The sequence below is a fragment of the Mangifera indica genome, chromosome 2, assembly GCF_011075055.1.
Source record: "Mangifera indica cultivar Alphonso chromosome 2, CATAS_Mindica_2.1, whole genome shotgun sequence".
Lineage (NCBI taxonomy): Eukaryota > Viridiplantae > Streptophyta > Magnoliopsida > Sapindales > Anacardiaceae > Mangifera > Mangifera indica.
In genome coordinates this window covers 16085121-16138572 of record NC_058138.1, presented here as the reverse complement: position 1 = coordinate 16138572, position 53452 = coordinate 16085121, and the positions used below count along the sequence as shown (strand labels likewise).

The 53452-nt window shown below is 33.4% G+C and overlaps 8 protein-coding genes and 2 non-coding genes across 14 annotated transcripts; 4 read left to right on the top strand and 6 right to left on the bottom strand.

The window, feature by feature from the left end:
* Positions 1-3038: 3038 nt before the first annotated feature.
* LOC123209655 lies at positions 3039-4039 on the bottom strand. The gene has a single exon (XM_044627781.1). The coding sequence runs from the start codon at positions 3829-3831 to the stop codon at positions 3076-3078; it is 756 nt and encodes a 251-aa protein (XP_044483716.1). The 5' UTR covers positions 3832-4039; the 3' UTR covers positions 3039-3075.
* Positions 4040-7192: 3153 nt separating this feature from the next.
* LOC123201956 (RGS1-HXK1-interacting protein 1-like) lies at positions 7193-9686 on the bottom strand. The gene is made up of 8 exons (XM_044617621.1): positions 9441-9686; positions 9289-9355; positions 8969-9046; positions 8622-8674; positions 8155-8291; positions 8007-8071; positions 7529-7587; positions 7193-7416 (listed from the first exon to the last, which is right to left on the bottom strand). Exons 1-8 carry the CDS (start codon positions 9597-9599, stop codon positions 7327-7329), a joined length of 708 nt encoding a protein of 235 aa, XP_044473556.1. The 5' UTR covers positions 9600-9686; the 3' UTR covers positions 7193-7326.
* Positions 9687-12004: 2318 nt separating this feature from the next.
* LOC123203535 lies at positions 12005-15878 on the top strand. Of its 2 annotated transcripts, none has more exons than XM_044619941.1 (4): positions 12005-12413; positions 12516-13054; positions 14124-14219; positions 15369-15878. In XM_044619941.1, exons 2-4 carry the CDS (start codon positions 12767-12769, stop codon positions 15402-15404), a joined length of 420 nt encoding a protein of 139 aa, XP_044475876.1. In that variant the 5' UTR covers positions 12005-12413; positions 12516-12766; the 3' UTR covers positions 15405-15878. The 2 variants fall into 2 exon arrangements, with proteins under 2 accessions (XP_044475876.1, XP_044475867.1); XM_044619932.1 differs by having other exon boundaries at positions 12006-12413; positions 12512-13054.
* Positions 15879-16609: 731 nt separating this feature from the next.
* LOC123208768 (E3 ubiquitin-protein ligase SIRP1-like) lies at positions 16610-18408 on the top strand. Of its 2 annotated transcripts, none has more exons than XM_044626289.1 (2): positions 16610-16972; positions 17139-18408. In XM_044626289.1, exon 2 carries the CDS (start codon positions 17153-17155, stop codon positions 18275-18277), a length of 1125 nt encoding a protein of 374 aa, XP_044482224.1. In that variant the 5' UTR covers positions 16610-16972; positions 17139-17152; the 3' UTR covers positions 18278-18408. The 2 variants fall into 2 exon arrangements, with proteins under 2 accessions (XP_044482224.1, XP_044482223.1); XM_044626288.1 differs by having other exon boundaries at positions 16626-16972; positions 17136-18408.
* A 567-nt stretch (positions 18409-18975) lies between these two features.
* Positions 18976-23519, bottom strand: LOC123208767 (pyruvate kinase, cytosolic isozyme-like). The gene is made up of 3 exons (XM_044626287.1): positions 22993-23519; positions 20836-21297; positions 18976-20031 (listed from the first exon to the last, which is right to left on the bottom strand). Exons 1-3 carry the CDS (start codon positions 23227-23229, stop codon positions 19219-19221), a joined length of 1512 nt encoding a protein of 503 aa, XP_044482222.1. The 5' UTR covers positions 23230-23519; the 3' UTR covers positions 18976-19218.
* Positions 23520-24792: 1273 nt separating this feature from the next.
* Positions 24793-34321, bottom strand: LOC123208842 (glucosidase 2 subunit beta-like). Of its 2 annotated transcripts, none has more exons than XM_044626428.1 (16): positions 34125-34321; positions 33908-34027; positions 31280-31375; positions 30915-31154; positions 29292-29521; positions 28778-28876; positions 28535-28654; positions 27256-27589; positions 26949-27044; positions 26759-26860; positions 26606-26663; positions 26408-26476; positions 25825-25912; positions 25444-25505; positions 25299-25350; positions 24793-25204 (listed from the first exon to the last, which is right to left on the bottom strand). In XM_044626428.1, the coding sequence occupies exons 1-16, from the start codon at positions 34246-34248 to the stop codon at positions 25142-25144; spliced, it is 1953 nt and encodes a 650-aa protein (XP_044482363.1). In that variant the 5' UTR covers positions 34249-34321; the 3' UTR covers positions 24793-25141. The 2 variants fall into 2 exon arrangements, with proteins under 2 accessions (XP_044482363.1, XP_044482364.1); XM_044626429.1 differs by having other exon boundaries at positions 28778-28864.
* Positions 34322-37403: 3082 nt separating this feature from the next.
* On the top strand, positions 37404-37480 carry LOC123209854. Its single transcript, XR_006501161.1, has one exon. It is a non-coding gene; the product is annotated as a small nucleolar RNA R12 (small nucleolar RNA).
* A 68-nt stretch (positions 37481-37548) lies between these two features.
* Positions 37549-37645, top strand: LOC123209838. Its single transcript, XR_006501146.1, has one exon. It is a non-coding gene; the product is annotated as a small nucleolar RNA SNORD24 (small nucleolar RNA).
* A 451-nt stretch (positions 37646-38096) lies between these two features.
* Positions 38097-43292, bottom strand: LOC123208841 (2-oxoisovalerate dehydrogenase subunit beta 1, mitochondrial). 2 transcript variants are annotated; one of them, XM_044626426.1, is made up of 13 exons: positions 42952-43291; positions 41792-41903; positions 41494-41529; positions 41300-41359; positions 41170-41227; positions 40957-41054; positions 40453-40542; positions 40293-40361; positions 40136-40222; positions 38890-38985; positions 38728-38805; positions 38409-38495; positions 38097-38319 (listed from the first exon to the last, which is right to left on the bottom strand). In XM_044626426.1, the coding sequence occupies exons 1-13, from the start codon at positions 43146-43148 to the stop codon at positions 38284-38286; spliced, it is 1104 nt and encodes a 367-aa protein (XP_044482361.1). In that variant the 5' UTR covers positions 43149-43291; the 3' UTR covers positions 38097-38283. The 2 variants fall into 2 exon arrangements, with proteins under 2 accessions (XP_044482361.1, XP_044482362.1); XM_044626427.1 differs by lacking the exon at positions 38097-38319 and having other exon boundaries at positions 38437-38515; positions 42952-43292.
* A 1300-nt stretch (positions 43293-44592) lies between these two features.
* Positions 44593-48978, bottom strand: LOC123208840 (YTH domain-containing protein ECT4-like). Its single transcript, XM_044626425.1, has 9 exons — positions 48750-48978; positions 48115-48191; positions 47855-47999; positions 47659-47723; positions 46954-47547; positions 46054-46638; positions 45756-45968; positions 45497-45643; positions 44593-45367 (listed from the first exon to the last, which is right to left on the bottom strand). The coding sequence occupies exons 1-9, from the start codon at positions 48778-48780 to the stop codon at positions 45137-45139; spliced, it is 2088 nt and encodes a 695-aa protein (XP_044482360.1). The 5' UTR covers positions 48781-48978; the 3' UTR covers positions 44593-45136.
* Between the last annotated feature and the right edge of the window lie 4474 nt (positions 48979-53452).

The window sequence follows — 53452 nt, the reverse complement described above, 5'->3', positions numbered from 1 at the left end:
AAAGTTAAGAGGATTAGTTAGTAGTGAATTTGACTACCTCAAATTCAGGATCTTAGGGATTAAATCAAAGTGGTTTGCATGTGGCAAACCGGCCAGTTTATAATAATCATCTTCCCTTTTTGATCCCTTTTGCTTTCTTTTTCTTCTTCTCAGATAAAACTGAACTTTTCCTTCTCTTTATTAAACACTCTTAGCTGTAACCATCTGTAAATTCTCAAAAAGAAAAGTGTAAAAAAATTCTTAACTTTACAGATATGCATCAGCATGAATGAAGAAGACGGCATTTGGCATATTTTAATGAAAACTTATCCTAAAGAATGTGTGCTCTTGGTAAATAACTGATGGGCATGCATAACTTTTCTGAAGTGAAGCCTTTAACTAACAAGTATGATTATATGATTAGTTATTCATATGATTACAGGGCTGAAAAATGGTTTAAAAAGAACCCCACTTGGATTATTATTTGATATTTCTTTAATTCTTTCTTCAACTGCCCTATCTTCGACGCAAAGTAAGGCTGCAGCCTGTGGTTTCAACATTTTTTGCCATATTTTAATGCTAATTTAGCCTGCATCAGGAGTGAAAAATATTCTATAGAAGCCTCTGCTACACTTACTGTACTGTTGAAACCTCATTTCTTTGATAAAACTGATCACATAATCCGCAGGCAACCGATGGCGATTCACCTGCTAGACTCATGTGGACTCATCTTACGAAGTCAATTGGTGAGGTTTTTTAATGTTAAGTGGTTAGTAAACATTTAATACAACCCCACTTCGCCGTTGCCACAAAATCCTCCGGGCATTTCGGGTTGAATTTAAATGAGAGAAAATAATGCCTATGATGCAAATGGTTGTTCAAGTTTTGTTCATTGTGGTTTCCCATGCCATATGAACACGTTTTTGAATTTTTAATGTGCACAGTTATTCTGAAATTCCATGGCATTGGAAGGGCAATTTGATGCATCAGAGAGGGTATAAATTGAAGTTCAGCTATCATAAGCCATTAAACAGAAAAATATATCCAAAATTACACAATAGCTTATTGACTGCATATAATGAAAGCGAAGGCTTAACATAATAGCCTTATGAACAAACCTATTTTGGAACAAACATGCATGAAGAATAAAGGTTCAAGTTGATTTTAACTAATGGCACCTTGAAAGGCTTAGAATAAGTTTAAAAAAATATGGCCAAAGGACTATGTCCCACCCAAGGTATGTTTTTTTTTTAAATTCCCCTGTCAACTTTGAAAATCTCATTTACCCACCTCTAAACTGTTAAAATTAACTGAGTTTATTAGTCATATCATTTACCCCCTTTCCAAACCCTAAAAACTAACAATTTTCTCTTAATCCAAGTTTTCAAAAACTGCATTTTCCCCCTAGGGTTTCCAAACCTTCAGATCTAATTTTTTCCATGACGACGGACGATCTCCAGGCACCTACTCTCCCTCTCCGACCGCCCCTCCTTTTGGTCGTACATCTTTCGATGTCGTGTGACGTCTTCGTCGACGATGACACTTAGGAGGGGAAGATGTCGTATGGTTGGAAAGAGAAGATGTTGGGGAGGAAGAGACATCGCCTAGAGATTGTCGTTCGTTGTCGAAAAATTCAATCCGAAAGTTTAGAAACCCTAGGAAGGAAAATGTTGTTTTTTAAAACTTGGGTTGGGGGAAAATTATTAGTTTTTAGTATTTGGAGGAAAAAATAAAATAAAATTTAAGTTTATTTTTAATATTAGAGATAAAATGACAATTTTGCTTTTGAAACCATTTTTTTAAACAGTCTATGGGTAGGTAAATGGTTTTTAAAGCTGGGGGAGGGGGGGGGAGGAGCGTGTGTGCGCGGGTCGTGGTGTGAATTTGGAAAAAAAAAGCATACCTTGGGTGGGAAATAGTCCTTTGGCCAAAAAATATTGCATCTGGTTTATGCTAGTTAAGAGGCTTTTTCCATAGGTCAATCAAATATTATAAAAATAAATACGAAAAAAAATCTCCCAATGTTGTGACTGAATCAACCTAAAATCAAAGTTGTCGTTTTGGCATGAGAAATGTAAGAAACATATTTGATTCATTTGAATAAGAAAGTATTTCACAAATGGAAAACTGCCTTCCTTCTCCATTTTCCCCTGCAACGCTTTTACCACCTATGTTGGCTTTTGAAAAAACACACAAATGACTTACATTTTCTCATCAGCCAAACAAATCACCGGAAAATAAGAGAAAAGATTTAACATCAAACGATCGCTCATGTTAAATTACTAAAAGAAAAAAGAGATTATTTCTAAGTCCAATATAATTAAAAAGACCTTGACTTAGACTTCACTTCAACACATGTTTTGGCTCTCTCTTATTCTTCATAGTCTTAAGATTCGGTATAGCCTCCCTAGGAATAGTTTTCCTTTCTTTTTATTGACATGGAAATCTTTAACTGATTATGTTAGGACTTATGAAAAGAAGAATAAGATAAAGAGGACGGTCCAAAATAAGTATGCTAAGTGAATGTCCATATGAGATCTCTCTTAGAAGCCTGAGCTCAAGCGCTTGTACAGATGGAAATCTTTAGCTCATACTCCATTGATTGGATGCCCCCTTTTTCAATCAAGTAACCCTCTATGAGGAATTACTTTATGATTCAAGTGCCCTCTTGTTGCTTTAATGCTTTAGACAGAGCAAAAGCGAGCTAAAATTCATTCCATTAGCTGGCTGCCAGGGATGCAAGCACGACTCTTTTCAACTTTCCTGCGCAAAATTAGCTAAATATTTGCATAAATGCTCCTATCTTCTTTTGCACTCCTTCACCATCATAAAGATAGGGATATATCTAGGATTTTTCTGTATTAAGACATTATTAACTTTGTTTAAAGTCCAACCAATCATATGGGAAACTTTTGTGCTCAATCCTTCTGCCATCTTTGATAGTTTAAAATGGTCCGAACCCAGTTATGGCCTCTGTTAGAGTTACCAAAAGATGTGTTGTGATGTGACTTGTATATCAAGAGTATTGCAAATTAATTAAAACAAACATATATGAAATATAAGATAGATATATGTATCTATATATGATGGGAAAATCTAAAGAAAACGCCCGGTTGGCCAGCCGCCTGCAGGATTTTCCGGCTTCAGAACTCTGTAACCGGCTGCAGCCCTCGCCCGATGATTCATGGCAGTTCTTCTCTCCATTTCACATCTTTCAGCCTTTCTTCTTAGATTTTGCCTCCTTATAATACAGCTCACTTCTTTACCCTCTCTGCTATTGGTTGGCACCGGCATCGCCTCTAGACCCATCAGCTTTGCCACCACTCCAGGTTTGCACCAAACTACACTTTCTCCTGCCACAGTTGCAGGCAAAAACAGATTACATTTATCTGATTTATCACCATTTGAGCCATAAAATATCCTTTCTCTAAGTCCGTGGTCACAGCATACCGATTTCCTTCCCTTTTCGACAGCATTCAAGTTTCGAAACGAAGACCTGTACATTGCATCCTTCCCATCCAAAGAAAATCGCGGATACTGATTCAACGCATTCCTTGCAGATCGTAAAATATCAGAATTGTTAACACATGACATTCTGCCGCGGACTCCATATTCGTAAAGCTTGGAGTTTTTCGCCATTTCCTCCTCCAACTGTAGCTGCAGAATCATGTCCTCCAGGGTGGGCGATGGTTGAGACGGAAGGGGAGACGGGGTGAGGAGGCAATTAGATGAGTCGGGGAGGTGCTGGTCGAGAGTAGAGGTGGAGGCGTTGCTATTGCAGGAGTTTCTGAAGCCTTTCTTCATCTTGGCACCGAGAGAGTTGTTGAAGAGGAAGAAAGAGAGGTCTTTCATGGAAGATGGAGGTGTAAATGTAACTGAAAATAATCATGGAGCGGTGTTTTGATAGAATTATGTGCATATCGATCAGATTATGAATTGATGGCTTTAATAGCATTCACAGGAGAAGAGTGAACTTACTCACAAGTTTCTTCACCTGCTCAAGCGGTATCAAGATTAATGCAAACCTCCCAGCACACGCCCACATGATTTCTCAGTTTTGGGTAAATTTGACACCACAGTGAGAGTTGGACTCCAACCGAGGTTATTCAAATTTGAATTTAACTCAAACAAAGATGAAATAAACTTGATTTAAATATATTTAAGTTTAAATTCAAATATAATAATTTAATATTTTTTAATTCGAGTTTTAGAGATATTTAACCTCTAAGGATCTAATAAATCTGATACAAATCAATTAAAATAATATAACGTATCAAAACAGCGTTGTTTCAATCCCAAACCAAGTTCACCCGGGAGAGTTGTAAACTTTTTGGTTCACTAAATGATGTTTCAAAGAAACAAGTGAATAGGTGAGAATTTAAGGATGCGATTGGCATTAGATGGAGAGAATTAATGAGGTGAGCCGATGGCTTCACTCGAAGACAAGTAAATTATGCAACCAAGCTGTTGAAAAAGAATTGCCAGATGGATGATGGAAACTTTGTATAAGTGCATACAATAGGTCTATAGTACAAAATAATTTATTATCAATAATTAGTCACGTCAAGGGATCGAATTGGGCCGGAGTTCTTTTTTTAAGCACTGTCTGTGAGGGCTTGACATGTACTCTAGCAACCCATGGGCCATGTTATGAGTTGTGAAATTTGACTTGTAAGACAATCTGACCCGAATGACCCTGTATACAATTTTTTTTTTAAATTTAATAATTATTTTAAAATTTTTATTATTTTATTATCATATAAGTGATTTAAAAGTATCTATTAATGTTCTGAAAAATTAAAAAATAATAATAAACCTATTATAAAATTTATGGGAAAACCAAAAGACAATGCGAAGAATCTAAATTTATTAATTAATTGTTATTATTTGTACGAGGAAAACTAAAAGACTAACTTGAGGAATAAAAAAGGTATAACAAAAAATAAAAAAATAAAAAAATATATAATTAACGGATCTACCCGTTTTTGCATGGGTCATATTGTAAGTCTATATATTTTTGTAGGTTGGTTTGACACAAAAGTCCACAATTGTGTAAGTCTTGGGTCCAACACAATTTGTAGATATAATGGGTCACACTGAAGTCAACATAACACATTGCCATGTCCATGAATAATTGAAAAAGTGATCTATTTTCAGAGGGGCCAAAAGACTATTTCCCACCCAAGGTTTGTTGAAGCAACAAATTTTCACATTTTAAATTTCAAAAAACTGAATTATCACTTGTCATTTACTTTTTTTAATAAATTTTGTTAAGATATGAAAGTCATTTTACATATATTATTTTATTTTGTCTTTTTTCTCTATTATTCGCTCTACTTTCCGCTTTTTTTTTATATTTTTCTAATTTCTCTTTTCAAAAATTTGAAGGGTAAATTATAATTTTTGAAAATATTAGAGGTATTAATAAAATTTTCAAGGTTTTTTTTTTAAATATGAAAAAAAGTTTAAGATGTTTTTAAAAATTTTAAAATTTCAATATCCCTTTTAGTAATTTCAAAAATAAAAATTATATTTTCAAAGAATTGATCAAAATATAATATTTTAAAGTTGGGTTATTTTTAGAAGTCTAAATAATAATTTTTTAAATTAATAAAAATATATATTAATAATATAATATTTATATTAAACATTAATAATAATTTTATAATTTTAATAAAAAAGGTAAAATAATTATTTATAAGAAAACCTACCTCACTCATTTGGTCATGTTATGTTTCTGTTCTTCATTTATTTACTTTCAGAAATTAAAGAGGGTTTTGATCATTTTCTCGCAAATTATAACTTAAAATCAAAGCAATATTTCATCCTAATTGATTTGAAGTAAATAAATCATTATTATAATTAAATTAACTATAAAATATCGATAATTTATAAAATAACAAGGTAGGATTAATTATTTATACCATTCTTACCTTAATTTTATAAAAGATTTATATATATTTTGTACAAAATCGAGCTTTAAAGACAAAGAAACAAGTTTAATAATTATATTTATAACTCGTCTTTAAGCGCTAGTTTGAGTGACAAAAGAAAAGATTCTATATATAAGAGAATATGAGTTCAAATTTTTTCTGACAACATATCAAAATCAAACTCTCGACTCATTGGACTTAAAGTTTATCCTATTCAGTGTGGTTAATTTAATTTATCAAACTTAGGTGAAGTTACTCGTTGCCAAAAAGATTATATTTATAACTCAAATTAATTATAAGACAAATTTATTTTATCTTTAACTGTCTTTTAAATGAAAATTGGATGAAAAATGTTTAAGAGGTTAAAGTTCTTTAGATTAGAGATAAGGATAAAATATGTATTACATTGGGTCAAAGTATATATTTATAAGGCCAAAAGACTTATTCCCACCCAAGGTATAGTGAAATCTCAAACTTCTATCCTTTAACTTTAAAAAATCTAAACACTCACTCATAAGTAAATTTCTGTTAAAAATCTCACTTAGAGTTATGGGTAAAACCGTTATTTAATAAAAAAATTAAGTTTTATTATATTTTTCTCCCTAAGTTAAAAAATCTCATAATTTTTCTTCAATCCACAGTTTAAAAGGTAACAAATACCCTCCCAAGATTTGTTTCTCTCTTCCCTGGTGCCAATTGATGGTCTCCAATTGTCAGCCATCCTCCCTCCTATCTTATTTCTCCCTCCGATCTCTCTCTTTTGCCTCTCCCATCATCTTCGATTGAAAGGAAGACTAAATCGCTTTTGTTTTAGATAAAGACGATAGTCGAACAAAGCCTAGTAATGTTCAATGTATTTGTTTGCCTAAAGGCATTAACTAACTAAACCAACTATAATTTACCCTTTATAATATTGAAATTAACAGTAATGTTTGGAGGTAAGACATGCATATAGTCTATCAGTATAAATTAAATAGACAATATATGATTGTATACTTTTTCTTTCACTTAAAAAAATAATTCATTCACACGCTATCAGTTTCACCTACATGGACTAGGTAATAAATTTGTTTGAATCTATGTTGGTAGAGATAATATTATTTTGAAACTACTAGTGTAATTTCAAACTAAAAATTGCAGATACTTTCTAGACAATTTTAGCTCTTCTAGAGGGATAAAGTAAGAAAATAGATAGATTTAATAAGAGGGTAACTTTGCAATCCTGATCATTGTTGGTTGACATATTTAATTATGTGTAACCCTTCAATTTTTGGTTCATGTTTAACATTCGAAAAAAGCAGCTTTTCCTTTTATTTCAATCCTCTAGTGCTCGTACATAACCGGAATAACCAAGCAGTTTGTAATGCAACTGAAAACCAAAATTCTTAGTAATTTGCAAAATTTCTACATGTAATCAGACAGGAACCCCTAACTCAGAGATCTTCATTATCCTTTTGTCCAGGGCAACCCTCTGCCGCTTCAGAAGTGAAACCGTAGAAGCAACCTATTGAAAACATAGGAGAGATAAGAAGCCCCTTCAAACTTTTAATCAATCATCAAGACTTAAACCCTTGTTTCTGGTGTCTCTGTAAGAATGAAGAGGATGTTGGACTTACCTCAGCTCTAAGTTTCAATGCCTCCCTACCGGGGATTTCTCTCAGGCCTTCCATCAAATCTACACAACACATACAATAGAAGTGGCAACATTCTTACACTGTCATTAGAAGATTCATCTCAACAAAAGATTTTGTTCAGAACACCCTTTTTGCTGAAAAGCAGGTGTTTAAATGAGCCAAACCAAGCTAAATGTTCAGTTTATCAAACTCAGCCCAATATTAAAGGGAAAAAAAATGAAATCAACTGATGCTATAAGTTTAGATTTCAGCTTCATGTTATGTTAAAAGGGATGAGAAAAGAAGGTAATAGCAGCTCGTGTGAATTGAGAAATGCCATTGTTTATATCTTTTTGAAAAGAGAATTCTTTTCTATCATCAAGACAATATTCTGGGGGTTCAAAAATATCAAATAAAGACTGACAGTCCTGTCCCAAACCATCATAATAAAGGAAAAGAAAATGCAAACAAGAATGTTTACCTGCAGCTTGGGATTCAACTTTGTAAGCTTGTTTCGCAAGACTCCGAACTTGACTTCCAGCATTCCTACAAAAATATAACTTGGAGCAATGAGAGACAGATCTAAAATGAAAGTTTTGAAACAGAAAATGTAGTGAAGATCACTTTACAAGAGCTCCGTTTCTCCACGCTTCATATCCTTTTCAGCAAGACTTGCCCTTTCAAGCAGTTTTTTGCTCTCCTTCTTCATCAAATCAACAGAAAGGGTCAACTCTTTGACATTATTCTCTGTCCTGACAAACTTTGCCTGCACAACCAATTGTGGCAGATGAATAAAAGAAAAGGATGAAGTACTGAATTATACAAAGCCTAGGGCCTGAGGCTTAGCTCAAATATACTAAACACGTTTCTCTTACTATTAATTATAATTACTTTCAAAGCTACAAATTAAATCTCAAACCCCCTTCCCCACCTTGGTGTAAGCAGAATTCAATCCCAAGACCCCTCCAGCCAACTGAACTAGTTAAGTACCCATAATAGACGATTAACAAATTATGAAGGTAAAAAACATAATTAACACTCCACTCATAGTTTCAATAGGGAGAAGGAGCTTCTATAGAATAAAGTGGATAGATACCTCCTCACTTTGAAGTCGACCCAATGTATGGCGAAACAAAAATCTCCTCGGGCCTGCAAAGAAATCCTTGAGGAATAGTTCAAATAGGATTGCAAATGCAACAAATACAAAAAGATACATCAAAAACAGTCATGGGGTATGAAACACAAGAAAAAGATGACACAGGGAGGTTCAAATAACATTATTGAAATACAACATTATAAAGCATAAACATATCTGTACTGCAGTCAAGTCATCAAATGAAACTGAAGTCAAGCATAATAAATCATTACATTACTGTGCAAATGAATCAAGAATTTCCAATTTCTATGTTGAAACAAGCCAGAGTTAAATTTTTATGTGGATACCTCGCAAAAGAAGGAAACCAGCAGATACAGAAATCCCAATAGCTGCACCAGGGTGTTCCCGTGCACTCTTCAACTGCTCTGTAAAACAATACAAGAGAATCGGCAGGTCCAAATATCATCAATCAATGAAACATATTCTAAACCAATCAAGACAAACATTTCCAATTGAAGACACTGTCATCCATATTCTCGATAAACCCTTAGCTGGCAAGCTAAATCCAGCAGTAAAAAACGAAACCCACCATAGATTTCAACCGAGAATGAATAAAATTATTAAGAAAACACAAAATAAACAGACGAAAGTGAAGTAAAGAAGTGACCTTTGACTTTGTTGAGGAAAGTTTGTTCGTAAACTGTATAACGGGTGACAACATCGGGAAGAGAATCCTACAAGAACGAACCAAGGAATAATAAAGAAAAAGTCTATTAATTTCAACTGGAAAATTAAAAGGGCAGAATAAAAATTCAAAACCTGCAAGGAACGAAGATGGGTTGAAGAGTTTTGTTGAAGAGAACGAGCAGAGCGAAGAGCAGAGTCTTTAGATTGAATGACAGTACGTTGCAGATCCTCCACCCAGTCTTTCGCATCTTTTGCGTTTGGTGGCGTTGCTGATTCTCCTTCTGAACCCATGTGATGACCTCCCTTCCTTCTTCTTCTACCCAACACAAGAACAGGACCGCTTCTTCCTGTTTCTCCTAACTAGATTTTTAAATATCTATATTTATAGGGCTCTTAATGAAATTTTTCAATTTTTTTGTTTACGTTTCATTTAACTCCCACCCAAGGTATAGTGACTTCCTATTCCCACCCACCAATTTTCACAAACCCAAACACCCACCTATGGTTTGGAAAACTAGCACCTACTCTCCAAAATTAAGATAAAATTAAAGGTAAAATCATCATTTAACAATAATATTTATTATTTATATCATTTTACCCCCTTAATTTGAAAAACTAACAATTTCACCCAAAATTAAGTTTTAAAAAGTGATATTTTACCCCCTATCTAAGGTTTCCAATTCCGTCGGTGAATTTCCAGCCAACAATGGCCGATCTCTCTCCCTCCTGATGTCGTCTCTCTCTCCGATGTTCAATATTGGATCGACAATATCTGGATTAGATGAAATCTAGACCAAAAGTCGAAACTTTTCGTCTGGATTTCGTCAAATCTATATGTCGTCGGTCCAATATTGAACATCGAAGAGAGTGACGACACCAGGAGGGAGGGAGATCGACCATCATTGGTCGAAAATTCGCCTGTGAAATTAGAAACCATAGATAGGGAGGAAAATATTACTTTTCAAAACTTTATTTTGGGTGAAATTATTAGTTTTTCAAATTAAGGGGTAAAATGATATAAATATTAAATATTAAATATTATTGTTAAATGACGATTTTACTCTTAATTTTATCTTGATTTTAGATGGTAAGTGTTAGTTTTCCTAACTATGGGTGGGTGTTTGAGTTTTTGAAAGTTAATGGGCGGAAAGGCAATTCACTATACCTTGGGTGGGAATAAGTGTTTTGGCCTTTAAATATCTATATTTATAGGGTTGTTGATGAAAATTTTTATTTTTATTTTTATTTTTTGTTTTACTTTTAATTTTGGTATTTTTCAGATTACCTCGATGCTATTATCCATAATGTTGGGTTGGCGGGGAGTTGTTGCCCAATGGCTCCCTGCCAAAGTAGTATAATTTTGATTAAAAATTTTTCTCTTAGCAGAGTAACCGGTCATGCCGAACTGATCCTCCGGCTTGGTTTTAAGGATCAGACACGACCCGTTGTGCTGCTTGAAGTCATGCCTAAGGAGGGCCCAAGCCAACTTAGAGAGGGTGAACATGATACCTCTATCAAAAATCTTATATTAATAAAATACAAAATAATTATATAAATGTGTATATATATATATATCTTATATTAATTAGAGATGTTCAGAAAACATAAATTAAATAGTTTGACTCTTTAAATTGTTAAGATATATTTTAAATTGGAAAATATATAATACTTTAATTCTTAAATATTTAATGATTTTCTCATACGTTGAAAATGACCTCAAATTTGACTAATTATCCAATGTCTCGAGTGTCTCCAATACTTCAATGAAAATTGTTATTGTTAATCACAAATTATTAGCATATTTTTACACAAATAGTCATTACGAATATAAACGACACACTTATTTAGAAAATTAGTTGAAATCTTATTAAAATATATCATCGTATAAGGAGGGGGTCATTTAGATCGGTTCTAAGTTCCCGTACTATTGTTTGATACAATCACGTATGAATTTGTAAGTCATTTTACATACCCGTATCCTCTACAGTTAGAAGTTAAATCTGTCCAAATAATCTGTTGAATAAAAGACATTTTTATTGATCACTTTCTATTATTGGCTTTTAATAATCCAACATGTAAATATTATAATAGTGTCATAATAACTACATAACTCAAACATACTATCAAATAATACAATTTGTTATTGCATCCCGATCGTCATGCGTAGTTATTTGCCCCTTAAAGTGGCACTTAACTAAAAACCATTATTTGAAACCTATAAAATCTTTTAAAAAATAGTTAAATCTCAATATCATAAACTATCCAACATTATAAAGAACAATATACTAACTATTTTTCCTATCTTAATCATTTAAAATTAATTATAAATATTATAAATATTATCAAAAATAGGTATATTTGGTTTCTCTTATTATACAAGTTAAATACCTGTAATTTCAATTATCAAAAATAAATTGACAATGTATCTATATAGGGATAGTTTCATTCAAGTGTAATGTATCTATTTCATTTAATAATAAAACTATGTATATGAATAATAACGTGTTATTTTATGATTATTTATTAATTTATCTTTAATTTTTAATTATATAATTATATAATAATATATAATTATTTATGTGTAAAATTATACATATAATATTTCTCTCTTTCTAGATCTCCCTAATTTTGTACATTTTAATTAATTTTTCTTTAATAAATAAGTTTTCTAACGGTAAGTCGAGTCTAAGGATTCACCGGTCAGTCACCGCAAACACTTGAGAGGCGAACTGCGAAGTTGACACACTACTCGTTCAATCACACGCCATGCACGTGACCCTCTCTCCATACAGCACAGCATCGCAAAGCGGACGATTCTCTTTCGTAAGCTAATGATAACTTGCCGTTTCATCTCGTCCCGTCTTGTCTCTTGGCTCTCTTCTTCTTCTTCTTCAAATCAATCTCAAGATTGAAAAATAACTCAAACAAACAATGAACAAATTGTCATAATCCAATCTAATCCAATCAAATGATCCACAGATGATGTGTAATAGGTGTAGTTGCTGCTGCTCCTCACTCACTCTCCGTCTCCGCGATGAACTTCGCTTCTTCCTCCGCGACTACGATCGCCTCCAATACATCGCCGTCATTCTCATCTACATTCAAGTACTCTCTCTTTCTTTATCTTTTACCTTTTACAAGATTTCATCTCTTATTTCTTTTACTTTTTGATTTTTATTCTTTTTTATTTATTAATTAATTAGACAGGTTGCGCGTTGATTGGATCCCTAGGCGCATTATACAATGGGGTTTTGTTGATAAATTTAGCGATAGCGTTGTTCGCGCTTGTGGCAATCGAGAGTAGCAGTCAGAGTCTCGCGAGGACTTACGCTGTGCTTTTGTTCTGCGCCATTTTGCTTGATATTTTTTGGTTCATTCTTTTTTCACGTGAAATTTGGAATATTTCGTCCGAGAGTTATGGAGTTTATTTTATATTTTCGGTCAAACTGGCTTTGACGATGCAAATTGTTGGATTTTTGGTGAGGTTATCATCGTCATTGTTGTGGATTCAGATGTACAGGTTGGGGGTGTCGTATGTGGAGGGTGGTGCTAGTGGTGTTGTTGGTTCGAGAGAGCCTGATTTTGATTTGAGAAGTAGTTTTTTGAGTCCTGTTACGCCTGCTGCCGCTGCTGCTGTGAATAGACAGCGTTCTGTGAGTGATGATGTCTTGGGCGGATCCATTTATGACCCTGCTTATTATTCTTCTCTCTTTGAAGATTCTCAGCAGAACAAATATTCATTTGCGGTATGTTATGTAGCCCTTCATCTGTATATTGCTATTCTTTTTATGAAACAAATGTTTTAGTTAACTTGTTTTTTAGATAGGGAACTGATTAGTGTTTGAATTTAGGATTACGGAGTTGCTTGGCAATCCTTGCTGTGATTGTTACATGGTTTAGGATAATTGTGTAGGAAGGAAAATAAGCATGAACGTGTAAACAGGAGTAGAATGATTCTAAAAGCTTGACTGAGATGATGAAAATGTCTTAGTGATTTTAAATGCATCTGATTAACTGAATTGAAAATGCAGTTACCATGTCATTAATTTCTAACAATGATAAACTTACTGCTAGATGAATTGGTGTTAATCCTATAACTCATGTCGCTAATTGTACACAAGTTAATTGGAAGCTCAAAATAAATCAGTCAAACAAGTTAATTTGGGGTACACTGCTGTAAAACATTATATACTGCTATCTAGGGCATAATTGTTGCCCATAACCATTGAAATAACAATTGAAGTTATTTGATTTCTTTCTGGCCGTGTCTTTGTGGATTGAGTTGATTATGGTAATTTCGGTTGATTTTTATGAAGTCTTGTTACTGCTTCTTGTGGCCTTAGTATTCGCCATTTCCCCTGAAGTTCTAGGCTTGAAGTTGTTAAATTGTTTCAGATGGAGGTGGAAGCAATTGTTTGACACTGAAGATTGAACAAATTTTCTGAAACCAGTAGGCTGCAGATTTTTCGAGTTTGGCAGATCCACTGAGTCATTTCCATTTTTAAAGTATAAATTTTGGTTTTGGAACAAAATTTAGAAGATAATTTAGGAGTATATATCTTTAAGGCATGAATTTTGTGATTGTGTTTGAGCTTGTTATCGATGGCTTAGAAAAGGTGTTGCCATCAATTGGATGTTTAGAGTTAACATTAATTTCACTTCTTTGTGAGATTTTGTTCTCTTATAGACATGGTGTCTAACATTTACTCATTCCTAAAGCTTGTTCTGTATGTTCAGTTGTTTATATTTTCTTCGTATGTTATGTAAAATCAATGATGATTATCAATATTTTCCACTTTTCTTACTTGTTTGTAGGGTAACGGTGATGGTACTGGTGATCATGAATCTAGTTCTGGTACTGAAGCCTCTCAAACTAAGGGATCTGTGGGAAGATATTTTGAGTCTATAGATGTAAGCACACATGTAACCATCTTGTTTCTCATTTATAATTAATTCGTTTGAAGTGTCACTTAGTAGAGTGTGTTTTGATCTATGCCTGGAATTTAACTTTCTGCAACCATCCAAATATTGCTGTCAAAAGCTATGGCTTAGGACAACCTTGAATTTGATTCTTACAGAGCTAGTGAGATATTGACTATTTAGAAGATTGGAATTGTGAATTTCTTCATTCTGGAAGCAGACTATTTTTAATAAATAAATTGATTTTCTTTTCTTTACATCTTAATACATGTCAATATAAGAAGTTGTCCAGTTCTAAAGTATATCCTCCACAAACTTCAGTTTTACCTCAAGAAAGCAAAATTAAATAGTATTTGCTAATTGATACCAATTTAATTGATCCTCCTTTGCCTCAAGCCGATGATTGAAGCTTTTTTATTTTATTTTAAAAGTCATCAACTTCAAGGCACAGTTCCTTTGCCATATTGTTGATTTAGTTTGTTGTGGCTGATGAATTGCCACTAGGATTCTCATCCATTAATAAATTCTCTAATAGTTTTCTCTAATAATCTCATCAAATCTTGTTGATTTTATATATATATATATTTTGTGGAAACACCCTCTACATCATAGCTTGATTAGTGAAAATCATTTTTAAATCGTATATGACTATCAACTTTAAGTACTTGGTTATAATTATAGCAATGAAAAGATTGAAAAAAGGGAAAAGAGAGAGACCAAAGCATAGTATCTTGTTATAAATTGTGAGCTTTGTGCACATAGTTATACATTTTCACATGAAAATGGCTGAGTCCTGTCTGCAGCCATAATATGAGCATTTGCTTCCTCATCTTGATCCCTATGAGTTCAACACACTGTATCCTTTATTTTCTTTTCTCTACTTTTTTTTTTAACCACTGCTACATGCTAAAAGTTATGATATATGGAAATGGATCATTCATGGGATTCATTTTATCAAATAGCTTTCAGGGAAAAATGGATGTGTATAAAATAAGGGGAGACAAGCAGATGTGTATGCTATATTGTTTTTGATATTGCATTCATTATTGAGCTCCCTACTTGTTTCAGTCATTCTAATTTCCTTCCTATCTGCATCATCATTGAGTTTTGTCACTTCTGACCAGATTTGGGTTGTTGCAGGAGGAGAATGCATTAGACAAGCACCTGAGGATCTGAGTAGATCATCTGTGAAATAATTAGCTTGGTTTACGCTCACCATATATTGGTTTGAGGTATATTTGATTGATTTGTCCAAGTTCTGCATAGGGATAGCATTTGTACAGTCTCCCACGTTTAGCAATTTTTTCATTAGACAATAGCATTGAAAGGGAAAGCTGCAAGAACCAGATTTTTTGGTATCAATTATGGGTAGTGAATTCAAAAGATTTTGCCGTCCAAGAACTGGACCATTATATGATATTAAGGTGGGATGTTATCTTGGCATGATCGAATGTAGGTAGAGATTGGAGTTTTAGCAATGCAACCATCGTTGCAATGTTCCAAAAGTGGATTAATTAGTCTTTTCACTGTTACTTCGATTATTATAATTTTTTTTTGAGGTTTTTGGTATTAGAATGAAAACAGATATTCTCATTTTGTTGTGGGTATTCATTTTTGACATACAATAGATTACAGTTTGATCTTGATTTATTGTTTGGTCTACTTATGATCCCTTCAAATTCTGAGTCTCCATTTGCTGTCATAAACTTTATTTATTATTATTTTTTCTAAGGATAATTAGTTAGTCATTAACTTTATCTTTTATCTTTTATTTTTTTAAATGTGGGAGAATAGTTATTTCCCACGTGTATTTTTTCATCTTTTGTCAAAATTCAAATATCAACGTCAATCATCGGTATTTTAGTTTGTAAAATATATAAATCTTATAAAAATAATATTATTTATATTTTTAAAGTATAAATAATTTCATTTTCTTTAACCAATTTAAATATTTAATGAATGTTACTCTATAAAAAAGTGATATATTATTTTTTATCTAAATTGTATATAAAAAAATTTGAAATTTTTGTATTTAACTGTCTCCCAAGAGGTGGAAAATATTGAAATCCTTTATCACATTTTTAAATTGTTAAAAAAACAAAAAACAACATTGCTGTATTTTTAATGAAATGAATGAATATATTTAAGAGGTCTCAAATTGCAATTGCAATTTATTCAAGAATGTAATTTGGAAATTCTTTCTGGCTATCATTTTTCCTACTTACGTGTCATCATACTACACCGTTACCACCTTCATTATTATTATTATTATTTTATTATATAGATTGTTACTATTTCGGCCATAGAATGATTCATTTCTTGGCGTGACAGGAACCAATAACAGACTGCCACCTCATCTCCCACCCCGGAATTTCTATAATTAAAATCCAATTTTTGTTCCTCAAAAGAGCGTAACCGCGTTCTGTTGAGAATATTTAATTGCTGTGATCTAGAGCAGCTGGCTGGCTGGCTGTCGACTTAATTAGATTTAGATATTTATTTTTGATTCAAAATGCGTGTCAATTTGTATTTTTTAGCGATTTTTCTACATCCTTCTGATCTGTTAATTTCTATTTTTGACTTGATTTAATCACTTACCTACTCTTCTTTTGCCCTTTAAATCATTTGAAAAACAAACCTCTTCTCAGGACAAAGGCGTTTCTATTAGATTTGTGGTCGTGCTGTTGGGATACTTGAAGAGGATCATCAATTCTCAAGCTCGAAGCTGCTGTTTTTCTTTCCAGGTTTTTATTTTGTGATTTTTTTTTATATGGGTTTTGTCTCTTTTTTGGAATCTTTATAAGGGTATTTCTAGGTCTGTTATGTTCTTTTAAAGTTGAAATATTTCTTTATGATTTGTTGGTTATGATTTTGATGATTTTTGTTGTGTTTATATATCTGTGACAGAAGTAGAGGGAGATAAAATGGATGAGAGAGTTGGAGAATCGAGGTATTGGTGTCATATGTGTTCAAAAATGGTGAATCCCATAATGGAAGTTGAGATCAAATGCCCGTTTTGTCAAAGTGGGTTTGTTGAAGAAATGGGCACTACCACTAGTAACAACAATCAAGACCACAACATCACGGATTCTGTTTTTGGATCTGACCGTGCCCTCTCGCTTTGGGCACCAATCTTGCTTGGTATGATGGGGCATTTGCCTCCACACTATCGGAGATTCAGGAGACCGGAATTTGAAGAGGATGATCCTGATGGTGGTAGTAATGATAATGATCATGGTGAGTTGGATAGCCAACCTGATTCCAATATGACTAGGAGAAGAATGAGGAGAAATCCAGCTACTATTTTGCAGTTGTTTCCAGGAATTCGAGCCGGACTGGAGTCTGAGAGTAATGAATCTGATAGGGATAGAGTTGGTGATGGAGATAGGGATAGGGAAGGGGAAAGGGAAAGGGAAAGGGATAGAGAGCGCATGATTTTGATTAATCCTTTTAATCAGACTATCATTGTTCAGGGTTCTTATGATGGTCACAATCCAAATCATAATCATGCCACCATTGGCTCACCAGGTGATTACTTCATTGGTCCTGGCTTGGATTTGTTGTTGCAGCATTTGGCTGAAAATGATCCAAATAGATATGGGACACCACCAGCACAAAAGGAGGCTGTTGAAGCAATGCCTAGTGTGAAGGTTGCGGAGACATCGGAGTGTTCGGTGTGTTTGGAGGATTTTGAGATTGGTGAGGAAGTCAAGGAAATGCCTTGTAAGCATAAATTTCATAGTGGGTGTATATTGCCATGGCTGGAGCTTCATAGTTCTTGTCCAGTTTGTAGGTATCAAATGCCTGCCGATGAATCCAAACTTGAGTCTGAAAGGTCTAGGAACAGCAGGGAAAACGAGCATAACAGTAGTAGTGGGCATGGTACCGATGAAGAGGTAGATGGGGAAGGGAGAAATGGGAGGGGTCGAAGGTTTTCTATCCTATGGCCTTTCAATGGTTTGTTCTCTGCCTTGAATTCACCCACTAGGGGGAGCAGTTCAACCTCAGGTTCTCAATCCGGAAATGCCTCACAAACAAATGAGAATTGAGTATGTTTCATATGTTGTTGTATAAGTTGGTTGTTGTCTATGTTGCTTGAATGTAATGCCTTTGTCTATGTACATATAGTCTCTTGCCAAATTCAAAATTTGGAATAACATATAATGTTGTTTTCTGCCTATGCTTTTTGTTGCCTCAGAGAAGAAATCATTCTGCTACTATTTGATTTCCATTTTCTGGAAAATGTGTGAATTGATTCTCATTCTCTTGTACCATTTTTTTTCTGATTGCTATGAAAGATTCAACAATATTGTTTTCAAATGGTGGATGCATTTTGTGCATGTTTGATCTGATATTAACGACTGTGTGCGGAGGCATTTGACATTGTCTATAGGGACTCAAACTTTTTTTTAATATTACACAAAGCGTTTGGAAATAGCCCATATAGATATGGGATCCGACTTATTAAAGTATTATATATAATTATTAAGATAATTTAATTTTAAAATATATTTATTACTGAATCAGTGAGAATTGTATCAAATAATTCAAATGAATAAAGGGGATTGAATGGCCTAGTAAGATAATATCTTTACTGATATGCATTGCAGCCGATGGCAGTATAATTTTCTTGATAGCATCTTGGTTGAAGTTGCCCGGGAAGCCTGAATATGACCATTGAAAAATGCAATGAAAACAATGCTCACTAAGAATCATTGAAGGATCCTAGCATAACAAGCCAAAAGACTAAATGAAAATTATAGCTCCATTCAGTCAAAACTGCAATTTCAAAAATTCAAGATTCTCGAAACATTTTTACCATAACTGAGTTTCTCTCAGACAAAAAGGAAAAAGTGAAACAAGCTGCTGCTGATATCAAGAAGCAGAAATTTTCCCATGTGATGAGTCATCTCTCACCCAAAAGGAAAAGGGAAAAAGTGGCGAAACAGATAGAATTGGCCAAAATGAAAAACAAAACCTGTGAGAATCATCAATTAACAGTCAAAATCTTGATGACAGATGCAGTTCCAACTCGGTGAAGAGCCACAACTGAATCTCCTTTCTTGCAGAATCCCCTTGTCTTGGCATGGTCAATGGCAAATTCAATTGCTTCCTCTGTTGTCTCTGAATGAGATGCCCTAGCAGATCCAGCATACAAAACTGGAACCAAGCCTCGGAAGATTAGGCTGTGCCTTGCTGGAGCTTCATTGCTACATGACCAATCAAAGGAATCTGTCTTAATCTTCGGGACAACCACGGACAATATAGGCATGCCAGGCCTATACTTAGCCACCAGCTTTGCTGTACTCCCTCCCCTGGTTAGGACCAATATAAAAGCTGCTTTCACAGAATTGGCTGATCTAACAGCAGAAGCAGCCAGGCTCTCCAATGGGCTCATGGGTACTGGTGAGTGTGCCAGAACTCTTTTGAAAACATCTCCATAATCAAGGGTGCTTTCTGCTTCTACACATATTTTGGCCATGGTGCGCACTGCAAGCTCTGGATAAGCTCCAGCAGCTGTCTCACCACTAAGCATCACACAGTCCGTGCCATCAAGAACTGCATTGGCAACATCCGTAGCCTCAGCTCTCGTTGGACGAGGAGACTTTATCATGGACTCCAACATTTGGGTGGCTGTGACAACAGGTTTTCCTTGGATGTTGCATTTGTAGACCATCACTTTCTGTGCTAAAAATATCTTTTCAATAGGAATCTCCATTCCAAGGTCACCTCGAGCAACCATAAATGCATCTGAATTTGCAAGGATGTCATCAAAATTTGCCACCCCTTCCTGATTTTCGACCTATCAAAATAACATGAAGGAAGCACCAGAAGACATACATGAGTTATTATTTCAATTAATAATAAAGAAAATAACTGTAAATACAGTAGATAGATACATTACAAAGTGCATATGGTTTCAATGTTTTAAGTGCATATTAAAACTCCTTCAACTAAAAATCATCTGATGCTAATTTCACTTTTTCAAAAAGAATGTGATTCTCCAATAATAATTGTATTCAAATGTCAACCGTCATATATGTTCCTTTCATATTACAACCATTAATGAGCAAAGCCAAGTCAAATAGTGTTATGCTCAAGTTCAACTTGAATACATATATATGGTTTAAACTCACCAAGCTGATAGAATCTGGGCTTGAGCACGAGACAAAAATAGTTGGCTCGAGGGAGACTAAAAAATTATATTTTAACCCTAATTTTTTAAAAATTGTATTTATTCCCCCAGAACTTATATATTTATTAATTATCTTCTATATTTAAAACTGAAAAATAAAAGATTTTGAAGGTGTAGATACAAAATTTAAAATTTTTTGGAGCTTATTAATATTTTACTCAAATCAATATGTGAAATCATGAGTTCAATAAGCCAGTCAAAATCAAGATTCAACTTTACTTGAAAGCCAAACTCGAGCTCAATTCAACTTCGAGTTGAACTGCAAGTTGCTTGGCTCTTTTGTGGCCCCAGCTATGAATCATTAATCATAACAGGTAATAGGATTTACTTTCTGATAACAAGTAAAGGCATCTATAAAAACCAGATTTCTAAAGGTTCATACTTATATAACATTTCACAACATTAACATACCTTTGACATTAGCATGATATTCTTAGCATGCTCTCCAAGTAGCTTCCGGACCTCCACAAGGTCTGACCCTTTACGCACAAAAGACAGAGCAATCATGTCAATTTGATTGGGGACACCCCACTTTAAAATGTCTTCCTTGTCTTTCTCTGTCAAGGTCGGGAGGTCCACTATAACTCCTGGAAGATTAACATTCTTCCTCTCACCAAGCATAGCAGAGTTCTCACAGCGACATTTAACCAATCCAGCTTCCACGTCACAAGATAAAACAGTAAATGAGATTGTACCATCAGAGCAAAGTATAACCATCCCTGGCTTGACATCCTGAACCAACTTTTTGTAGCTCATGCAAATCATTTTGTCATCACCCTTAATGGTGTAGTCTGTGGATATGGTAATTTCTTGACCTTGTTTCAATTGGATGGGTTTGCCATCTTTCAAAAATCCAGTTCGAATCTCTGGACCCTATAAGATTCCGTGTGAAATGAAGAATTAGTTAAATCCTCAAATCTGCTATCTATCTAACCCCACCAAATGTATTGATATTGAGCTATTTGTAGGTACAATAAGACTATATGCACAATTTTGTACACAAACAACAACATGTCACTATATGATTAGGTGTTGTTTTATCTTTGATTTTTAACTATTTAATCATATGATGACACGTCAGTGTTTGCACACATAACACTACTTTTGCAGGTAAGCTACGAAGAATTGCACTTTATGAAGAAAAAGAAAGGAGTATCTGAAAAAACAAAAAAGAAAAAACCAACCAAATCTCCCCTTCCAATGTGACAAAGAAAAACTGAAATCTAAGCATAAATAATGCCAAAAGGGGGGAAACATAATGAGCCAAACAGCCATTGTGCGTCTGATGAGGGATTTAGAGATGGGCTTAGAACATGCTAGTACTTGTAACAACTGCCAAAGTAACTATTGGTACCCTCATGGACTTCAAGACACATGAAGAAGCTTGGAACAAAAAAATCATCAAAAAGGCATTCAGTCAATAAATCAATGTCGGAATGACACAGTTTATGATAAAGCTTTCAGGTATTAACAATATGCAAACAGAGCAATACAGGATCTAGTAAAAAGTTGATAATTCGAGTAAAAAATCCTGAAGTCATCTGTTAGAATGATTCATTCTTAGATACAGATACGCAGAGCAGAGACTAGTAGAACGTAGTTGCTTTGGTGTTTTAAACACTATGTTCAATTTCAACGCTATGATATATCAAGCACAAATAGAAAACTTGATTGAGTTGTCACTGCTTCAAACCACTTCCAAGCTTAAATTATATTCTATTGAAGGCAAATGTATATTACTTTCAGCATTATACCAAAGAATTTCTTATATATGCATATTCTCACCGGTTCAGTAACAATGATAAAACAATTTAACAATGGATGAGAGATGAATTTAGGACAATTCTTTAGACAGTTCTATGCCTAAGATTATAGTCCAAGGAAAACCTTGAAGCTGTCTAAGGATATTATGAAAAAAAAAATGGCAAAAGAATATGACATTTCCTGTTTTGATTTCCCATAAATGAGTTTAAGCTTTGGACATTTATTCATGAAATTGGGATGTCACACGAGACCAAGAACAGATTTACAAATCTTTCCGCTATGAAATAACTTCCACGGGAAGAACAGATCTTTTTATCAAAGCAACATATTTTCGCACCAAGCTGCATACATTTAAGCATACATCTTGGTCAAAGAAATAAAAAAAGTAATCTATGAATAAATTAGCATAAAGTCATCAACAAGTATTTACTAGCACAAACCAACCGAAATAAAGAGAATAAAATAAAAAACCATCAACAAATAGCAAAACAACAAAAAAGTTAACACCTTTGTCATAGAGGGCTTTCATTTCTTAAAACAACGTAAGTAAAAACTTGGAAAAAAAAAAAACAAAACAACCATTATTAAAGACAAAATCCTCACCAGATAATGAAAAATAGCATGACAAAATGGTCCCAGATTACTACAAAACAACCAACAAAACACACAAGATAGCCTCTAGACTCTTGGATCAAACAATGACAGAGACCAAATCAATCAAAAACAAGACAAACCCAGATGCAAAATTACAAAACAACCCAAAAGCAAACATAAAAAAAGCATCTTGAAAAAAAAGAATTATACCTTGGTGTCAAGCATGACAGCACAAAAAATACCAGTATTAACCATGGCGGTTCTGAGATTATCAAGCGTCTCTTGATGGTATTCATGAGATCCGTGAGAGAAGTTGAAACGAGCAACGTTCATGCCAGCTCTCAACAGCTTCTCAACCATGGGAACCGATCTCGAAGCCGGCCCCAAAGTGCAAACGATCTTCGTCTTAGGCTTCTTGTCAAGCGGGTTAACTCCACAGTTGTCCATTGTTTAGAGAAATAGAAGAGAACCCAGATGGGAGTTTGAGAGAGCTTTGAAATGTATATAAAAAGGGAGACAGTAAAAGCAAGCGTGGTTGGGAGGCTGGCCACTGAAATGAAATGAAAAGGGTTGGTTTCTTGGACGACAAGGTTTATAGGACTATGTAAAAACGTAATGCTGTGTGCTATATATTTATAGGTTTGTGAAAGTATCTTCTTCTGAATAATACCATACCATATTACCATGTATATAACATTTGCAAGGATCCTTAAATACTCATATTTGGTTGTATATTACTACAAAGCATAATCTTTGACTGTATTTTTGCCCAACTGTTTTATCATCAAATTAGGTATACAATAAATCCAGGTGCACTTATAAATAGAATAACTTTTTAAACAAAATGGTTTTTTTCATACTTTCCATCTGCTAATTTTTATTAACAAAAGTTGATGACCGTAAGTAAATAATGTAAATTTAAAGGATGAAAAATTATCATTTAATCGAAGTTCAGACGAAAAATAGTTATTTAGTGTTTATATTAAACAATGTAACAGAAGATATATTATATATGAATATGAATAATGTAAACAAATTTGTTGAAACATTATTTGATTTGTCTAGTTATATGTTTATTATGTATATCATCTTATTATTTTAGGAAGGATAGCAATTGACATTCTGGAAATGTATACTTTCCTAAACATAACTTGTACATGGTTTTAAAGAAACAGTCAAATGAGGGAACAAACAAATCCATGGACTAGCACAAGGTAATTGCAGCTTCTACTATTCACAAGCACCCAGATTTCTATTTGTTGTGGGAAAATTATCCTTCTTACAGTGGGCTGCACAAAGTATGTGACAGCTGCCCATAGTTAGAAATCTTTTCTGCTCTCATTCAGGACATACTTCTTGGAGTCATTAAAAAATCTCCATTTTTACACAAAGTCTTTGAATTGAATGGAAACACCATATCACTTTTACTTCACAATAAAAGCACATCATATATATTTATTTTCTCCTTTAATCTTTCTCTGAAATTTGCATACAAAGTTTATATTTGGGCTTATTTCAGAAAATATTTGGGTTTCGTTTAAAATTAAGCTCATCCAGGAAAGTATAAAAAATTCTAGTTAAATGTAGTTTGAAAAAATCTTAGTAAGGGACATTTAATACCTTTTAAATGAAATTATTAAGTTTAATTCTGATACACCTCAAATATGAAAATGAAACAAACCCTTTAATATTTAGTTCAAAGAGTCATCATCACAGAGTTAATCACTACATTCTTTGAGATAAATAATCACAGAAGGTATAATATAGTAATGGGATTACTTGAAATTAATGTGGCCTTTGCCTGGTACGCTTCAGAAAACAGTATATTTTGATTACACAAGATGACCAAAATGAGAAAAGGAAGAAACTCATTATGCTACTCAAGACTCTTTTTAACTTTTTTTTCTTCCCTGTACCTGTTCTTTCGGTGGGATTAAGAATTCAAGCCCAGGGGAAAAGTAAAAATAAGAAGATCACATGGCAGTATGGAATTTCTGTTTGCAATCAATGTTCCAAATTTGGTAATAATAATAGATCACTCTTTTGAGGTCTAAGCTCAATTCAAAAGTGTAACAAGAAGAATGGTATCAAAATCAGTTTAACTAAGCCGAATTTGTGATAATTGTACCTCAAATTTTCCCATTATAAAGAACTAAAATTCCAATACAAAGTGCTCTCAAGGTTGTAGAAAGTTTCAGGAGCCTGCTTGAAATATTGTTGAAATTTCTGTAAACTACTTGTACCATTGATGCTGCAGTACATCTCTCCATCTTTGAAGATTGAACGTATGATTGATAGCAAGATTAATCCAAGAGTCAGCATCCTCTAAAGCATGTTGGTTAAATTCATTGGGGAGATTTTATAATTCATCACGCTGCTTAGGTTGTTCTTTGTTCATCAAGTCTAGTTTATGTTGTAGTTCCTATTATATTTCACCATATACCCAAACTTATTATAAAAACCACTGGAAGAAGAACTGAACACTGCAAATTTTACAAAAATAACAAATAGATTACCCAAAGCTTTTCTTCTAGGCAAAGAGCTGGAGTAGACAACAATGCAACATATCTGCAATAGTGAACCACAAATTACAGAGCAAAACAACCAGCAGAGAGAGTGAGAGCAAGAGAGAGAGAGAGAGAGAGAAAGAGAAATTCTTACTCGCAACGGCTTGGTTCATCAACATCTGTAACCTCATTTGACAGTCCACATCTCAGCTTAACCTGTGATTATACATTATATTGAAGATATAAATCAATTTCTTGTTCAAACTCCATTTCAAAGATTCTTACTTTTTTTTATCTTCTTGGGCCTAAATGAAGACAAACACTGAACCTCCTCCCTTTTATAGACTAACATTTGTAATTTTACACTCATGAAATGCCATATACAGAATATGACTTACATGTATCTATTGAACAAGAATAATTTTTTTTCACTGTTTAATCCAACTCATTTTAACCATTTCACTGATAATTAAAAAACATTGAGGAAAACAAGACATGACAAAAAAAAAAAAAAAAAGAAACCTGATCAAGTTACCTTCAAACTTCTATCAGGCCCGTTCCAGCACTTATCACCATTCGAAAATAGCATGAAGTGGTAAGAGTCCTCAAATTTGTCCCAGCTCCTAATAAGCAAAAATGTTGAACAGGAGAAGAAAATACCATGTAAGTCAAACCACCAAAGTGAGAGAGAAAGGATTGGGGCATCACAAGGTTCACAACAGCAATATTAATAGTTGACTGTAATAATGTAACCAACATAGAATCAATGATGTTGAAGTCTACACTAGATGATCTGTCCGGCTGACAGCATATTTTTGTCCGTTCTTATCTTTATGCTTACCGATGTGATTTTGCATTTAGATGAATGCAAAAACAGCAATATGGTAGACCAAAAAAAAAAAAAACCAAACAAACAGAGCAACCCAAAACAAAATCACAAGGTTTCTTTATGCCATAGATCTCTTGATTGGAAGAAGAAAAAATATATAGACAGGAGCACACAAGTAGCACCAACATGACTTTCTATCAGTCCACTAAATGATAGCTGGATTTTCCTTGATGTATTAAAAGATCTTGGAATCAGATATGCAAGGGAGAATGTGGTAATAGACACACACCCCATGCGAGTTGAAGAGTGGCCTTCTTCTTGGGTAGCTTCTTTGTATGGGCAAACTTTGTAAAGATACCTGAAGAACATTCACCAAAGAGAAGATTAGTAAATTTTATAGAAGTCACCTAAACTTTGTGGCAGTTCCCTGGAAGATTTAAAATAAAAACTGCCTGACAAGACAAAAAATGATACGAAGGATAGTAACTTGTTCTGCTTGCTCTCAAAACAATGACCATAGAATGAGTAGAACTCCTTCTCAGGCCCTGCAGTATTAAAGTTCAAGTTCAGATTAGAGAAGCCTGATCAACAAAAATAAATGTCAAAGCATAAATATAATACAAATTCTTCTTATACCAACCAAAATCATGTTCTAGCTTTTTTGTCAAACTTGAAATCCTTGACTGTAATTTAGACAACTTGGCACTGGATTCTTCATAATCCTTGCGGACACGATCCGCATCTAAAGAAGCAAAACATCACCGATGATAACATTTCCAAGCACAAATTTTCACTTTAATTAGAAAATATCATAAAGATTAGGTTAGTACCAGATTTGTCTACTGGAGTTTGGAACAAATTAACAGCCTTGAGAAGATTCCGTACAGTTTGTTGCATCTTTTCCAACCAAGATGGGCCAGTTGTCTCTAATAACATGGTTAGATAAATCAGAAACTATGGACTGTCAACGTAAATTAAAAACAGCAGAAGTACTAAAAAGATTGACAAAAATCTAATTAATGAAGACAAAAACTTCAAACCTATGGGCCAGTTGTCTCTAATAACATCATTAGATAAATAAAAAACTATGAACTATCAGCCTAAATTAAAAACAGCAAAACTAAAAAGGCTTCAAACCTGATAAGTCTGAATCATCATCTGTGTCAGATTTGTATGAACTAACATCATGATCCCCATCTTTGTAACTTTCATCCAAATCATTATCTATATGGTCATCATATTTTTCAGCATCATCATATCTTTCAGTGTGATAATCAGTATCAGGAGCATAGCCATCATCCTCATCATCATTTGTACTGTCCGGCAGCTTTTCATGGACTTCATACACTTTATCTTTTGCACCATTTTCCTTAGATTCCTTCTCAGTGTTTTCTCGAGCCCAACGAGAAGCAACTAGGCGACCCAACTCTTCTCTTGACAACTCCTCAGTAGTTTCAGAAGCATCATTCCCCTGCGCAAATTATATACTCTGCAATCACTGAAAACAGCCAGAAATGGCTAGGCTGTGCCAGGATATAGGCATGACACAGGTTCCAACCAAAAGAATGAAAAATTGCTAGAAATATGCAAATTCTGAAAATAAAATCTCTAGCAGACACAAAACTTACATGAATAAAGTCAAATAAAATAAAAAATTCAGATCTATATTATACTAACAATATATTCTTTGGTTGGTCAAAGTTCCAGGTCATGCCAACTTCTCTTAGAAAAAGAAACAAAATATGTTTCAAGGCTTTTATCAACAGAATTATAAACATTTATGGAAAATCAGTGTATTGTTTTAGAAAGAAATGAAAAGTGACATCATAAATTCTTTGTATTAAGATTTTCAAGATTATGAGATATCAAAATGATTGTAAAGAACACCAAAAAGTTACTGTTTCACTCTTCCGTCAGTCTTCTTCATTTTATGTCAAAGATTACATATGACTAAACCAGACATTTATAAAGAATTGTACCAACTCCAGCAATATACGATATAGTAAGGAAAACCAACAAATTTCAAGTATTGCAAAAAGAGCTTAAGAAAACCAACTTCAGAGGCATAGACCTTTGTCTAATGATTAAAAGAAAGATAATTCAAGTACTCAATAAAAAGAATGGGAAACTATTTAGTTTCTACCTAAAATAATATATCTTATGCTATAAGTTGCTAAATTGCTTTTTGAAAGCTGACTGCAGTGTTTTCTTGGTTCATTATTGACCACACAATATAAAAAAGGTGAGAGCCATAGATGCATCATATATGCATGTCATCAGATCCTCTTCCATACGGTTTTGTCTCTATATAAAATGCATAACTATCCTGAACTGGAATTTAAATGCAATTTTATAGTTTCATATGGTGAATATTTTTCTCCCCAGAAGACATCAAAGATTTATTGAGAAAAATTACCATTTTCTTGGCTACCTCATGAGACAGCTCACTTCCAGCATCATGACCACTTTCAAGTACAACTTCAGAATTGTCTTCCCTTTTTGGTGAGGCAGATTGTTCTATCTTTTCGGCTGCAATCTGTATGGAGATGGAAGAACATTTAACAGTTTGTTGAGATGGCATGACTCAAGGGGAACTCTGTTAGTAAAAAGAATATATATATATATATAGAAATAAATTTATTAAATGGTTGCAATTTACCTGCTCCACTTCATTCACTGGTTTTTCCACATTATCAGAAGTGCCATCATGTTCACCTTTAGCTGCTTTGTCATCTTCAGCATTTTCCTTGGTCATGTCCCATTAAAAAGCCAGGCATGTGAGAACTTAAAGAAAATAATTTATTTGCATTGCCATGGCTTGGTATCCAAGACATTAGTTACAGAAGATAAACATCCACATTTGAGCTTATACATAAACACATGGTCCCAAGTGTTCCCATAAATAGAACCAACAGGTAGACGATATCATTACTCAAAGCATTAACCACAAAGTCATTAAATAAGACAAATTCATTCCTATGCAACAATGACTGTGACTAAGTTATGTCAAATCAGCTGTTATATATAAAAAAATAGGTAAGTTGCAATCATCAGAGCATTGGTAAGCCATTGCAAAACACAAAATTAAAATGAGAGTGACAAAATTACAGCAATCGCACTTACATTTACAGATTGATGAAATTTAAGCATCAAAAACTAAAGAGCAGTCTAACCTGATCTTTAGAAGCATGCTCCAAGACACTAACTTTATTGTCACGTGTACTATCTTCAGGCTTTTTTTCAGAGCTAGTATGCTCCTGGACATCATTATTTTCTTGCATATCTTCACCAGATTCACTTTTCTCCCTTTGAGCCTTTTCCTCAGCTTCTTTCTTCTCCCTCTCTTCCTTTTCTCTTTGCAGACGCTCTTTCTCCTCAGCTGTTTCTATTTGTTCTTTATGCTCTGCATGAGAATTTAAGCAAAAATACTTGCATAACAGTGAACTAATTGCCCCCAATGAAGAAGATATACTATTCTACCAAAAACAACGTAAAATGTAAAAATATAGATCTAGGACTAGAAGAAATGATCAAACACCACCAGAAGTAGTATGCAACAAAAAGTACAAATTTGGACAGCATGCATGCCGACCAAAATTGCAGGATGAAACTGCTCTATGTCCACAAGGGAAAGGGCATGCAAAGTCAATAATATAAGATGAAGAGTAAAGAGTTATTCCTTCAAAATTTATATGTTTACAAAACAGTGGCAGTTTTCCATTTTTAAAATTAGAAAATTTAAGCAGGATAGCAAATAAAAAAAGGGCAATATAATAAATTGACGTTGCCCCACTTCATTTATAAAATGGTAGGGTCAAGCATATACATGCATTTTCCCCACATTAGAAACAAACAAACATTGCTTAAAGAAATAATAGTAAAATTATGTACCAAGAAGTGGTTCACATGTATCATAAACCATACATTAGCTCTAAATTCTAAGATTTCCTAAATGATGGTAACAGGAGAAGCAATACTTTCCATGTAATGTGTAATGTTGGCACTGAAGGAACAAAATGTACAGAAAAAAGAAAAAAAATTTCAGCATACATGAAGGACGGTTAAGGTAAACATATATCTACACATTTAACTAAAAAAATAACAGTAAGCAATACAAGGTGGTGCTAGGTCAAAATAAGATAAGGGAAAATTTTCACACTTGATTTGGCTACATGCATCAAAGGCCTAGAGTAATGCAGCTATGAGGTAACACTGATTACATGCAAGATCAAAAGAGAGAGAGAGAGATAAAAAGAAAGGAATGTGAGAAAAATATAATTGTAAGAGATTCAATGAAGCACATAATAAAAGTATTCACAATGCCAACCCCAATTAGACCACCTATAAATGGATAAATAGAAAAACCTATAAGTTTCAAGAATCCTCCTAAACTAAAACTAAATTATTTCTAAATTATAGAATTATAATGATACACACATCATCTTCTTCCCACTAGATATTTGTAGTCCATTCATGCAATTCAGATAATACATGTCCAAGCAGCTTATCTACAAAGTAGGAAGTTATGACCAATTACAGATGCAACCTAGCCTATTTTAACTTTTACTCCCTTTTTCTAAGGTGATTTTTGTGCAAAATCAAACATTGACAATCTTCCTTAACATCAACTACAATTTATATGTACATATATCAAGTTGCAATTAAAACTGTTGTATTGAAATCAAATAAGCATACAACTCTTATTAGTAGGGCTCCAACCTTGGAATTCTCATGAGTGAATATAGTTGAAGAATGAAGAGATTTACAAAGACCAAGTACGACACACAAAGCCATACCTTTGAACTGTTGAACGAGCCCCTTCAGTGTTTTTTCTTCATTTTTCAACTTTGATAACTCTTCCTCATCTTTCGCCAGGCCCAACTTTGCTTTTTCAATTTCCCGGTTTCGTAAAGTAATCCCTTCCTGATATGTAGCTATCTTTTTCTTCAACTTATCTCTAGCCACTTTGCCAGCCTCCCAGCAAGTGTTTGGGCAATTCACCTTACCATCGTACTCATCACTCCCATCACAGCAATCTGCACAATGTTAAACAAACTCCTAAGATCTATTTCTCAAACCCCTAATGAACGACCAATTTCAACATCTTCAAAATATTCAGAGGAGAAACACATATAGGTATTTCAAGTCACAACAAACTTACCACATATACCATCATTCACTTTGGAAGAAAATATTGTAAGAGGAGCATGTCCCACATTCAAACAATAAAATTTTCCATTTGGACACGCTGATGTTCCTGTAACTCACAAAATATAACTTAACATAAAGAAAGATTTAACTTTAAATTCATAGAAACCACCATAAACACAGCAATGGAGAAACTCAGCACAAATAAAACTGACTGGAAAACAATGTCAAATAGTAACTGGTTAAAGGAAAACAAATGAAAACCCAACTACAAACCAATCACCATCTCCGGGGAATTAAGATTGTTAAACCATATATCACTAAAGTATATCACAAAAGAAGGGGCAGCAGTGGAAAATCACCACAAGCTGAGGTGGAATCAGTTAGAGTTTGAAAAGGGTTGTTAGCTGATAAAAAGGCTGTAGGAAAGGGAAAGGAATTCAAGGAAAAAGTAAAGGGGAGTTTGGGGAATCAAGGGGCTACGGCCTGGAGGCTCAGACACCTCTGTTGCCAGAACATTGTCTCTTGTTATTGCCCTGTTCAAATAACTTCAGCAAGCCTAGGACTGTTAACCTGAACTATTTTAATTAATAAAGATATCTTCATTGAATTGTGCATGTCTGCGTAATGTGTGAGTGGAGAAGTAAGAGTCATTTGCTGGCTGTGTAATTTCTTGCAAGTTGGCTGAACTATGGCTGGAGAAGTGGGAATCTGCTTGGGGAGAAACTGGATGTCGGCTCAGGTATGCAAAATTACTTCAGGATCTGCATGCATCTCCGGGGAAGGTTATTCTGGGTTTTTCAGGACATACAAGAGGGGTTCAGCTATAGTGTATCGGGAATGGCAAAAGAGTAATGTTAGAAATTTTGTGGTAGCATGCGAGGTGTGCCAAAGAAACGAATACAAAGCTCTTCGCTCAGCTGGTTTGTTGCAACCTTTCCCATTCCCACTCAAGTTTGGGAGGACATCATTATGGACTTCATAGGGGGGTTGCCGAAATCGAACAATTATGACACCATTATGGTAATAATGGATCGATTTACAAAATATAGTCATTTTCTCCCTCTTTAGCACCCATACATAGCACAACAGGTGGCAGGAATTATTTGCTCAAGATATAGTCAAATTACATGGGTACCCCCGCATCATTGTTACTGGTAGGGATAAGGCATAGAGTGTTTCTAAGTGCATTTTGGTCTAAGGTATTCCATCTTGCAGGTACAACCCTTAAGTTTAGCTCTGTTTATTATCCTTAGTTGGATGGGCAAACAAAAGTGGTGAACAAGAGCCTTGAAATGTACATGAGGTTTTTTTCCGACACACCACTAAAACAATGGGCGTAATGGCTTTCGTAGGTTGAATTTTGGTTCAACAATACCTACCATGGAGCCACAGGGATCAAGCCCTTCAAAGCCTTGTTTGGCCAAGATCCTCCAATTCTATTACTGTCTAGGGATACGGAGTCTATTGTGGAGGACGTAAATGTTCAAATTTGAGACAAAAACCTCATATTAGATGAACTAAAAGAGAATTTGGTAAAGGTTCAAAAGCGGAAGAATAAGTATGTTGACAAGTCTAGAAGAGAAGCGCAATTTCAATTGGATGATTGAACCTTTTTAAAATTGCAGCCTTATTGGCCATGATCACGAGTCACATTCCCAGCATATGAGATTGTGGGTAAAGTTGGTGTTCTAGCCTATAAATTAGCCCCTCCTACCTATGCTCGCATCTACCCTGTATTTCATGTGTCCCAATTAAGAAATGACCTGGTCCAAGAATAATTAGTTAACCACTTCCCGCTTGTCTTATTGATGATATCGAGTTACAGCTCCCACCATTTTGTATGTGCATAGGAAACCACCAAACTTGTTAGTAACTAATCCACTATTGCTACCAACTTTCCTACATTTCACCTTGATGACAAGGTGAAACTTTTTGGTGGGGGTATTGTTAGACCATCTATCATAAAGTATATCACAGAAGGAGGGGCAGCAATCGGAATTCACCACAAGCTAAAGTGGAATCATTTAGAGTCGGAAGCATGAGTTCAGCACAAGTGGAAGGATTACAAAACAGAAGAAAGATTTGAAAAGGGCTGTTAGCTGATAAAATGGGTGCAGGAAAGGGAAGGGAATTCAAGGAGGAAAAAGTAAAGAGGAATTTGGGGAATCAGGGGGCTACAATCTGCAGGATTTAGCACCTCTGTTGCCAGAACATTGTCTCTTGTTATTGTTCTGTTCAAATAACTTCAGCAAGCCTAGGATTGTTATACTGAACTATCTTAGTTAATAAAGATATCTTGACTGAATTGTGAATGTGTGTGTACTGTGTGAGTGGAGAAGTAGGAGTCATTTGCTGGTTGTGTAATTTCCTGCAAGTTGGCTTCTGCTTAGGGAGAAACCAGAAATCGGCTCAGGTACACAACAGACTCCCAGTAAAGTAAAATAGCGTTTTTGTTTCTCTTAAAAAGTAAGATAATGAAGTTATATGCAATACTGTTCGTAATTGTAAAAAGCTAGGAACTTCGCAAAACCTCCTCTACATCTAATAAGAAATAATAATAAGATAAAACAACAAATGTGCAAATCTGATTAACAATCAGCTGATAAGCAATAGATAAGAGGAGAACAGAAACTAGGACCTGGCTCATCAGTGCCATCAAGACAGTCACAATAGTCATCATTGAGCTGAGTTTTAGTGAATTTGTTGGATCCATCTTTGCATTTGATAGTATCAGACGAAGTCTTGTAATAATTCTCATCTGGGTACCAAAAAAAAAAGTAAAAAAAAATAAAAAATCCACTTCTCAAAATCAAAGAAAATTAAACTAACAGTATTAAAAAAGAAAAAAAAACGACCCTGGGGAGAAATTCCATAATAAGGGCGTTTAAGAAGAGGAGAGGAAGCTGCTGATCCGCCCAAAATTGAACATAACAAACCCAAAATTACTGCAATGCTCAATAAACTATAAAATACTCTCATCTTCTTTTTCAAAATCAATTTTTTCTTGCAGCCCAACCGGCACACAAAGACAGGGATGGAGCGTTGGTTTTTAGTTTACCTTATTGCCCAATAAATGAAAAGCATTCGAAGAGTTTAATTTTTTGCTCTGTTTTTGAGTGAAAATATTGAATTGAGTGAATGACATTATTCCACCCAAGGTTTAGCTTTAGAGCACTTTTTACCCCTTAGTTGGTACAACTAATGTTTTTTACTCAAAATTACGCATAAATAATATGTTCTCACCAAAAATTAAATTATGTTAATAAAATAATAGTATTAAAAATTAAAATTATTATTTTATTTATATTATTTCAATTCTTTAAAATTATCATATAATTATAGATTAATAAAAATTAAAAATAACATTTTAATATTTTAAATTATATAGTAAGTTTCCTATTTTTCCTTTTTTTCATTTTCATATTTTATTCCTTTTTTTCTATGAATAAAAGTGTTTTTATCGTATCATCATATATTAAACTATAATTTTTTGAACAATATTAGGATCTTTTAAAAAAATTTTAAATATTAATCTATTCTTAATGGTTTAAAAATTGATAATTACATTTTTAAAAAATTAAAAAATACAATAAATTATCAGTATAAATGTTATATTATAATTATTAGAATCATATAATAATTTCAAAATATATGGGGTTTGAAAAGATTTGAGAAATTAACTTGAAAACGGTTCAACTTTTTTAAAAGTTAAATTATCATGCTTAAAATATTTGAATATGATTAAATTTTTTTAAAATTAATGATAATAAAATTATTATTTTACCTTTAAATAGTTAACTATTTTTAAAAAGAGTTTGATTTTGAGTATACAAAGATTATTTATACCAATTGACGGGTGGCAAAGGGCATTGAACCCATACATAGGTGAAAAAATGTTATTTACTCTATTGAATTTCTTTTCAGAGTATTAATTAAAACAATAAAACTACGTTTACCTATTTTTGATATATAATTTATGTACACATATGAGGTGTTATCATATAATTAGATGTTTCTTTATCATATGATGACACATATTTTAAAATCACTTAATTACATGATGACACATCACTGTATACATAAATTATGTACTAAAAATAGGTACATATAATATTACTCTTTTAGTTTGATTTTACCTTAAAAAAAGAGAAGATTTTAAAATTTGAAATTCATTAAATGGGTTAGCTGGCCAAGCAACCATGGTCGGGTAGGTTGGTCAGCTTGTCAAGTATGCATAAATTTTTTTTTTTAATTCGTAATAATCCACATGAAATAAATATAGTTAAATTTTATTATATTATCTTGTAGGTTTTATGCTTTAATTAGATGAATAGGTGAGTTTTATACTTCAACGGTATAAATTTATGTCTATGTAATTAATTAGATAAATATAAAATATAAAATTATTTCAAATATTTTATATTTTAGATTATATATATAATAGAAAAATATGAGTACATAGGCATATATGAAATAAATATTAGGGTATTTTAATTAATATCTCATTCTTTTCTATATATATATTAATCGAGGGTAAGCTTCAACATATTGCCCGCCAAAAGTGAAACAATTGTTTCCGTTGCCAAGTTCGAAGGTTGCCCGCTAATAGCATCTGTCTGGGGCTGATTCTGAAGTTGCTTCGCCTGATCAGCTTATTTTTGGCCTCCCAAGCTTATTAGTCTTTGCTTGCCAACGCTTTGCTTCCTCCTTCTCTCAATGGTTTCTGCTACTTCCTAGAGCTTTCTGCTGCATCTTGGAGCTTTTTGCTGTTGGGTTACCTTCCTCTTTGGCTGCATTTTCCTATCAAGGAGCTACTTTTGGATGATGCTTTGGATGCTTTATAGTCTGCTGCTTCTGTCTGCTTTAGTCAAAGTGTGCTTTCGTGGCCTTTTCTTAAGCTGGTGTAGTACATTGAAGCCAGTTTTCTCTGTCTCTCCTAGCCTACGCTTGAGGATTTTGGAGAAGCCTTGCCCTGCTGTTGCTTGTCTCCTATCCATTTGCCATCTTCCTGCTGCTGCTCTCCTTGGTTCCTTGCCAAGTTTTCTATTGATTTGTTCCTGGATTTTCCATATTTTATTGGGTACCATGTCTTTTTCTAGTCGCCTAGGCCCAGTCGCCATCTGTTGGTCTCTTGGTGGCTGTTAGGATCTATTCTTTTTCTTCATTTTTTATGGTAGTTATTTCTTGTGTTTCTTTTAGGGTGTGGTTTGACTACTTGTTTTATTTGTTCGTTAGTTCTTTTATTTGATTGTTTTGTTATATGTCAAATTTGTCTTAACGATGATTTTCTACTAATATTTCTCGAGTTTTAATAGTTTTAAATCTTTTAAAGATCTTGTTATTAATGTTTTAAATATAAAAAATACAACGAATTGTTTTGATTAATTAAATAATATAATTATTTTTTATCTCCAAAATTGAATTTGAATTCTCTCTCTCTTATGCAAAAAACATAATTACGAAAACTTTTCTATCTTAATCTTAAATTTCGGCCAATACATATTCTAATGATTTTATTTTTTCTCAATTCTTCACATGTTTTGTATTTTTACTTTAGTTTTATTAAATATTTAAAGGCGTTGGTTCAAAATAATCAAAAATTAATTTAATAATTTATTTTTTTGTTATTAATATTTAATTTATCAGATTTGGTAAATATATTATATTACATAATAATATCATCTTATTAGTTTAAAAAAAAAGTCTCTAATATTATTAAGATTACTTTCCACAAAAATCCAAATATTTTAAATTGCGAATGGGCCTTGTTCCTCGGCCTTAGGCTTTTCTAGGGTTTCTCAGTCATCCTCTATATGTATCAGTACCATCCCCAAACGCTCATGACTCTTCTAAAAAGAGCAGCCGAACTGCTTCTGCTTTCGGCTTCAACGTCTAGTCTTTTGTTTGAATGGTAGGCATATGACTTATGCCCTAACACTGCAATTAGTCGATGCAAATAAAGTGCATCAAAGAATCTATCCTTAGGCTTATGCATACTGAAACTTGTGTATGTATACTCTACCTTTGGCTCCGTTCTTCTTTAGGAATTTACGGTGGCAAGGTAGATACATGTAGGTATTTTGTTCTAAAGTTTGAATCTTGATTATGGTTTTTGTATAGAGTTATGAATTTGAGGGTGGGTGATGAAAGAAATCAGACGGATTCCCACTGATTTTTCCATGATAATGACAACTATCTACTTCTGACGCCTTCGATTCATCATAATTTTATTTATTTAGTGGTTCTGTTTTCTCTTTTTGCGTGCTTACGTATAAAATTGGCCGGTGATGTTAGCAAAATATTTGCTACTCTTGATGTGGGGTGGGTTTCTTCGTCCCTCATCTGATGATTTTTATCCACCAAGATCTCTGAGGCCTTTCTTTATTTCTTCTGCTGTCCATAGTGTTTTCTGATGGTGATCTTTTAGTCTTATGAAAACATTAAAATACAACAAAATTCACACCTTCAATGAAATGTTTTTTCTTTGCTTCTCTGTTTTTTGACCATTAATTTGATATTTTTCAACGACTGCAAATATGAAATACTTTTGGCTTTACCTGAGTTGACGGGTTGACAGGACTGAAAATGTGTAACCTTGGCCTAATATTTTCCATTTTTGCATGTTAATTTGATAAATATTTGCCAGTCAAAATGGAGTCCAAAAGTATAAACCCTGATGGGAATATGTGACCTGAACCCTAATGGCAGTATGCGAAGCAGGCCATAAGGATGATCCTGTAGATTTATCAGCTTCTAAAGTCTTCAATACAGCCAAAGAAATAACTGCTAGTTGTAGCTGGGTCAATCATCTTGTGAATTATCAAGCGTATAGAAATGGAAGATCTCTTATATATAAAATAGTAGAATTCAAATAAGTTTACAAGTAGGGTGTTGAGTCAATCTAGTTGTTAATAAACAACTCCTGCAAAGTTATCTGGACTTATTGGACTGACTGCACCACTACTAAATGGACAATGGTGATAATTGAGAGCAGCTATAAGAAGCTGAGTTGGTTCAGTAATTTACAGTTGACTTGATTGCATCCAATACCTACATCAAAAGACAAACAGAATCATTTGCACCAGGATTACCTGTCAAAAACATCATTAATACAAAAAATGCTGAAAAGGGGAACTCACTTTGTTCTTGGTAGGCATGTAGAAGGGTTCAAAAACAAGAGGAAATGGGGTGTCTAGACCGCAAACTCTAGCAACAGGAGCTTCTAACTGCAAGCCATTTCATCTTTCTGAGTTATTAATAGTCATATAAGTAACAATAACATCAAACACAAGTTTGAGTAACTTAACATCTACATAAGGAGAAATTTTTCCAACAAGGGATGTTGATACAACCATACAATTTCTCCATGACTGGATGGTTGTACCAACATCCATTGTAGGGAAGATTTTTTTAATAGCTTCAAACAAAAGTAGAGAAGAAGTCTGCAGGAATGATTACTCTTAAGAAGCAGCGATCGAGGATAGAAGCAGCGATTTCAGCACCAAAACCTCCAGTCACTGGAGCTTCATGGCTTATCTGCATAGAAGGCAGCAAACACGATCAGATTTCTTGTAGTAACCAATTATCATTAAGCATCTTTTCAGAAGGGTACTTTCTTACAAGAAGTCGTCCAGTTTTTTTGACAGAGGCCTCCACTGTCTCCTTATCCCAAGGTATAAGAGTTTTAAGGTCTATCAGTTCACAAGAAATTCCATCCTGCAAAGCCACAAGAGTATGTGAGGCAGGAGATGCAGGAAATTCAGGAGTCAATTAGGCCAAAAGACTTATTCCCACCCAAGGTATAGGGTAATTTTAAACTTATACCTGTCAACTTCATAAACCTAAAGTCCCACCCCTAAACCAATTTCTATTAAAATTTTTAGTTAAGGTTAAGGATAAAATTATCATTTTATTTCACCTAAAGTCCCCCAAAACTTTTTGAAACTTTATTTCACCTCCTAAATAGTTTCAATCTACTGCACTTTTTTGAACGACCTCCTCTTTTTGTCTCTAACCACCTTTCTACCCGAGATCAAGTAGCCGTTAGCCTAACATCCTTCTCCAGCGAGATGGCAACCTGGTTCTTCCCCATTGAGTGTGATTTTCTCTACAGCCTCTATTCCATGTCTCTCTCTTGATGTGTTGTTAACAGGCAGAGGAAAAGAGCGAGTCGACGGTGGGAGAGAGAGAGAGAGACCAAGTTGTTGTGAGGAAGAAAATGAGTTGTTGTCATGCCGAAGAGAGAGTGAGTCAACGGTGAGAGAGAGAGACACCAAGCCGTCGTGAGTAAGAAAACGAGTCGTCGTTGTGCCGGAGAGATATGTTCTGTCATGTGGGAGACAGAGATGTTCCATCGATGAAAATCGCAGAAACACTCCCCGTGTTGTTGCTATTTTTGTCGTTCGACATTGTCATTTTGTTGGAGAGAAACTTGAAATGAATTATATGGGGGCAAATGAAAGTTTTAAAAAGTTTTGGGGGAGACTGAAAAGAAAAACTTGAAAAATTATGAAACCCTAGAGTTGGGGTAGGGGGAGGTCATTTTTCAAAACTAGAATAAATGAGGTTAGGGGGTAAATTGTCAGTCTCTACAATTAATATGCAAAAAACAAATAAAATTTTAGTTTTTTTGATATTATTATTAAAATAACGATTTAACCCTTGACCTTAACTAAAAATTTTAACAGAAATTAACTCATGGATGAGATTTTAAATTTTTGAAAGTTGACGGGTATGAGTTTGAAATTACACTACCTTGGTGGGAATAAGTCTTTCGGCCAATCAGTTAAAACTATACCAGAATAGTATCTAAAAAATTTTATAAAGGTCTCAGAGTTAATAATTTTTGTGACAAGATTCACTTCACCTTTTCAGCCTCAATGCAGGCTTGCTCCATGATAGCAAGTTGAGCTCCCCAGCCAACAAGTGTTATGTCACTGCCCTCTCGAATCACCTGAATAATTAATCTATAATTTTCTTAGTTTCAGAATTCTGTAAAGAAGATAAAATACACAGCAGCATACCTCTGCCTCAGATAAAGGCAACATATAGTCATCCTCTGGAACCTCTTCTACTGACAACCGGTAGAGCCACTGAAGGTCCAAAAATAAATAATTTTAGTTACAAATATCATAGTTACAGAAATTAAATATGTATGAGTCAAATCGACAATAAGGATATTACCTTTGGCTCGAAAAAGACAATAGGATTTGGATCTCGAATACATGACAACAATAATCCTTTTGCTTGTCGTGGGCTTCGAGGGATGACCACCTATAAATTCATTCTCTAAAATGTTGGAAACAAGGTACTTAATTTAAACAAGAAGTTCAGATCTACCTATCAACAGGTTCCACAAACCAATACAAAAGGAAATATTTTTAGTAATCTCCGTCTAACCAGCAAACTTAGCTGACTAAGAGATGCTTTAACAGAATTGTATAAAAATAATAATAATAAAGGGAATATTTTCACAAAAAAAACATCAAAATTAAGAAAGTGGTTACCACCATCTCACAATATGATGCAAAATGGTTTCTATAAGTGAGACCAAATAGTTTCATCCAACTCCTCAAATCCAGCACTTAGAATGAGGGGCACTGCCCCTAAGTGACAAGGGGATGATATAATAAATGAAACGAAAAGAATAAAATAAAAAGATAAAAACCAAAGGAAAAAGAAACTTACTTTGATACCGGGAACATGACAAAAGAAAGCTTCGGGTGATTGTGAGTGATAATGCCCACCATGGCCCACAGCTCCATAAGGTGCTCTTATTGTTAATCCTGCAGAATCACACAAAATCTCATCAAGGTCAAGAAGATAAGGGGTTGAGGGTACACAAAACCAGAAAGGAGAGAATGTAAGAAAACATTATAGGAAAGCGGTAATAAACATTACCTCCACAATTAAATTGATTTCCACTCCTATATCTAAATTTTGCAGCTTCATTGACAATCTACCAAGAAATTTATGTCAGCTTAAGTTATGGACCAACAAGAACACTAAGTATCTGGTATAAAAAGTTTACCTGGTCAAAAGCAGGAAAAATATAATCTGCAAATTGAATTTCTGCAATGGCTCGATTTCCCTACACATGAAATGAAAACAAGAGTTGTGTAAATCAGATGAGAGATTATAAATATAATCACAAATAAATAAAGAAATGAACCTCAAGTGAGGATGATTTCAGTGCTAGTGCAATAACAAAACTCTTAAGCATACCATGGCTGCCAGACCAATGCCAAATCCAACAATTCCCTGCATACAACAAAATCTAATGTCAAACTTTCAAGCATACATAGCTCAAAAGACAGAAACAGTAGTCCATACAATGTGGGGGGAAAAAAAGGTGTAATCAAAGCCTAAAAGAACGTCAAGATACATGTCTGCATGTAGTGTTATATTAAATGAAAATATTGTAAGACCTCTTGGGACAATATGCCAGAGCATTAGTGTAATAAAGGAGTTCTTGACGCTAGAAGTGTCTGCTAAACATGCATACTCTGTAAAACTGGAATACCTGTTCACAAAGAGGGGTATTGAAAACCCGGCTTTTACCAAACCGATCTGCTAATCCCGTTGTGCAACGGAAGACTCCACCAAAGCTCACATCTTCCCCAAATACATATGCACTGTGAAGAAACACAATTATTCATAAGCAAGCTCACTATAAATGACTGAACTTGAATTGGAGAAAAGAGACACCAATAATAGCAAAAGAAGAGAACATTCATAGCCAGAAAAATACTTCGAGGTCAAGAGTGTTTCCATGAAAATTCACGGTGCAAGTGAAACAAACAGAACTGACACTTCAGCATACAAAGATCTTACAGAATAAAATTAAATTACTCTTCAGAAAGAACCTACCATGCATGAGCAGATGAACAACAGCCCAAAGGTAAGACATTATATAATTAGAAAGTAATAACAGCAAAATAAAGTTTTGGGACAAACAAAAAAGTAAATTTCTTAACTCTGCCTTATTTTCACATCAAACATGTTTACATTCCTAAGCTCAGAAAGACAAGAATGTAGATAGGAAAATATTATTCACTTGAATATAAGCTAAAAGTTAGGTCTCATTCCTTGGTTTGGTAAGCTGGCGATGAAACGTAAGCACTCTTTCTTTGAGGCAATACACCAACATTGAGCTTAATTTTGGGTTAGCTAAGTAAAAAACAAAAACAGAAAGCAGTGCACAAAGTTGTTGCTTCAACATTTAGCTGAGGATGGTCACAGTCTCAAATATAATTTTTGGATAAAATTCAGTCACTTCCCAAGTGTTTAAGCAACTGAAAAAGTTTACAAGAGAAGCATCAACGACGCCACAACCTTATGAACATTAGTCACTTATACAAGAATCTAAGCTGCAAAATTAACGATATTTCATCAAAATCAAAACATCCAATAAACATTTGACCCAAGCAGTCAAAAGAGTTTTATGATTTTGATAATTTAGAGGCAAATGAAGGCGATCATCAAAGGACTCAAAGCTACAAATCATATTAAAAAATGCATTTAAAAGATAAGGAAGCATAAGAAATTATGTCTCTTTCGCGAATTATATATCGAAATTCAGTATTTTCAAAATCTTTTTGGTAACAAAGATCATCTTTAAGCAGCTCAACACAAAGAATCAAAATCATAAAGCAAGTCATGTGGGTATTGGTGAAAACAAACCGGGAATCGGTTTCCAAGGCGATGTGAAGAGCCTGATTGATGGCGGAGTATAAATTCAGGGACTTGCCACCGCCAAGTTGTGGTTTTTCTTCTTGTTGCTGTTGAATTGCGTTCTGATAAGAACAAAAAAAGCGGCTCTTCGCAAGAGAAGAACCCAGTCTTGTTCCACGAGTAAAGAAGGCAATTGCAGTAGCCATGTGTGCCAGAGTTCCAACTTTCTAGTTCGGAAATTGGATGGGTCTCAACGATGGCTTGGTGTTATGTTTTGTCGTTGAGAGTTTCAGAGTTCAGAGCTGAGTTGCCTTTTGTTACGTACAGGTATCATGCTAATCCCAAAACTTTCTTAGGAAAAGGATATACTACTGGGCCCCCATAAGTACCAGTACCCCTTAATCATGGATGGTAAGGTTATCGCCATAATGAAATGTAACCTAACAGTTATTATAAGATGATACTTAGCATATGGTTTATTGATTTATGGTAAAAGGACTTGTTCCGCTTTAGGTATAGTGAATCTCAAAGTTATATCCTTCCATTTAAAAAAATTTAAATATTTACTAATCAATCAATTTTTGTTAAAAATCTCAATTAATATTAAGGGTAAACTTGTTATTTATATAAAATTTTAAAAAAATAAATTTCTTATCACATTTTCCCTTCTTAATATAAAAATCTCACAATCTCTCCCTTCCTCCACGCCCCCTTCCCCCAAAAAAAAAGATTTCTTTCAAAGTTTAAAAAGTGATTATATCCATCTAAGCTTTTTCTCCTTCTCCAATGACTTACTTTTCATTGTCGTTGGTCAACCTTCTCTCTTTTTTCTCCCTCGGTCTATCTCTTTGCTTTGATTTTGCTTTCATTAGAGACAAAGATGAAGGTTATTATCTCATATGAAGATGTTTTATCTTCGTCTAAGATGGAGATGACAATCTTTGTCTCTGATGAAGAATGGAAGAAAAAGACGACTAACTAGGGGAGATGAAGGAGAGAAAGTCAGCCAATAACTAGAAAGAAATTGATCATGAGAGAGAAGAAGAGAAAACCCTAGGAGGATAATTGCTATTTTTCAAACTGTAAATGAAATTTTGAGGGAAAAAATGTGAGTTTTCAAATTGGGAAAATATAATAAAAGTTTAACTGTGTAAATTTTTTATTAAACGACGAATTTATCTCTATTTCTAATTCATATTTTTAGTAAAAACTGACATAAATAAGTGTTTAAATTTTATAAAATTTTAAGATTTTACAATACCTTGGGTGAAAACAAATCTTTGACCTTTGATTTATAAGGCATCTTGACTATATCATTTGAAGCTCTTAAATAGAAACATTCTCTCCAACCCCGCTGGGAGGGTATGGGGTGAGGCAGGCAGCATGCCTCATCTACCAATTCATGGAGTCTCCCCAAGAAACCTGTATGCATGATGAGATCCAATTACAGACTGAGGATTGTGGCACCATTCCGAGACATCACTTCAGAAGAATAACTCTATAATTTAAAGCATTTTGACATGTGTTTGGCAGAGTGAAGATTTGTGATTTAACACCGAAACTTTTATACACCCCCTTTCTACTTTCGGCATCAGCAGCGCAAGTTCCAAACAAGGAAAACATAAACCCAAAACGAGAAAAGAAAGAGGCTATGAATAAAAAGATACTCTATTTCTTTGCTTAATTAAAAAGCTCTCCATTACATGGCAATATATTTCCCGCCTTGCCTCTAGCTCTCACAAAAACCACAGAAAAGGCAAGCTGCTCCAGATCTAGACTTACAAGACAGGAAATTACCAAATAGATTTAAAAAAAAAAGACATAATGGAACATAAAAAAGCCACTAAAATAGCATCACTAAACCCAAAACCCTGGCGAATGAAAACTTGTTAGAAGATAACCCACTATTTAGAAAAGGAAAAAGAAAACAGCCCACCATCAAAGGATGGGGCATACTACTCGGATTCTGAAATGCCTAGCCTGCCACACCAATTTTTAAAAGACTTCAAAGTGAGCTTCCATCCCTCAATGAAATATTGACTCTCAAAGCAGCAGGATAGATCCAATAAGGCGGCCCTGTGTAAAAAGGAGAGCTGTTCAGAAGTTGGATTCTGTACTATGCCTCAAAACTTCTGTCGGAACTCCTTCGAAAGAGGCTCCAGTTAACCAGACCGCCTTCCAGCACCAGCCAGGACTAGCAACTATTTGCCAAAATCGCCTTCTCTGTAACAACTGGTTTACCACCCCTGTAGGCATCTCCAGTTTTTGCAACTGATCCATTCTCAGAAATCTTCACATCTCCGTTGGCCTGAGCAGCGAAAGTAGGTTCTTTGCTCAAATCTGTGGCAAACTCCAATGATTTTTGTGACTTCAGATCACCATTTGAATCTTCTTTCTTTTCCTCTATGGGCTTTCCTTCCCATACCTATGCATTGCCAAGATCAAGAGAATGCAAACAAATTTCAGCCTCAATAAAAACAAATAGTGGCCAAAAGAAGGTGACACATAGGAAAATGGAAATCAAATTGGAATTCTGGGAAAGGGTATATCATGCCTGTTTCTGGAACTGCTGTTGTTTAGCCTTCTTTTCTTGAATGGTCTTCTGTCGAGCTTCATAAAACCCAAAGTCATCCAAAATACAAGTTTTACTAGAATGTTCCTTGAATATTTTGATCACTTTAAGTCCCTGTTCTAACTTGATCTGCACAGCCCCATTTAAGCTTGCGATTAGAAATGAGAAGAAAAGGAACAAGAAGTAAAAAAAGTGTTCATTATTTTTGTTACTGATACGTTACACATATAACCATAACTACCTCTTGGGTGTCTCGGCTGTTAGTGACAGGCTTGTTCTCATTGTTCTCAAGAGTAATGTGCTTCAACAAACTATTGGGTACATCCTTCACAACATGCCATGTCACCGGGAAACAGCCAGTCCATTTATCTTGTTGCCAATACTCCACATTCTTGTTAAAATCAACAGGTCCTGTCATCTCCGCAAGGCCAACAAATTGCCCACTTGTATTGACCTGTCAAAAAAATTTAAATTTAGAGCAAGTACAATGGAAATAGTAACAACAAATAACGTATGGATTAGTTAGATCAGTTTCTCACCGAGAAGAAAAGAAATACAGGGCAGCCACCAGACTTTTGCTGAGCCTCCTGGTATGCAGCATCAAGCTTCTTGTTTCCATTTGGGGTGCTTGCCCAGACATTATACTTGATACTCTTGTGTACATCATCCTCACTGTATGACTTAATCACAAAGAATTTAGCATCAGTATACTCCTCTGGGAAATCAGCTTTGTTGTATTGTTCTCTATCTAGAATTGCAGTAGTTGCCTTTTCTTCATCAGTTGTCCCATTTGTCTGCACATTCTGCTCTTTGACTGCTGATGCAACAGGCGCTGAGGCCTTTTGGTTCTTGGAACCCTTGGCCCTTGGTCCTCTGTTAAGCTCATTCAAGCCATCCATATTCTCACTACCATAACCAAAGTAACCACGTCCCCTGGTTTTATGCTTGCCATCAACAGCCAACCATCCACCACGCCCATTTGTTCGTAAATCATAACCATTGGTGCCAAAGCCCATCCCAGATCTAAATGTGTTACCATACTGACCATACAACTTGTTTGGATAAATTCTATTCACATTCATAAAACCCTGTGCGGTACCCATTGGTCGAGGTTGGTGCAATCCCTGTAAAGTCAGAGAAAAGAAATTTTCAGTTGGCAGACTAAAATGATTATCGCCTTACAATAATAATGCAAAATTTGAAAAATTCCTTACATACACATTCTCAAGTAATAAAGCAAACAATTAACCACACAATGTTATACTCATAATGATGTCAATTTTATTTAATTAAAATTAAATGACAAAAGAATTCATAGTTGTAATCCTCCACCAATTATTCCCATAACATTGGTTCACACAAATTTTAATTTTGTCCCTATCAATTTCTTTGTACCCAAACCAAAAAGAATCAAAGCAGGTAAAGATGATCCAGCATACCATGTAATGAGAATTTGGTCGATAATTTTGATTTCTTGAAGAAGGAACATTGTTGCCATTTGAAATTGGAGCATTGTATGTTGTGCTATTAACTGGTCTAAGCTGTGAATCCGAAATCATTGAGCCATCCACCCATGGGATAGAAGACCGCATCCCATCAAAGCTAAATCTTGGATCTTGATAACCAGATGCAGGAATACGCCCAGGCAATGAACCCCTTCCATAAGTATTATTTGAGTTAAAGGAAGAGGTTTGATATGATGGTTTAAAAGGAGTAGCACCATTACTTCCCTTAACTCCCCCATTTGCAACAGTGTTGGATTTCCCATTAGTTGTTTCTACAGGCAAAGGTTTTTGCTCTGGAGCCACAGAGGTGGAAGCATCCAAGGGAGGAGCAACAGGGTTGGGGGAGTATGGACCACTGTTTGGAGTAAGCGGTTGGAAATAGTGTGGATACTGGTAGTGCTGAGGTCCATATAACTGACCATCAGTTCCCATGGTTGGAACAGGTGAAGTTGCTGGCGAATATGGTGCATAGGGTGCATATCCATATCCATGGTGATACATAAGAGACCCGTTATCCCCATATACTCCCTGATAATACAGCAGAAGAAAAAAATAAGAGTTCGTCAGAATAAAAAACAAACAGGGTAAAAAGGGTCTCAGACACAACAAACAAATTATTTTAGAGGAATGATAACTTACAGATGTCATTCCATCTTGACCTACAATTCCATAGTCATCAAACTCATTCACATTCCCATCATACCCTATGCAAATTGATAAAAAGGTAAATGCCAGATTAACATATTCTCAATTCATCATGATATACACTATTTAGCACCAAATAAGGCATCCATAATTCTAATACAATAGGCGAAGTTCAAAGGTTACTCCTTACCTCCATAGTAGAAAGTAGAAGGATAACCATTAGGTACAAAGCACACGTTGGGATCCATAAAATCATTGAGAAACGGGGTTCCCAGCCGCTCTGTTGGGATTTGACCAGTTGCAGCATTGCCCGAATCAAATTGATTGGCAGGAGGCTGTGTGGAAAATCCAAATATTAAGGAACCATTAGTTTTCATTCATCATAAAACATATTTCTACCAAACATGTCCTGAAGGCAAAAGCAACAACTACTAGAAACAAGTAGCTGACCTTCTTGTTAGGTTCAGGAATTTCAAGAGTCTTGGTCTGCGAATCTAATGACAACTTCTGCAGCAAATCTGAAGCTTCTAAAGAAAGCATGGTAAAGGAAGACAAACTCTTTTGGATTAATCGTCCAAAAACAATATTAAAAATACCATCCACTACATGCTCCAATCACTAGATTTAACTCAAAAAATATAATAAGCAGCCCATAACCGAGAAAAAACAGTAAAAAACCACAAGCACTTCACAATGAATTCAATCATTTAACAATAAAATCAGATCCTTGGCCACAAACAATATTGCCAGCATGCTAGAAACAACAGAAACAATGAAAATCACAACAGAACATCAAGAATTTTCAGCAATTGAATCGAATCAAACCAAAAGTAAACACACCAACGTAATAGCACATACAATATCTCAACAAATCTAAGCATAGTACACCTAATAAAAACTCCCAACTTTGAAAAGCTAATAATCACACACAAAGAATTCACCGCATAAACCCCAATAATTATGCGGAAATCCCTAAATAAAACCGGATCTACTCGACACACAGAAAATTAACAAGAGCCCAGATGGATCCAGAGCATAAAAAGGAAATTAAAGTATACCCAGATAGTTATTTTGATAAAGGATACGGTCTACAGGAGGAGAAAGTGTAGTAGCCATGAATTACACAACAACACGACCAAAACAACAACAAAGAACGGATCTTGATGTTTTGTAATCTTATAAAATCCTAGAAAAAACAAACAGGGAATTTAAAACCCTAAAAGACAAGTAATTTGAAATGGGTTACTCTTCTCACCAACGCTCGCTCACACAGCCGCCAGGGGTGGGTTTGGGTTTAGCGAAGAAAGAGGGTTTTGTCAATCCAAAAGCGGTGATTCAAATAGCACCACGGACGCCTTCTTTTGGGTCTCACCCGCGGGATATTTTATGATCTCATCACCGTGATTTGATTGGGCAGATCCACCACGTGGCGCGCGGCTTTTGGGTTTAATTATTTAATTGTTTTTGTTTTATTAGGGGTGAGGTGGGTTTGGGTGCCTTAAAGGGTGATAGAGTTTGGGTTGTACAAGTTTGGAAATTTCGTTGTGCTAGTGTTTGAAACCCTAACTGGAAGCCACGTGGAGGATTTTTATTGGTTACTTGGTAGGTCAGGGTTGACTTGAAAGAATGTTTAAATTGATAATATTAATATTTTATTTTATAATGTCAAATTATATGGTATAAAAGTAGTATTTATGAAAAATATATATTAATTTTTCTAATCTCTTAATTATCTTGACAATTTAATTCTAAATGAATCATATTTTGTATTTATTTATAAATATATATTATGAATATCAAATATTTATTTTTCCACTTAAAATCCTCATTTGGAAAAAATAAATTTAAAAATTATATTTTATGTGGATGTCAAAAATATGAGATATTAATTAAAATAGGTAAAATTTTTTCCGCTTATACCTTTTTAGGCAAATCTACAGTCATTTTACTTTTACAAGTAAATTTATTTGTAATTTCAAAAATACCCTCCTAACCTTGTATGCGTAGGCGCTAAAGAAAGGTTTGAATGCGTGAGTGTGTACGGAGTGCGCGCAGTGCGCGCGGTGCGTGAGCAGTGCGCACACCCTCATTAATATATATAAACAGAGTGCGCGCGCATCCTTTCTTATATATATATTAAATAATATAATATAATATTTAAAAAATATAATAAATATATATATATATATTAAATATTATAATATTTAATATAATATATATAAATAATAATAATAATTTTTAAATATATATTATTATATATATATTTATTATATTATAATTATCTAAAAATTATTATTATTATTATTTATATATATTAGATTAAATATTATAATATTTAATATATATATATATATAAAAGAAAGGGTGTGTGCACTGTACACCATTTTCTTATATATTAATATAATATATTATATATTATATTAATATAATATTTAAAAAATATAATAAATAAATATATATTAAATATTATAATATTTAATATAATATATAAATAATAATAATAATAATTTTTAAATATATATTATATTATTATATATATTATATTATAATATTATATATATAATATAATAATATAATATATATTTAAAAATTATTATTATTATTTATATATATTATAATAAATATTATAATATTTAATATTTATTTATTTATTATATTTTTTAAATATTATATTATATTATTTAATATATATATAAAAGAAACTGCGCGCACCCTCACACTCTGTTTATATATATTAATGAGGGTACGCGCACTGCTCACGCACCGCGCGCACTCCGCACGCACTCACGCACTCAAGTCTTCCTTCCAGCGCCTACGCATAAAGGGCTGAGAGGGTATTTTTGGAGTTACAAAAAAATTTACTTATAAAAATAAAACTACTATACGTTTACCTAAAAAAGTATAAACAGAAAATTTTTTGCCTATTTTAATTAATATCCCCAAAAATATAATTAGCTTTCATTCCTTATTTATTTTTTTAAAAGAAATTTATTTAATTATTATTATTATTATTATATGGTTCTTGGGAAAATAAAAAAATTCAAACAATTTTAAATATATTATCGAATGCAAAATAAAGTATATATTATTCAATATATAGAAGGGCATTTATGAGAAATAGTAGTTTTTCAATGGTGACTATTTAGAAAACCAATGACTTAATAATTATTATCTTTTTAATTACAATTTTATCCCTTATAAAAATTACTAAATAAAACATATAAAAAAGTTGTACGTATACTCTACGTAGGCTATGATAAATCCTAGTGTTTTAAATTAAAAATATATATTTTATATCAATGATTGTTACACAATGGAAATAAAGCATATAAAATAAAACGAGTTTGATAAAGACCACAAACTACATATTTTATAATTTAATTCTATGCTCTTATAGCTTTTTGTTACCATTTTTACTTTCTCATAATAAAACACCTGTATATAAACTAGGGGTGGATTCAGGCCAGATCGAGTACGAGCCCCCCTTAGCTCAAATAAAAAATAGTTTGGTTTGAATTTATTAAGCCAAAATTAAGTTCAATTAGGATAAAAAATAACTTAGTTTGGTTTGATTTTATAGCTCGAATTAATATTTGAATTCGTAGCTCGATTTATTTCAAATTAATGGTTCAAATTTATAACTTAGATTTATGGTTTCAGTTCGTAGTTCATTAACAAAACAAAATGACTTCGTTTTATTTAAATAATATTTAAAATTTTTTATTTGAGTCAAGCCAAACCACATTCAAACTATTGAATTTGAACTGATTTGAGCAATGAATTCAAGCTAAATTGAGCCACGAATTCAAACTATTAATTTAAGCCTTGAATTTGAGACAGATTCAAACTAAATTGAGCCAAACACCCTTTAACTTGAGTTCGGTTGAAATTGAAAAACGAGTCAAAATTTTCAAATCAAGTTTGATCTAAATTTGAATCAAGTGAACTTGAGCCAAGCTACATCAAACCGAATCAACTTTCAAGACTGAGTTGATTCAGATCGTATCCAAACCTAATATAAACAATGGAAATAAAGTATATAATATAGAAAGAGTTTGACAAATGTTATATTACAACTATCAGAGTAATATAGTAGTTTCAAAATATATAGAGTTTGCAAAAATTTTAAAGATTGATTTACGATTTTTTAAATATTTTTAAGGGTTAAATTATTATATTTAAAACGTTTAAGTTTGATATGGAACTATTATTTTAAAATTTTGTTCAAACTGATTGAATAGTAAAATTATTATTTTATTTTTATACTATTAGTTTTTTAAATAAAATATAATTTTGAATGAAAAAATATTATTTATACTAAGTAGAAATAGACATTGAACCTAATCTTTTAGCTTGATTTGTTGTTGTTCCTCGATGATAGATAAAATTGGTGGCATATGGAAGGAGAGGGAGAGAGAGTGTTAGGAGGAAAAGAGTGAAATGATAGTGATGGAGAAGCTCGCTAGAAAAATCTAAGAAAAAAATTAAATCTCTAGAGAAAAAATAATTATTTTTTAAATTTTGAGTAAAAAAATTATTAATTTTTAAACTAAATAAGGAAATGTAATAATTTTTTTATTTAAATAAAAATTTTTCTCTTAATCTTAACAATAAATTTTAACAGATGAATAAGTATTTCAGTTTTTGACAGAAACTAATGAGATTTTTTCTTTCCCCTGAACCTTGGGTGGGAAACAGTGTTTTGGGCTACTTTTTAACTCTCATGTGAACTCTTATGACCTTGTTTGATGGGCTTGCGTGTTGCTTAAAACTCTCTTTTTGAGTCAAGTGTTCAGGGTTTAGATGTGCTAACATTTCAAGTAAACACATTTTAAAAATATGAGCAATATTATGTATATATATATATATATATATATATATTTTGTATATAATTTAGTATATAGATGATATATTATTATATAATTAAGTGTTCTTTATTTTTATTTAAAAATTATTTAATTATATACTAATACATCATTTATATACTTAAATTATATATAAAAATTGTATATTCATAATTTTATTGAAAAATGATTATACGAGAAAATTGAAAAATAATGTATTTCACAATAGAATTTAATATTAGTTTTTTGGGTAAAAAACTTATTTCCACTAAATGTTTAGTTTATTGTTAAAGTGATATATGCCAACTTTCAAAAATCCTAATACTTATCTATCATTTAATTCTGTTATAATTTTTTTTATTAGTTATAAAGGTGAAAACGTTATTTAAACAGTAATATTAATAAATAAAATTTTATCCATTTATCTCATTTTAGTTTTGAAAACTGATAATTCTTTCCTAACTTAGTTTTAAAAACTTATTTTTTCCCTCTTCTTTCTAGGGTTTTATTATTTTACCATTAACAATCACCCCTCTCAAATTTTAGACCATTACAATTACATCCCCACAAAATTTATTCTTTCTTTCTCGTAATCAATTATATGATAATATATTATCTGTGTGCTTAAATTATGTATTAAAAGTTTGTATGCATAATTTTATTAAAAAATGATTATATGAGAAGATTATAAAATAATATATTTCATAATAGAATTTAATAAAAGTTTTTTGGCCAAAAAGCTTGTTCCCACCCAATATTTAGTCTATTGTCATAAACAAAAATATACTTTAGTATTTTTTATTATATCCAATAAAAAAACAACACTTATTTATATTTATTAATTTTTATTAAAAATAATACTAATTTATACAAGTATTCTTCAACGTAATCTAGTTTTCTGATAACCTTTTATATTTTGTGATAAAATATTATTTAAACCAAAC

What these genes read in the sequence shown, in the direction of transcription:
- LOC123209655 (XM_044627781.1), bottom strand. Translation starts at nt 3,831, where the DNA reads ATGAAAGACCTCTCTTTCTTCCTCTTCAACAACTCTCTCGGTGCCAAG.
- LOC123201956 (XM_044617621.1), bottom strand. Translation starts at nt 9,599, where the DNA reads ATGGGTTCAGAAGGAGAATCAGCAACGCCACCAAACGCAAAAGATGCG. An exon ending in CCCATCTTCGTTCCTTGCAG is followed by an intron (nt 9,356 to 9,440) that starts GTTTTGAATTTT and finishes TCGTTCTTGTAG; the next exon opens with GATTCTCTTCCCGATGTTGT. An exon ending in TGGTTTCCTTCTTTTGCGAG is followed by an intron (nt 8,675 to 8,968) that starts GTATCCACATAA and finishes ATTTCTTTGCAG; the next exon opens with GCCCGAGGAGATTTTTGTTT.
- LOC123203535 (XM_044619932.1), top strand. Translation starts at nt 12,288, where the DNA reads ATGATGTGTAATAGGTGTAGTTGCTGCTGCTCCTCACTCACTCTCCGT. An exon ending in AGAACAAATATTCATTTGCG is followed by an intron (nt 13,055 to 14,123) that starts GTATGTTATGTA and finishes ACTTGTTTGTAG; the next exon opens with GGTAACGGTGATGGTACTGG. An exon ending in GATATTTTGAGTCTATAGAT is followed by an intron (nt 14,220 to 15,368) that starts GTAAGCACACAT and finishes GGGTTGTTGCAG; the next exon opens with GAGGAGAATGCATTAGACAA.
- LOC123208768 (XM_044626289.1), top strand. Translation starts at nt 17,153, where the DNA reads ATGGATGAGAGAGTTGGAGAATCGAGGTATTGGTGTCATATGTGTTCA.
- LOC123208767 (XM_044626287.1), bottom strand. Translation starts at nt 23,229, where the DNA reads ATGGACAACTGTGGAGTTAACCCGCTTGACAAGAAGCCTAAGACGAAG. An exon ending in CTGTCATGCTTGACACCAAG is followed by an intron (nt 21,298 to 22,992) that starts GTATAATTCTTT and finishes GGAATCTTATAG; the next exon opens with GGTCCAGAGATTCGAACTGG. An exon ending in ATATCATGCTAATGTCAAAG is followed by an intron (nt 20,032 to 20,835) that starts GTATGTTAATGT and finishes TTATTTTGATAG; the next exon opens with GTCGAAAATCAGGAAGGGGT.
- LOC123208842 (XM_044626428.1), bottom strand. Translation starts at nt 34,248, where the DNA reads ATGAGAGTATTTTATAGTTTATTGAGCATTGCAGTAATTTTGGGTTTG. An exon ending in GCTCGTTCAACAGTTCAAAG is followed by an intron (nt 29,522 to 30,914) that starts GTATGGCTTTGT and finishes ATTCTCATGCAG; the next exon opens with AGCATAAAGAACAAATAGAA. An exon ending in ATGAGGTAGCCAAGAAAATG is followed by an intron (nt 27,590 to 28,534) that starts GTAATTTTTCTC and finishes TAATTTGCGCAG; the next exon opens with GGGAATGATGCTTCTGAAAC.
- LOC123208841 (XM_044626426.1), bottom strand. Translation starts at nt 43,148, where the DNA reads ATGGCTACTGCAATTGCCTTCTTTACTCGTGGAACAAGACTGGGTTCT. An exon ending in GCATTGGTCTGGCAGCCATG is followed by an intron (nt 41,360 to 41,493) that starts GTATGCTTAAGA and finishes TTTCATGTGTAG; the next exon opens with GGAAATCGAGCCATTGCAGA. An exon ending in AAATCAATTTAATTGTGGAG is followed by an intron (nt 41,055 to 41,169) that starts GTAATGTTTATT and finishes GTGATTCTGCAG; the next exon opens with GATTAACAATAAGAGCACCT.
- LOC123208840 (XM_044626425.1), bottom strand. Translation starts at nt 48,780, where the DNA reads ATGGCTACTACACTTTCTCCTCCTGTAGACC. An exon ending in TTCCTGAACCTAACAAGAAG is followed by an intron (nt 48,000 to 48,114) that starts GTCAGCTACTTG and finishes TTTTCCACACAG; the next exon opens with CCTCCTGCCAATCAATTTGA. An exon ending in TTCTACTTTCTACTATGGAG is followed by an intron (nt 47,724 to 47,854) that starts GTAAGGAGTAAC and finishes CAATTTGCATAG; the next exon opens with GGTATGATGGGAATGTGAAT.